Source organism: Epinephelus lanceolatus, chromosome 19 (genome assembly GCF_041903045.1).
Source record: "Epinephelus lanceolatus isolate andai-2023 chromosome 19, ASM4190304v1, whole genome shotgun sequence".
Taxonomy (NCBI): domain Eukaryota; kingdom Metazoa; phylum Chordata; class Actinopteri; order Perciformes; family Serranidae; genus Epinephelus; species Epinephelus lanceolatus.
This window is the reverse complement of record NC_135752.1, coordinates 38,590,105-38,662,193: the sequence shown is the minus strand read 5'-3', so window position 1 is coordinate 38,662,193 and position 72,089 is coordinate 38,590,105. Positions and strand designations below refer to the sequence as shown.

Here is a 72,089-nt window from a genome sequence, read left to right as displayed (position 1 = left end):
ACAGAGTGAAATATCTCAACAGCTTTTTGAATGTATTGCCATAAGATTTTGGTCACACTTTAATGAGCCTCTTGCTTTTAGTGTAAATGTGTCCCATCCTTTAGTATGTGACCAAATTCCTGCAAAACTTATTTCCATTTCTCTCCATCTGATGATGCTAAATGAGATGATGGACGATGTTAACAGCGTCCCTGCTACACATCAACATGTGAGTATCGTCATTGTGAGCCTGCTGACTTTATGTACTGAGCTCAAAGCATGACTGTGCCGTACGGCCTCACAGAGCTGTTAGCGTGGCTCTTTGGATCCATGTGGATTTGAGGCTCCCTGGTGGCCTCTGGCTTAAAGCTGATGAACTGAAATCCAGCCGGGGACCTTTGTAGCATGTAATCCCCCCATCCATCACTCTCCTTCTCATTTCCTGTCATCTCTCTCCCAAAAGACAATTTTGAAGAAATCTGTTAGGATTTCACTGATCGTTTCTTTAAACCCTGAGTATATAATTATAAAAAAGACAAATGAATGTAATGGCGGTTATAATTAGCAGCTTGTGGCCATCTGCATGTGTGTGTGCATGTGTGCGTGCGTGTGTGTGTGTGTGTGTGTGGATGACAGGAGCGCTCTGCACGACAAGTTCAGTACGAGAGCAAACACCCATATGGTGAGTGGAAATCACAAATTCTGTGTGTGTCTTTGCGTGTGTTTATACACCAGAGGCAGCACTAAGCCACTAAACAGAACACAAACCTCGGGCGAATAGTCTGTCTGTCTGTCTGTCTGTCTGTCTACTGTATCTGTCTCTCCCTATGTGTGTGTGTGTGTGTGTGTGTGTGTGTGTGTGAGTGGGTTGGGTGAGTGTGTTCGTCTGAAGACAGAATAATGAGGAGAAACAAGGTCAGAGATGGACCAGCACCATGTCCTGTGAGAGGAGTCATCACGTATGACACGCTCATCTGTCAACATTCAGTGCTGAGTCTAAACAGAGTCTGAACATCATCACGTCCACGTCAGTGACATTCACTGCTCCGAGAAACAATATAAAGTGTGTCACGTCAGGTTCAGACTGCACAATATTTCTGCCTGTTAAAATGGTCGTGGTGTCAGATCAGCAATTGTTCTTGTCGTGACTTGGCCAAGAGACACGACAGACCACATGATGGTAACCAGCGTCAACCTGCGTCATGTTATCAAGGAGGAGTTGCTTACAAACCTGTGCACAAACAGTGGCGCCTGAAGCAAAGTGGTGTGGTTGTCTTTTGTTCGGAAGACGCTAACATGTTCTGATCCCAACTCGCTTTGTCAGTGGACCTAAACATCAAAATATGATGAACTGTGTATCCTCCTGCGTCGGTTTTGGACATTGACGAATGTCTCAGCTGACACTTGTTACATGCATACAGTCTCTTTCAAAATAAACTTACTACGTACATAGGGTTGGGATCCGGATCTGGTTCTTTTTTGGAACCGGGTCCAAAGTTCCGGTTCCGGAACCGGTTCCATCATATTTGGAGTAAGGGTTCCTAGATTGTAAAAAAAAAAAAAACCTGTCACGTGCGTTTCCATTAGAGTGCAGCACGGGCCGCATATTTCTGTCGGAACCCGACCGAGCCCGACATTATTTAATTACCAAAGCACTGAGTTTGTGTCACACAGTTGTCATGGTTACAGGCTATTTAACAGACCAGGCGTGCACTGTGGGTGCTCAGCGGAGAGGGAGACCTCCGTGTTTGAGACGGGAGCGGGCGGCCGGGAGGTCTGACGCTTCCAGCGAGGGGTGAAACAAACAGTCAATGTGTGTGTGTGTGTGTGTTGTGTTCAGGTGTTGTCACGTAAATAACAGTGCCCAAGCATGAATGCATAATAAGTATTTTTTATTACATTGCTGTGGTTAATTTGAGTCAATAGTGTTACTGTAGAAATCAGACAGTCACTTGTTGTTGTTATATATTCTCAGGGAGATGATATAAGCTCTAAATCTGAAATACACACCACACACAAATGTGTATTTTCATCTAATTGTACTGTGCAACAGTTAGAATAAAGTTTTTGTATTTGTATGATTGCATTTGTGTTTATTATATACTTGTTTAAGTAGAGCAAGTATAATGAATATAATGTAGGAATCGGACCGTTAAGAAGGAATCGGTAAGGAATCGGAATCCTTAAAATCCTAACGAGTCCCAACCCTATACATACATAAAACACTTTGTTCTTTTATTTCCTTAAGTTTAGGCAACAAAGGTCGGTGGTTAGGCTGAACAAAAAAACAAACACTGTGGTTAAGCTTAAAGTACGGTTCTTACCAACATAATGTCACATCATGTGCCTTACGTCATGTGATATTTGTTACGACTGTAGCATGCTACACTGGGGGGGGTGTCTGGGGGACTTTCTTCTTCTTATACTCTGATAGTTACTGGCAGTGTCATATATAGCCACTCTTCGGTGGGTATCATACCACAGCAAAGAGTGCCCTGGTGTGTTGGTGTCTGATGCCAAACGCCAGAGCGACACCGCATTCCTGAGCGCCCATTTATCAGGGCTTTTTCCCTGGAGGAAGATCAGCTCTGCACTCAGGGTTTCAGGTAAATAGGCTACGACACAGTATTTTTTAAGGTTGCTTAGCAACCTCAGACACAACCTGCCGCTGTGCTCTTAAAAGCTGGCTCAAAAAAGTCACAAAAGTAGCACCCAGCACTCGACCTAATATTTTCGACGCAGCATGAGTACGGCCCCTAGCTCCACTGCAGCCTGGTCTCTCTTTCAGGGCGTCAAAATATACCGCTTGGGCTAAAGGGTGAAGTGAGTCAACTCACATGACTTGCTGCCAACCCCTTCGGTGTCAAGATAAAAGTAAAAGTCTGCCCAGGTGTCAAAATATGACAAGTAGGGCTGCAGCGATTAGTCGACTACAGTGACGGTGAACTATAACCCTTTGGCGTGAGTACGAAACAAGACATTAGATGACATAATTTTGGGGTTTGGGAGAGACAGACCGACATTTTTCAACATTTTAACACATTTTTCGATGAAATGATTAGTCGACTAATCGAAGAAATAATCAACAGATTAGTTGAGAATGAAAATAATCGTTCGTTGCAGCCCTAATGACAAGTAGGGATAAAATAACTTTGCACCATGAGCCTCCAAAACAGATTCAGTATTCTGCAGATATTCCCTTATTGACATGACAGATTACAAGGTGTGTTTTGTGACTGCGCGGTGATGCGGTTGGCGGGTGTAGTTCGGTAGAAAGAAAATGGTTCCTGCATGAAACTGCTCACAAGAAGGCGAGTAACTGGGTCAGGATTTCTGGGGAAAAAATGTAATTTAATGTATTTTTTTGGCGCTTTGAACACCACAAGCCGAGCGCCATCTTGTTCTGCTATATTGGAGAGAAGCCAGACATCTCTACGGCCGATATCTCCAACACTAGGCAAGAACTGCTCCGATGCTGCCTTCACACTCATTTTAATATTCAATTTCGAAACAGTTTCTGGTATCTGACATCTTTGTATCAAGGCCCTTACAATATTATTTTGTTTTCTTAAATTGGTTCAAACAGTGCGTCTATGGCGGTCACATAAGACAAACGAGAATCACCAGTGGTGTGGTTGTGTGTCGGACATATTTGCCCTGAAGGCTCTGACAGAGTATCGGGGTCACTGAGAGGAGACGTTCACACATAGCAGCATATAAAGAAGCCATAGTGGTTTTCTGTTTACAGCTGTGTTCCTGTGACACGCTTGTGTATAAATACACATCTGCCCCCGCCCATCCTTCCTGGCTGTGAACAGTTCCAAGTGCTCTCGTGATGTACAGCTAATCAAACGCTCGGGCCCACGGTGGGTTTGAGCAGCACATCTGCTGCTCCTGCTGTGCTGCTGAGAGAATTCCTGAGCGCTAACAATAATGCCTCAGCTGCAGATCTGAGGAGGAGGAAAGTCAATTACTGGACATTTCAACCGTCCAAATTGTTAAACGCTCCAGTGAATGAGCTCATGTGGAACATGTCCTCACTGGAAGTAATGGGAAAATGGGAAATTCATGAATTTCAATTGATAGCTGTGATGGATTAGGTCCGAAGGACTTGACCCCGACCCTGACACCGTTTATGATGGAGGAGGCAATTTCACCCACTTAGGCTGGACACGTGCCCATGTGAAACCTATCGATAACATAAACCACTGACTTTTATTACCTTAAACATTAGGTATGTGCATTTTTTGCTTGTTTAGTCGGTGGTGAAGAAGTATTCAGATCCTTCACTTAGGTATTATCAGCAGGATTTATTAAAAGTAGTGATTATGTCAGTGTTTTCCTTTTCTATCTGAATATTCCTGCTGCATTAATGTGTCATTTTACTGCTGTAGATATTTAAGGTTGTTCTCATTTGAACTCCTCTATATACTGTTGGGTAGTTTAATCCACAGCAATGCATCATATTCTGTAAGATCATCATGTTTGTAGCGTGGCTGTCCTGTGAGTACTACGAAAATCAAAAAGTCAAGTTTTCATGATGTCATAAAAACAGCCTGTTTTCAGCTTGGTGACGATGCATTTTCCACCTGATCCAAGAAGGTTTTTAAAGAGTTTATTTAGCTTAAGAAGAAGGAGAATTTTCTCAGCACATAAAGAAACACTTCATCCTTCAGCTTATCACAAACATTCAACATCAGCACATCTGGATATAGGTGTTTTTTACTGGAGAGGAAGGAACTAAAGCTGTCAGACAAATGTAGTGCAGTATAAAGTACAATATTTACCTCTGAGATGTGGTGATGAGTACAACTATAAACCAGCATGAAATGAAAATACTCAAGTAAAGTATAAGTACCTTGAATATGTGCTTAAGTACTGCACTTGAGTAAATCTATTTAGTTACATTCCACCACTGGGGATAATGATGATCAGCCATTCAGCAGCTAACAAGCGGAGCTATCCGCTAACTGCTAACAGCCACCGCTGCATCCATTCAGCAGCTCCACCATCCACAGTCAGACACACACAGCTGATTATTTACTGCTGAATTACAGCTCACAACTCGCACTAATTGAAACATCCTGGTGCAGACCATTTACTGGAGTTACCAGCCTGTTGCTCATGCGGCTTTTGAAGAATATTTCAAGCACAGCCGTTCTCAGCTTTCAGTGTCACGTCTCGTCTCATTTGTCTCGTCAACAAAAATTAAGCATAAATTTTGTCTCAGTTTTTATTATCAAGATCTATTTGTAGCTCGTCATTGTCTCGTTTTTGTCGTGGAAAGAAAGTCGTTGATGAAAAGTTTTCATCATAGCGTTCGTCAACAGAACATTGGTTTGCTTTTGTCAGTCACCGTATATTACTTGGTGTCAGATTTAAACTGAATGAGGTGATGATTCAGGTATGGTTACGGCTGAGTGATTGAAACAATTGGTAAAAGGCAGGAAAAAAACGTAGATATGAGAAAAAAAGTCATCCATTGAGTGCAAATCTTCACAGGACATGAGCATCAGATTTGATCCATTCTCCACCCCACCTCCATACTTTTACTTTCATTGGTGAAACAAAACAACCACTAGGCCCAACACAGAAGGGCTAACTCGACAGGGCAAGACTCAGCTGTCTATCTACACCTCAAGGAGAAAGCACACTCTTTTGAAGACAGCAACGTGCACATTTTGGACAGGGAAGACAGATGGTTTGAAAGAGGTGTAAAAGAAGCCTATATGTGAAATTGGAAAAGCCATCTCTCAACAGAGGAGGAGGTCTGCGACACCACCTATCCCCCACCTATAATGCTGTCCTTTCATCCTTGTGCAGGAGATTTAACAGCTTAACCTCTAAAAACAATGGTCGTTCACAAATGGCCTCATGTGACTCTAACGACTCCAACGACCACCGGTAGAGCAGGAGTTTCAACTACCGTCGTTGACACACCTTTGGAGCACTAACGAACCAATGGCATCATTGGCCTTGTGAAGACCTCCAGAGGTTAAATACCTGGGTTTTTCCAGCCTAGTCAGACAAGCATCAACTGATGAAGCCTCTTGGATAAGAGGTGAAATGTCTTCTAAGACAAAACTAAGTCCAGTTGCGTTCGACTCATTTGCCTTGAGACTTTAACTTTCCATCTTGCTCTCACCAATGATTGTTTTGCACTGAATGTAAATCATCCCTTTAATAATTCCCAGGATGCCGGGGTGTCCTAGGAATAAATATGTTTTTGTATTTTGGGTGAACTGGCCCTCTAACAGACTGATTTACATTAAACTTTCATTATCTTAAACAGACGACGTCTAATTAGCCTCATACTGACAGCACTTATTTTGCCGCTGAGCTGTTTTGCTCCAGAAAGCAGCACTAAAGACAATTAAGTCTTGAATGCCAACATCTCAAAAAGCACAGACACGAGGAAAAAAAAAACCTCAGTAAGAAATATTTCCCCTGAGTTCAGCAGGCAGGGGGTGTTGAGTCGGCGTGAACCGTCTCTGCTCAAGCACATTAGCCACATCAGTCAGCACCTGAGCACTCAGCAGCCTGTATAATCCACCACCACCCACCTCACACACAATACAGTCAATACAGCTGATTGGGGGTCAAAAGGAGCATTCAGCAGGGATTACAGGGAGCATGGGAAAGAAGAGGGGGCTCAATAAAACCGACTGTGGCTGAGGATGATAGACCAAATAAAAAGTGAGTGTTACAGCATTGCAAATCGATTTCACGCACACACACTGAGCTTCATTTGCTTCGTCTTCTCTTTCCCTCTCAGCTTTGACTTCACTGCTGCCACTACATGTTAGCCAGCAGGCTGCACGCTCCTCCACTCCTTTCACTGGCTCCCTGTAAAGTACAGAATAGACTTCAAGATACTGCTTATCTCATGCACAGCTCGACATGGTCTTCTTGCATGCTTACACCACCTCTAGGCCACTCAGATCATCCAACCAAGGTCTTTTATTCATACCCAGCTCCCTCTGCATATCCAAAGGTGATGGTGCTTTAGTTCCTCTGGATGTGTCTCCACCTCCTCTGTGACATCAGCTGAGTCTAAACTGCTTCCAGAACTTCCCAAATCTCGTCCTCTGTATTCGTATGAGTCCTTTCTGTGTAGCTATTTTATTTTTCTGCATCTGTACCCTGTGAAGCACTTTGTAACTTGTTTAAAAGGTGCTGTAGCCTATAAACAAAATCTCACTGTGCTGACAGTGTCTCCGGAGCTGACCAGAGTCTATAACGTAAAGATTTCTCCTCTGTGCCAACACATTCTCACTGCGACCTCATCACGGACTTTCCATGTCCACATATGACGTCCAAGGTACCCTGGGTGTGTTGGTTGTTGATGTTCTGGGACACTGTGTCAACTTCAGCCTGTTACATGCATTGTCTTCTTTCAAAATACACTTCTGTTTCCACAGGAGAATTACCAGTTACATACAATCTCCTTCAAAATAAAAGCCCTACGACAGTCGTTATTTGTTGGACCCATCCACCACCCTTCTACCCACCCTACTCGGACTTTTGTCGCCCTAACTTTCGTCCTTGTCCCATCGCGTTTCCCCCCGACGCCACCGAGCACTGTTAAGTATGACGGCAACCGGCTGCGTATCATGCCGGCGTTAAAGGACGGCTTTTTCGTCAGTACCTGATGCCGGAAGTCACTGCCCAAGTGTCGGATTTTGACAACTTTGGTGTGAGACTCACACTTTTATTTTCCACTATTCAACAGTCATTTTATAAAGAAACAGTTCTTCTCTCCAGGTTGGGAGACAGTTACTACCTCAAGCGAGGGAGTTCAAGTATTTTGGGGTCTTGTTCATGAGTTAGGCTAGAATGAAACGTGAGACGGATCAGTGGTTTGGGGTGGCATCAGCACTGCGACAGACCCTTGTGGTGAAGAGGGAGCTGAGCCAGAAGGTGAAGCTTTTGTTTTAATAGTCCATCTACGTTCTAACCCTCACCTATGGTCATGAGCTCTGGGTAGTGACTGAAAGAATGAGATCACAGATACAAGCGGCCAAAATGTGACGTGTCTGGGCTCAGCCTTAGAGATAGGGGGAGGAGTCAGACATCTGGAGGGAGCTCGGAGTAGAGCCGCTGCTCCTTCATGTTGAAAGGGGTCAGTTGAGGTGGTTCAACATCTGATCAGGATCCTCCTGGGCGCCTCCTGTTAGAGGTGTTCTGGGAAACAACTAGTCTGGCTCTGACCAAAGGTAACAAAATCCGACTACTAGCACCTCTAAAGTTCCCTTATTAACATCTTGGCTTAATTCACACAAAAAACAAAGTGTAAAAATGACAAGTTGTGGTTTTAGAGGGCATTATGTGCAGGACTATATGTTTAATTTGCTGTTTTTGAAGATAAAAAATGACACCACTTGCACGTCTGTACGCTAAATATGTAGCTACATCTTAGCTTAGCATGAATCCGCTTTTACGTCCGGAACCTCCCGACGCGCCCCCGTTGAGGACATGGCTCAGATTAATCTGTTCCCGTTTGATTCAGCAGTGGGAACCTCTTGTGGCTGCATGCCTTTGCTGACGTCGACCCCAGCAGGATCCGAACCCTGGACCTTCTGCATGGAAGCCGAGTGCTCTTAGCTCATAGAGACTGTAAAAAGTGGGAAACAGCCTGGCTCTGTCCAAAGTATCATAATTCGACCACCAAATGTATTACTTCTTTATCAAAATGTTTGCTTACATGATGTGTGTGTGTTAAAAACAGATATTATGCCACTGAAGATAACCAAAAGATTAATTCTCAAACATATACTTAACATACACATAATCTATAACTGTAGTAATGCACATTCAGAATATGACAACTATTTAGATGTGCTTTATGTATTTTGTTGTCGTTGTAAATGTCATTGTTGCTTGATGTCTATGAAAATCAGATAAATATAAATAAAAGAAAACACAAATATGTGCCAGTGTAATATTATCAGACTTTTTAAAATATTACAAATAGCCGACTGATATCTGTATCACCATCAAAAATTCATTATAATCATAAGGTATAAATCTTTCTTAGGTAGGCTACAGGAATTCTGCATCATAGCATGTCACTCACATGACGTCAGCTATCTGTGAATATGGAATTTTGAGAAAATAAAATGCATATATCATAAATATTTAAACATAAAAATATACAAAAAATATCTTTTTGCAGTCAAAATCATGTTAAAATTATTTTTACATTTAAATAATTAAATGGTTTTTATTATATGACGGTATACAGAAGGACTTTGGGGGAAATATCAGAAATTCTCCCTTAAATTAAGCTGATTTTTAATGTTTAATTTATTGACAGTCATTGGAGAAGTATTGCTGATGTAATGACATTTTACTGTGACTGATCCACTGACTAATTCAAATGTGCAGGCTGTTTATGCTGCTGAGAACCAAACAAAATTTTAAAAAGTTCAAACTAAAAGGATATTTTCCATCATAAAAACAGTATCAATGAACCTTTTGAAGAAGATTTAATTATTTAATAACTGTCTGGTCTTACCTGACGCTCTCACACAGATGTGCTGTTGTTTTTTATCTCTCTGTCAGGTCTCAGCTGCTTCAGGTTAGTGTGACTGAAAATCTACCGCCAGCAGCTCCGTCTCAACATCCAGCATCCTCTCCGGTACTCTCCTCCTCACTGGCAGCCTCCTCATCACACACTGGAGCCTGAGCCTCGCTCCGCCTCCCTCCCCCTCTCTGCCTCTCTCCTCCTTTCTCTCTCTCTCTTTTGCTGTTTAACTAAATCTGTCGACTCTCATCTCATCAGCACAAGACAAAATGGTGATGCCACTACTGTCGTTAAAGTGAACTATGAGAGGGGGAAACAGGTTACAGCTTAAATATCACGCACTCCGTCTGCTGCACTCTGCAACTACAATTAGGCTACTACTACAACAAAGTACATTTGTTCAAATGCTGTATTTGCGTATATACTTTTTTATCCTATTTTATTCCACAACTCTGCTAAATTTCATAGCACAATAATTCTGTACTAATTCTGACAGCGGTTATTAGTTAGTTTTTTAAATGAAGATATTACAATAAAAACATCTGATGAGCTTGTGAAGCACAATGAATTAAAAAAGATTAAACTTGTAGTTCCCAAGCATTTTGGCAAGTGACATGCTAGTCTGTGTTTACGTTAGGTTAAGGTAACATTAGTTGAGTCCCTTGTAATGTGTTTCAAATGTCTGTGGACAACATATCCTCATACAACAGTTCGTACAATACCTAACAAATAAGCGCCCCATGAATTAGCACCTTTACTGGTTAGGTTAGGTTTAGGTAAAGAATCATGGTTGGGCTTCACAATGTTATGTACCTAATGTAAAGCTACGTAGGTTGGGTTTGGTAACGTAAAAATAGGTGTGTTGGGTTTGGTAAAGTAAAGTTACATCAGTTAGGTGTAGGAAAGTAAAGTTACGTACGTTAGATTTGGAAAAGTAAAGTTACGTGGGTTAAGTCTCAGAAAGTAAAGTTCGTAGGTTAGGTTTAGGTAAGTAAAGTTATGTACGTTACATTTGGAAAAGTAAAATTACGTTGGTTAAGTCTCAGAAAGTAAAGTTTGAAGGTTAGGTTGAGGAAAGTAAAGTTACATAGATTAGGTTTAGGTAAGTAAAGTTATGTACGTTACATTTGGAAAAGTAAAATTACGTGGGTTAAGTCTCAGAAAGTAAAGTTCGTAGGTTAGGTTTAGGTAAGTAAAGTTATGTACGTTACATTTGGAAAAGTAAAATTACGTTGGTTAAGTCTCAGAAAGTAAAGTTCGAAGGTTAGGTTGAGGAAAGTAAAGTTACATAGATTAGGTTTAGGTAAGTAAAGTTATGTACGTTACATTTGGAAAAGTAAAATTACGTGGGTTAAGTCTCAGAAAGTAAAGTTCGTAGGTTAGGTTTAGGTAAGTAAAGTTATGTACGTTACATTTGGAAAAGTAAAATTACGTGGGTTAAGTCTCAGAAAGTAAAGTTCGTAGGTTAGGTTGAGGAAAGTAAAATTACATAGATTAGGTTTAGGTAAGTAAAGTTATGTACGTTACATTTGGAAAAGTAAAATTACGTGGGTTAAGTCTCAGAAAGTAAAGTTACGTAGGTTAGGTTGAGGAAAGTAAAGATAAGTGGGTTAGGGTTGATGAAGTAAAGATTCGTAAGTTAGGTTCAGGGAAGTTACGTAACTAAGGTAAATTAAGTGTAAGAAAGTAAAGATATGTAGGTTAGGTTCTAGCAAAAGAATTATGGTTGGGCTTCATCACATTACAAACCTAATGTTAATTTACGTAGGTTAGGTTTAGGAACGCAAAAGTAAGTAAGTTAGGTTTGATAAAATACATAGGTTTGGTTTGGGAAAGTAAAGTTATGTAAATTAGGTTTAGGAAAAAAAAATCATGATTGGACCTTGTCACATGATGTACTTAACATTAAGCTATGGACTTAATTTAAGGTGGCAACGTACCTGACAATAATGCAAAGGTCACTTGGTTTCATACAGGACATGAACACTGGTCTCCTGGGGGGAAGTCCTGTGTCTGACTGACACATCCACTTCCCAAACCTTTCACTCTTCAAGGCCAATTCAGTTTCCGCATCCATGTGTCTGCGACTTAAATGTCGTCATCCAACCATGTCTGCGATGGTCTGTAATGGATCCTGCTAATCCAGCCCATATTTTGTGACCGTGCAGACTTTAGGCACACCGACTGCACATCTTCCAGTCTCTTGTTCCACACTCCAGTCCAGTTCAAAACAGTTTTGAAGTGGACTGTGGAGTGGAGTTTTATCCGGTGAAACTCCACCGGATGATGTAATTTAAGTCATCTGGCAGAATTTTGCCAGGGGGAGACGTAGGGTATCTAGGCACTAGTTAAATAGAGGAAAGTTCACCACAGTTCATCTACACAAAAGCTCTGTTTCCACCAAACCCTTTCAGTCCAGTCCCTCTGGAACCAGCAGTAAGCCTTCAGACATGGTACCTAGACCCTCGGTGTGTTCAGACAGTCCTCTTAAATGTGGGCGGGGTTGTTGTCACTCACTGCTCCGTCCAGCACTCGCTGTATTTCCTCATCAGTGGTGACACAGATGGAAGTCTGCACCTGGTTTATCGTCCACAGAACGAGGCTGCACGCCCACATTTTCACAACAAAATAGAACAGGCTGCAGTGAGAGTCTCTCTCCATGGGATATTTAAAAATAGCAGCTTTGTGCATTTAGTCCTTCTCAGGCAAGCTCAGGGGTTTAGTGTTGCTGTAGCCCACAGGAAGTGAATAGCGAAAAAGCGAATATATGACCTTCACATAATCTGCTCCAAATTAATCTATATTTTTAAAGTCATTACTAAAAGTATGTGTCATATAAAAACTAAAGTGACGGTCAAAGTTGTCACAGTGAAACGAAACGGTTCTGTTGGTACCAATAGACTGGAAGGCTAAATGAATATAAAGTAGATCATAATGGCTCCACCTGGAGCAGCTACAACAGCACCATGCTGCTCTTACATTGATGCATCAGTATAAACACTCTGATGAAGTCAGACATCATTAATGGAGGCTGAGTGCTTTAACTTCAGCACTTGAAGTAGCTACAGTTTGCTGATAATGTATTTAAGTAGGACTTGAATGCAGGACTTTTATGAAGCATTTCTACATTCATGTGCTTTTACTTAAGGGTCTGAATTCTTCTACAACACTTTAATCTTCTACAATCACCAATTAAATCATCACATCTCCTCTCCGTGTCTGATGAATCCTCTGCTGCCTCCCTGACTGTACACATGCGCCACAAAAGAGCTTGTATTCATGCACCATATGGGAATACTTTCTAATAGATCTATTTTTGGTCCTTTATTTCCCCTGAAGCTAAACAGCTGCACTTATTATGTACAATACAATACAAATCCAATAGGCCTGCGTGCACCGTGCAATTAGAGCCCATAATGATTATGTAATTCTATTATTCAGAAAACGTAGCCAAGAGTTAACCTTAAGCCATTTACTGGAGCGGTCAGTGGAGCAACAAAGCTGTTACTGTCACTCATGTCACTCATGTTCTGCTCACACGAGACGTCGTCATGTCAGGGTACTAAAATGAGCGTCTGTGGAGACACTTTGATTTATTGATCTGTGGTTGTTGTGTCTCAGAGAATTATTTTCTGTCCTCCAAAGGTTCAGTTAGATTTAAATCACTGTCAGTCACCCTCAGTGTGCAGCAGTGTCCGGCCTGCTGTTGCCCTCTTGTGGCCCCTTCTTTGTAATGTCTAATGATGTGCCAGTGGCCTCTCCGCCACTCTGTGCCTCTCTGTCATCACGCCACATTGAACGCTTAATTGGCCAAACATCTCGCCTGCTAGGAGATCTGCACAAAACTGAATGTTAACTCAACCCTGAAAATGTGCCAAAACAAGCTGTTGTTGAGCAGAGTGTCAGCTCATGAAGCAGAACATGACTTGGAGGGTTGTTAATTAAACAAATGACAAATTAAAAATTACACATCAGGCTTCAGCGTGGCCTTCGCTGTGTCTGAACGTCAGGTTGAGTTGATGACACAGGTGTGACAGCAGGTAGAGTTTCACTGTATCTTCAGGCCCAACAAACAGGAAGTGATGCATGACTGTCTAACAAAATAAAATAACTTAAAATAAAAATTATTACCTCCCTATTGTGTTTGTTTTATATCATTGTTTTTTACTTTTTACTCTAACACATGGACCCTGTGTCCTGCTGCCTAAATGTGTTCTGTCTTTGTCCTAATGTGACGTGTTTTATGAGACAAAATAAATAAAACAGCATATTTTTATTTACAGAGAGTGACTTTTAGCTCTATATTGCAAAAAAATAAAGGCTTACCATATAAAAACCCAAGTTAAAAAGATGCAGGTAATGCACTTGCTGTATGCATATCACACGAGTAAAATGTGCCAATATCTGTATTCACAATGAAGGAAATCCTCATTTTGGTAGCTGTGTTTAATCTGTTACTCTTGTAATAAGAAATAATAATCTGAAGCTCAGTTCTGGGGCTGTTCTATAAATACTTTTCGCTTAGGTAATAAATATTGCAACTTCTGATCAATTCCTATAAAATTCATGCTTAAGCCCTTTTTAAACAGGAATTGTGCAAATTTGCAGGAAAGCCCAATCAGTGTTTTTTCAGCATTGGCAGTATAAAAACAAAATCAGGGAGTGCAGCAAAATGCCGCCTACCTACTTTTGTTTATACAGAATGTGCCTTTTTCGGGGCAATGGGGGGCGTGAGCAAGTAACAAAACGTGTAGCTCAGTGTGTGACGTAAACAGTGACGTGGGAGGGAAGCTGCGGCTGGTCAGTCCTTCGGCGATTCTCTCATAAGTCGGCCCGTCCTTCACCGTCCCCGTCATCTGACGGTTAATGGCCTCTTCGTTTGCGAGGACAAGGAGGGCGCGCAATTCCTTGTCTCCCCAGTTGCTCATCTTTACAGTGTCTGTCAGGTTTGTGTTTCCCTCTTGCTACTAGCTGCTCACTAATTCCTGCCATCAGCTGTTTCCTGTTTATCCACCGCCAGTGGCTCGCACGTGTGGCGTCATCAACAGCCCCTCCTGTTGTGGAAGGGCACCTCGGTTTGTTTAAACTAAAAGGGTTCCACCAATATGTCTACCCTATGAGGCGGAAAATTGGGCACCTCAGATCAACTTGCCAATCCGGCTCTGTGTGTCTAAACGCTCGCAGCTTTCTGGCAAAACGGCCCAACATTCGCCAAAAATCTGGCCGTGTGAAAGGAGCTATAGACTAACAACTTCTGATTAAGTCCCACCCACTTTGGATTTATACCACACCCACTTCTGACATAAACGAGTACAGATACAGATAATTTAGGTCTCAGGTTGAACAGACACAGACACAGATAACGGTGTACTCGCTCATCCCTAATAAAAAAGTATTTCACACAAAATAAAAATACCACAGAGTCAAAATATAGTGTTTCAAGTAAAATATATGTATGTATATCTTAAGTATCTTTGGGTCTGGGGCTGTTAGATTAGGAAATAAAACATTTTTCACCATTGTCTGACTTTTTTTTTGTAAAACAATTTATTTGTTATTTTAATTTATTTTTTTGCTTTTGCTTTCACTTGTTTTTATGATCTTCTTTTTTTTTTGTATTGAAAACATACTTTTAGTATGAGTTTTAAGTTCATTTAGACTGCCTTTTATTTCCTTAGTTTTTATACACTTAAGTGTTTTTATCAGTTCTTTTAAAAGTTGTTTTCATGTCTTGCCCATTTTAATTATTGACATGTAAAGCGATAATAAGTAAAAATAATAATACCACAGTGTAAAACTACTCTGTTCCAAGTTAAAATATATATATATATATATATATACACACACACATATATATATATATATATATATTGAATATCTTTGGGTTTTGAAATGTGGAAGCAGAAAAATAAAACCTTTTCACTGCTTTCTGACAATTTTTTGTCAAAAAATTTATTTTAATTTTATTTTTTTCCTATGGTTTATTTTCTTGCCTGTTTGTTTTCATGATCTTTAAATTGTTTGTATTTTTTTTGTTTTTGTGTGTTTTTTGCATATATTTCACTTTTGCCCTGAAACACTTTAACAATAAGAATAATAATAAAAAGTACATTTAAAAAATCAATCAGTGAAGAAAATAATGAAAAGATTAATCAACAAGCATTTACAAGCAGTATATAAACATTTATTAGTCTGAATGGTTTATAAGACAATAATGTAGCTGTCAGCAGATTTAAGTGCTGATTAATTAAGAGTTGTAACTCATCGTGTGAAACATCTGTAAGTAAAGACTGCTGTAGAAACAGAAAATAAATGATAGGAAACAATTGTTATGGTATAAAACAGGCTGTGTCTTTAAGGGGAAGTTATGAATATTGATAAATACTGTATATTTACACTTAAAATGTACTTATAATTGATTGTGTGCTTGCTCACATAGGCTTCTTATAAATGCTAAATTAAATTGTTATATTTTTATTCATAGAGGCTCTACATAGATCTATATATTTATATATAAACAACCAAATTATGACCCTGAAATAACCACAAAGGGCTCCATGCATGTTTAAAGCTCTCTGAATCAGATGAGAATACACAAACACACACACACACACACACACACACAGCCTGTGTCATGAGATCATGTGTGTGTGTGTTTGTGTTGATGTTTTCACCACCAGTTTGTTAATTAAACTTCAGCTATTAGCTCGAGGTGTTTAATGTCTGATTCTTTCCTCACATATTAACATAATTAAGCGCTGGTTATGCAAACACATTAATTACATAAGAAGAGACCTGCGTATGAGCGGAGCAGTACCTCGGCGCTGCCCGTCAGTATTAACCTGAGCATGATACAGTGCACAGTGAGACGAGGCCGGACTCTGATGTGATGGAGTCACATTTGCAAATGATGCAGAAGAGCTGCAGGGATAAAACTGGAGCTATGTTTGTACAGCGGTCAGAGGAGAGGGTGGCCACAGGGCTGCCCGTGAGAACATAATCCCAAACGCTGCACAGCTGATAAGAGTGTGTAATTATAGAGAGGAACAGAGCCGGCATGAGGGTGAATGAAGTTAGAACAAGCAGGCAGCTTAATCTGAACCAACGTTCAAACAAGAGGAGACGTCAGGACGTCAGGAAGGCTTCAGGCTTCATGAATCATCCTCATCTCACAAGTGACGACTGGAGAAGTCATTTTCTCTGCTTTTAAGGAACAAAGAGGTTTTTCACTGTCCTGGAACAAGACGAAGGCCCAGTCCCAACACACACACACACACACACACACACACACACACACACACACACACCACTTAGACCTCGCTCTGTCTCACAGTTCACGTCTAAGGGGAAAGTTGGAAAAGAGGGGTCGGGCAAAGTTTTACGGCCACATGACCAACACACTCTCGTCACATATAGATGTTTGTTTGGTCATAGACTTTCAGTGTCGAAATATAACGTCCAAGGTACCCTGGGTGTGTTGGTTGTTGACGTTCTGGGACGCTGTGCCAACTTCAGCCTGTTACATGCATTGTCTGTTTTCAAAATACACTTCTGTTTTCACAGGAAATGTACAGTTTGATACAGTCTCTTTCAAAATCAAAGCACTACGTCAGTACAACCAACAACAAACGCATGTGGTTGGGTTTGGAATAAAGAACAGGGTTTGGCTTTACAGTCTTACAGGAAGTTAAAACCGGCCTCTGGGGTGAAAGTTGGTGGACCCACCACCCCTCCTGCACAACTTACTTGGACCTCCGTTGCCTTAACTTTTGTTGTTGTCCCCCCGCATTTTCCCCTGATGCCACCAAGCACCATAAAACTAGAACAGCAACTGGCCGTGTATCATGTTGACGTGACAGGATGGCTTTTGCTGTCAGTGTCTGAAACCTCAAGTCACTGCCCATGTGCTGGATTTCGACAACTTCAGAGTGAGACCGGGCTCAGAAAAGAGGGGTCGGGCAAAGTTTTATGGCTTCACACAGGGGCAATTCTAGGGTCAGAGGATAAATTTCACTGTTTTGTATATTTTAACTCAATTTCATTCCCACATTTGTGAAAGAAAAGCACAACACTTTTTGGGAAAGTCTGTGACTAAACCATCAAATCTGATAAAGGTTATTTAAATGCTGAGCCACAGCAAAAGAGGAATGGATTGGAATCATAAAAGAAACATATTGTAACCCTAATTTCTGATGGAAGACAACTCATTTTGATACAGCAGCTCCTCAACATACACATAAACAGTATGTATGTTTCTGGAGTAAACCAGCCCCCTATAGTGAGCACCTTGGCTTTAATATTAACACATGCACATGACACAACAGCTAGCTTCTCTCATTCCAATTCAAACAGAGGACAGTGGTACTGACCACCTGTAACGTTTCCTAGCTAGAAAAAACGTCAGCTAACTCCTACCTAACAACATAAACAGTGACCTACGATTAAATGCAGCAAAAATGAGGACTGGTAATGATAATAATGTGTTGGTATTGAGTGGTAGAAGTTAAGAAATGTGCCACATATCCTGGTTTAAGCCAGGTACTTTCACCACTACAGCATATCGCCCACTCTCTGGAAGGCAGCGCATTGCTCTGTGCAGATAGAACACTCAGAGCCCGAGTCGGGGGGGGGATTGCTGGGATTCAATTTAGGGGTGCTTCAGCACCCCCAAAAATGGGCTAGAAACGCCTATGGCTTCACGGCAGAGGTGTGGACCAACACATTCTCCCTCCAACCTCATCACATATCGATGTTTGGTCATGGACTTTCAGGGGCTGCCGGTTTGGCCTTTCATCCACACGTAACCGCAGTTTTGGGCCCCTGTAACCGGAGTTATTTGTAACCGGAGTCCAGGGTGAACTTTTTGGAAAAGTCCGGTGTCAGCAGTCATGTGTGGACAGGATAACCGCAGTTATTTTGTCTCGTCTCCATTGTATGACGTCACAGTGTGCGACGTAAACAGAAAACAGCTGTGTTATTACCGATCCAGTGTGTGCGCGAGACGATTTGAGGATGGACCTAAACAAAATACTGCTGCTCTTTAGGCCTTACAGTTAGGAGTTATATCGCCACCTACTGCTTTGGCATGTGTATTACATTGCTTGATAGTGGAAGTTGCGGTGTTGTGTGGACGGAGGTATTTTTATTACACCGCTCGTATGGACGCAGATTTTTTAAAAACTGGAGGCCAAAAAAGTTCGGTTTTAAACATACCTGTGCTCGTGTGGACAAGGCCTCAATGTTGAGATGTGACATGTGTTGGTTGGTGACGTTCTGGGACCTCCAAAATACACTTCAGTTTTCACAGGAAATTTAATGTTTACATACAGTCTCTTTCAAAATAAAAGCACTACTTCAGTACAACATTGTAAATTGACTTTCTCTTCCTCCAACATCAAACGCACATGGTTATGTTTAGCCAACACATGCAAGTGGTTGGGTTTAGAAAAAAAGAACAGGGTTTGGCTTTACAGTCTTACAGGAAGTGAACATCGGCCTCCCGGGTGAAAGTCAGTGGACCCACCACCCCTCCTGCACAATTTACTCAGATTTCAACTCCGTCTCACTCTGAAGTCATCAAAATCTGGCACTTGGGCAGTGACTTGCAGCGTCAGACATTGATGAAAAAAGCAGTCCTTTAGTGTTGGCATGATATGTGGCCAGTCGCCGTTTTAGTTTACCAGGGAAACACGATGGAACAGAATGAAAGTTAAGGCGGTGAAAGTTTGAGTAGGTTGGGAGGGGCGGTGGACGGCTACAACAAACACTTTCATCTGGGAAGCCAGTGTTTGCATCCAGTAAGATTATAAAACCAAACCCTGTTCATTTTTCCTAACCCAAACCATGTGTTAGTTGTTGGACGAAAAGAAAACGTCAATTTGTGGTGTTATACCAACGTAGTGCTTTTATTTTGAAAGAGACTGTATGCAAAGTGTACATTTCCTGTGAAAACAGAAGTGTATTTTGGAAACAGACAATGCATGTAACAGGCTGAAGTTGACACGGCGTCCCAGAACGTCAACGACCAACACACCCAGGATACCTTGGACGTCATATGTGGACGTGGAAAGTGGAAAGTCCATGACCAAACGTGGACATGTGACGAGGTCACAGTGAGGATGAGTTGCAGATTTTTGCTGCCTTAACTTTTGTTGCTGTCTCGCTGCAGTTCCCCCTGACACTGCTGGGTGCCGTTAAACAATAGCAGCAACTGGGTGTGTATCATGCTGACGTAAAAGGAAGGTTTTTTCGTCTGTGTCTGACACCAGAAGTCACTGACCTACCAGCAGTTTTCAACGACTTCGGAGTGAGCCCGAGTTGACATGACTTGAACTCGAGTCAGACTCCAGTCACAGATTTTATGACCTTAGACCTGACAAAATCAAAAAAGGCTTCTGTTACTACCGGTTACTGGTTGCATCAGAGGAAAAGTCTGAGCATCATTAACATGAGCAGAATTCATCCTCTTGGTTACTTTAATATCTGCAGCAGACTTCATGGCAGTCCATCACATAATTATTGAGACATTTCTCTCTGACCCACAAATGCTGTCCTCATGGTGGCGCTAGTTGTCAAGATATTTCAGTGTGGAATAAAGTGGTGGACCGACTGACTGACTGCTGCTAGCAAGGCTGAAAATCATGTAGAAATGCCTGTTTGTAAATGGTTTATTCATTTTAAAAACCTTTTCAGTCACACAGGAACATTTCATGCTTCAGATTAGCAAGGGAAAAAATCAGCAAATAGTTTGGCAGTGATGCTAGAGCTGTTAGACAGAAGACAAATTTTTAGGGATGGATGAGGAGAAACCAGAGGAATGAGAGACCAACGGGAGAGGAAACCACAGAGAGACAGGGAGGCATAGTTAATGACAAATGACGGATAAATGCCAAATTCATGACCACGCATGCTGAGAGTTTAAGGTCAATGACGTGCAGATTGTGTCTGAGTGTGTCTGAGTGTGTGTGCGTGTGCGCGGGCAATGTGACTTCCTGCCTGCTCTGCATGCATACATACACATCTCTCTGTTCAGTAATGTCATTAATAACCCCGGGTATGAAGTCCTTCAGAGAAACTGTCCAGATGCTGCTTGTTCGCTCTATATGCCTGAATGCCTGGAAGTGTGTATGTGTGTGTGTGTGTGTGTGTGTGTGTGCTGCAGGGATGTCATAACCCATCAGCTTGTATCCCTGGTGGCGGCATCATGCATGAAACAACCTAGTGGAGCAGTTTTGGCAAACCGCTGAGTCTCGTGAGTAAGTGGTCGCTGTCTGAAAGAGCGACCTGAAGTGAACCTCAAACTGTCCCCGAGGACTCATTCTGTCTGACTGAGACACACCAAAGAGAAAGAAGAAGAGCGCAGAGATGGGAGGAATAATATGATGGATGGATTCATACAGAAAGACAAAAACACAAGAATTAAAGCTGCAGTGATTGATTTTTTGTTTCGTTTTTGGGAGGTACAAGCTGAAAATAAACACTGCAAAATGTCCTCCACATCTGATGACAAAATACGGAGCTATTTCAGCTATGTCCTCTGGATCTAGATGTAGAAGTCCCATTCATTTTCCCATACACAATGTTAATCTAACCCACTCTGGGGACAGAGGCAGGTGGGAGTTTGACTGGTGCGGTATGCCTGTCTATGGTGAGCTCAGGGAGGACAGAAAATAGGGGCAAAAGCTTGTTTGATCTTGATATCGAGTATGAATACAGACCGTGAAAGCGGGACCTCAAGATCTGACTTTCTTTCTGACTTTTGGGGTTTCAAGCAGGAGGTATCAGAAAAGATACCACAGGGATAACTGCATTCCTAGCGATGTTGCCTTCCGATCCTTCGATATCGGCTCCTCCATTCATTGTGAAGCAGAATTCACCAAGCGATTGGTTTCACCCACGAACAGGGAGCGTGAGCTGGGATTAGACCGCCTTGGGACAGGTTCGTTTTACCCGACTGATGATGTGTTGTTGCAACAGTAATCCTTGGAGCTCTTAAACGAAAAGTTGAAACTCTCCCTGTTTAACCACCAATAAAAAGGATTAGCCCCTTTTCCAACCAACATTTCCAGGAAATTTTATTACCAGGGATTTATTTACCTGGGTAAAAAAAATTCCTGGTAATCTGTGTGTTTTTGTGTTTCCACTGCACTTCAAAGTTCCGGAGAATTTATTCAAATCAGCGTGATGACGTAGATGATTCGGCGTGATAATACATCAGTAGATATAAGCCTAGTGCTGCGTTTACATGGAATCAGGCTGATGGACGGACAACACCTTCAGGACGGCACAATAAAACTGAACATGCATGATATTTTGCAATGAAGAGAACGAAATATATGAAAAACTAGAATTGACCCCCCGCAGTTGTACGCCTCCATGCACCAGAGAAGTTTCTCTTATAGTTTACAACCATGTCTGCGAAAAGCCACAATTAACAGTCAATTTTGGATTATTTGAAAGACTATAGCATCCCCAAATCAAAAATACATATTTTACCCCTTACCTGCAGTGCTATTTATCAGTCTAGATAGTTTTGGTGTGAGTTGCCGAATGGTGGAGACATTGGCCGTAGAGATGTCTACCTTCCTCATTTTGATGTGTAACTTGTGGAGGTTTGAAAGGAATCCAGCTGCCTCACCTGGGGTCTCATTTATAAAACAATTCATAGGATCCAAACTAAAAATCTACCCATGGACAAAAGCCAAAAATGGCAAAAAATATGAGACAATTTCCATAATCAGGCTTCCACCTCCCCGTCTGCGTCACCAATTTACCGTCTCCAAAATGTTCGTAAGCATGGGTCAGAGTTTCTCCCATCAAATCTGTTGTCGGGGCCGAGCGGTGGTGTTGACGCTGTTTATAGAAAGGACATTAAAGTAACCACCATCCCCATTCATTTGTACACATCTCCTTCAAACTCTCTGGCCCCCCAAAGCAAAACCCCTCTTTTCTATCTGACTTTTCTGATCGTCTGACCCAGCTATGGCACATAGCTGGGTCAGACGATCTTTTCTTCTTCTTCTTCTTCGATTTTTTCTTCTTCTTCTACTGTTTAATGGGGACCTGTGGGACCTGGCAGGACCCAATCCCAATGCAGCCCTCTATGTCAGAGTGCAAAAGTCACCCGGGCCATGGCCCCCTAGCCCCCCCGGTTCCGCGGTCTATGATTGGTCCACAGGGGGAGCCACAGCGATCAGTCGCATTTTAGCCATTTTGAAGCATTTTTCTGTTGTTATAGCGCCACCCAGTTGCCAATTAGAGTTAAATTTCTCCAGTCACCTTGAGGCGTCCTGTTCTACATATCTACCAAGTTTAGTAAAAATCCATATGGTGGTTAGGCCTAGATAAGAAATGAGCTCTCTAGCGCCCCCATTTTGTTTGATGGGGTCAATAATGGAGGGGTCCCCTCAGATTATGTGTGGTCATATGCCTACAAAGTTGCGTGGTGATGGGTGAAACCCTTGAGATGTTATACACCTTTATGTGATGAGCCACGCCCTCCGCAATATTCATTGCCTTATAGAAGCTCAGTTTTAGTAAGTTTTCCAACTTTTGCCAAGAGGGAACTTTAGATATTGGTCCCTAGATTATGTTCACCCAGTTTCATGCAGATCGCTCAAACTTCCTAGGAAGAGATCCATTTGAAGTGTTTTTCAAAAAATTCAAAATGGCGGAAAATCTATATAAGCGGAAGTTATGGGTTCTTGAGGCAAATGTGTTCCTCATGAGGAGAGGCATCTCTGTGCAAAGTTTCATGTCTCTACCGCATATGGGGCATGAGATATGCCCATTCAAAGTTTGACATTTCAATGGGTTGCTATAGCGCCCCCCTTTGGCCAATTGATGTAATATTGCTTCATTGGCATCCTCCCATGACCCTCTACCACTGTGCCAAATTTCACATGGATTGACCAAGTCAGTGAGGAGAAAAACGTGGAACAGACACACAGACAGAGTTTTCATCATTATATAGTAAGAGAAGAAGATAGACAGTGAAATTAAAGTCCTGTGTTGTAAACACATAGGGTATTTTTATCTTGTAGCCAGTCACAATGAAATTAATCAGTCTGAAGAAACAAACATGTATTTTTTTCCCGAAATAATAACAACCAACTTCAGATAAAATATGTGTTTCCATTACATTATTTGTGCTTTCCTAAATAATGTCTTAAGACTGGGTTCATCCCAAGGCAAAGATCAAATTTATAAAAAAGCTGTGTATTAGAAGTGGGTGGTGTTTGGGCGTGTGTATAAAATCTACATTGTTCCTCCATGAAAACATGACTTTCTTTAGTGTATGTTTTGTGTATGCAGCGTGCAGCGTGTGTAATTAGGTCATAACCGTTACTGCCACCCTGTAAATGCAGGCTGACTCAATCTGGTTCACCCTGTGCTGCACGCCTGTCTCTATATATGACTCATCTACCAGCCAAGATTAACGGTGACGAGTGCTGCTGAGGTAAAAATCAGCACTGTGTGAAGCCAGGTAGACACACTGTGGAAATACTCCACGAAATGTCCTGCATTCAAAACTTTAAGTAAATGTATGTATCATATGCAAAATGTACTTCATGCATTTTTTTATGCACTACCTGCTCGGCACCGAACAGAATAGTCAGTGACGAGCGGTCGTAGAGAGAGGAATATTTAGCAGCTAGAGAGACAGATATTTTCCTCAGGAGTTGGTAGAGACCAAAAAACACACCTGAAAGTCAATATTGAAATTACACTAACATACGATTTATAATGTTCCACATCTGCTGATGCACAACTGTTAAACAGCTCCCCATTAAAACTTTATAAAGTGAGAATATGTCAATGTTACGTTCAACAAATAAGTACCTTTCAAAATTGCAGCATAAAGATCAATTTAAAAGTTACAAACGCAGAGAAAAACATTTCCACTTATGAGTTATTTTCATCCAATATTGTATTTACTGATTCTGCAGCAGAGGCAGACTCCTCTTGAATCATTTCCATTGTGCATCTTGTCCCAAAATGTTTAGGGTTTTCATCCATCTGTGTCCCCTCCATATTTCACCATAGTTCCCAGTAATCAGCCCTGAGGAACCAACAAAACACAGTCACATTCAAACAACAACTTCAGGCTTTTTGTTCCTCAGCTAACACAACTTTTGATATATAACAGAATGTAAATCCAATCCCCAGAGAAAATGTTGGCAGTGTACATTATGCAGTATTTCTAACAATGTGCTTCACATGGTTATGTTTAGGCGCAAACACCACTTGGTTATGGTTATGAAAAGGTTATGTTTAGGCGTAAAATACCCAGGTTCTGTGGCACAAAAGCTGCTAAAATTGTGGTGACAGGTCGCCAAAACACACCCGTGTTTAGTTGCACAAAAGCCACTGGAAACTGGTATAAATACTGTGAGGGGTAATTGGGAAATGAAGAACAGCTGAGCAGGTGGATGTAGGAGTCAGGTGACAGGTGGGAAAGTCTGAGGACCTCTGGTGGATGGATGGAGAATGGCATGTTAAAATCTTTGCTCTATATGCCCTGTAATGTGGGGTTATGATAACACTACCATAATTATTAATATTTATCGAGGGACATTTTAAGCATATTTCAATATTTATATCATAAATGATAATTGCTGCCTCAGCTGTAGGAGTGTGCAAGAATATTTGATTTCTGATACAACTGTGTGTGATTTTCCCAACCATCATAATTTTGGCAGTTAGACAAGTTTATATATTAAACCCTAAAATATGTATTAAAACTATAGTTGGTAATGTTGGAGAGCTAGCAAGATTTGAAAGCGGCACCTCCTAAGCTCCACACTGCATCACTTTTCAGGCCCTTCAGCTCCCTCAGTTGTCTCCACCGTTCAAAAGCTGGACTGCTGTTGATGTCTGGTTTGTCCTCTCGCTTTATCCAAAGCCTTTTCTGCCTCTGACTTTGTTTTCTCAGCCTGTTTAGTGGGGTGAGCCGTTACAAGTAACACTGGAAGTGGTACTTTTGGCTGCATTTTCTCTGCCATTGTTCAGCAAACTCCTGCTAACTCAGTATTTCTGCTGAGGAGTGTGCTGAGTATTTCAGGCAACGGTGATGTGATGAGTGTGTGCAGGGAGGAGGGAGGGAGGGATGGAGGGGGGCTCAGGCATTAGGTTCGTTCGAGATGAGCCAGTCCTGAGCAGATTCGATCACCGGCGATCGGCGCACAATGCATGCCGGTTAGTTTTTCTGTCCGACTTCATCCCGACTTGCTCTGACATATTATAAAAGTGGACCGCGATAAAGCCACGAGAGTGAGGCGGCCACAGTTTTTAGAGCCAGGCGCTGCAGTCGCTCTCCACCAACTGCACCGCCTGGCTCTCACCTGATCTAACAGCTCATTGGTTCAGATGCCAACTCAACAATATGACGTTTTAGATAAACTACTCATTTTTGTTGAATTTTAGAGATTAAGATTGTATTTGTCTGATCTGAAGGTTTATTCTGTGAACAGAAAGCATGTTGTGTGACTGATGGTGAAAACAAACTAATACATGGGTCTGATCACTTTTTTAATGAACTGACATCATTCCAGACAGGATGTGAGTGTGTCTGTGACTTCCTGTATGGACTGAAGGCTGCTGGAAACTGTCGGGAAACTGTCCGACTTCACTGCAGCTTTTTGTCACCGCCCCCCGCTGCGGCCGCCTGCTCTCGTCTACTTTCCAGGCAAGGCGCAGTTCATCTCGAACGACCCTAACACGAGACATGAAGGCATCTGATTGGTTCTTTCCATTCGCACCGAATGGCAGGGATTGGTCAGAGTTTTTACAGGCCTGCAGCTGCCACAGATGTCTGATTTTTTTCATTCCTTTTTCGGAACACATTATGGATTGACTCCTCTCAGGATGGAAGGACCATTTTACCCAGTATAACAAAAAGTGTTTCTGAGCAGGATTACCAACTATAACTTTAATGAAGGAACATGAACCTTTTTCTCTCCAAGTTAAATCAGCTAAAATACATTTGATTCATCTGACATTAATATGAACAACACTGTGAAGAGTTGTTAATCCTCCACAGGAATACAGCGATACAGAAAGTGAAGTATACTTTAAGTATTTTATTGTTAATTATTATATTAATATATATTAATCCTTAACCCTTCTCTCTCTATGGGGCAGGTCGCTCAGAGCACAAGTTCGGAAAAAAAACACTTAACTGTTGTAATGCACACGTGCAAGTTCTAGTGATGGGATTTCTCGTTCACTTGTGAGAGCCGGTTCAAAGATGCGGTTCGTTCATTGTTTTTTTTTGTGTTTTTGTTTGTTTTTTTTGCTCTGTGTGTGTGTGTGTGTCCAACGACGAATCGCATTGCTGATTTATCGCATCACGTGATCTGGATATTGTAACGTGGACCCAGATATAAAGTTTGGTGTAGCCATAGCAATGCCCTTTATAAACAACAAGTCTGTCAATACAAGCAAGTGCTAGCGGATAGTGGGTTAGCTTCCTACCGTTTGTTTCTAACTAGTGATATGACGTTCGTGAACGAGCAGAGTCTTTGAACCGGATATAATAGATACAGAGTAAATTAAAGCAAAAAACAAAGAAATCAGGAACTGGCTCATTCACTCAAGAGCCGGTTCAAAGACTCTGCTCGTTCACGAACGTTACATCACTAGCAAGTTCACCGCTCCAGCTTGAACTAGTTGAACAGTACAGACGTCCCGCGGCTCACCGGGACCTGCAGACCAAGGGGAAGGAGTTGACTGAAGAAACGCGAGTCGTCACGCTGCCTACAGACTGTGTGAGTACCTGTAGTGCCGTATTTTAACAAAGCAAACCGGAAATTAGCACTATTAGTTTGGTTTGATGCCGCTCGCTCCGCCGTTGTGTCAAGCTAGCTCGGTGATAGCATGCTAGCTCGGTGTTAGCATGCTAGTTTGTAGCACCAATAGTAAACATAAACATACTACCAGACTGTTTACGTTTTGTTGTTGATAAGCGATCTTGCTGTCTTTTATTTTCATTGTTGTGTGATTGCGAAATGGGTTCACATATGTTTATCTATCAAGGCTTGTGTTTTATGTGTTTTATTTGAGCGCCATCTCGTGGCGGTGGTGGTAGCTAACTATAGGGACCGGAAAACGTCAGCTCGTCCCCTTTTGCTGCTGCTGATTTCCACTGTAGTAACAGCTACGTACGTTCAAATATTACCCTGTAAATCTCATTTCACTCAAATCAAAGTGTATATTAAGTGTCATGAGTTATCTTGTTATGTTTTGTGACCGTCATTGTTATGTTTTTGTGTTTTGGTCGAGTGAAAATGAGTTTGCTAGCTTGTGTAACGGTTAGCCGCGGTAACGGTCGGTTGCTTGACCCCGCGCACTGTTGTTTTGTGGAGTACTGCACAGGTAATGTTAAACGGCGGCAGCTTTGTATTTGGTGCGTTTTATTGTTAATGTGTAGGGGCAGGAGCTGTGTCTGGCTCTGTACATCATCACCAACCACATTACTGTGCTTCTTGTCAGCTATGTTTTTACCTTCTGTGAAGAGAAATACTTTGGTTTATTAGTTAACGCCTTGCATAGAAATGATTTTTTTCCCCCAAATAAAACTAAAAAATGGATTCATGACTGTTTATAAGACTAAGTAAGATGCTACATGAAGAAGCAGACTGCATGATTGTATTATGCTTTTATTTGTAGTATACATTTATTTTGTGTTTCCAACAATATTATACGATCACATGTGAAAGAGTTGTAATCCCCTTTTGCTGCTGATGATTTCCACTGTGGGGCAAGAGCTGTGTCTGGCTCTGTACATCATCACCAACCACATTATTGTGCTTCTTGTCAGAATAAACACTGTGAACCTGAAGAAAGTGTGGCGAGTGGCTTCTTCAGCCTGCTGGGTTTGAACCAGTATAAAGTGGTTACATGTGTGTATTAATGGCTCGCTCATGTGGCTGGTTTCATTGTCTGTTGCTGTAGCCTGTAAAATCATTTGTTAGGCAATTTAGCCTCAGAAATAAGCTCAATAAAGGGAGGGGAGGCTACATACAGGGCTTAATAATGTCAAAGCAAAGTGATGTGGAAACAAGACGTTTGACAAACAACAACAAACAATACAGAGAATGGTGCTGTGTCATATATGTTTATCCTTAGTCATGTATTTCATACTGCAATTACAGAAATTACAGTTGTGCTCAAAGATATACACTCACCGGCCACTTTATTAGGTACACCTTACTTACCATTAAGTATTTAAAGCTAAATTAATGATTTGGGTCGTTTTTAAGAGGTTTCTTCCCGCAGCAGGAGAATTAAGCTGTTTTTCCTAACATGATGTCACAGGTAGTCTTTATGCTGCATTTTTGAAAGGTACTTATTTGTTAAACGTAACACTGACATATTCTCACTTTATAAAGTTTTAATGGGGAGCTGTTTAACAGTTGTGCATCAGCAGATGTGGAACATTGTAAATCATATGTTAATATAACTTCAGTATTCACTTTCAGGTGTGTTTTTGGTCTCTACCAACTCCTGAGGAAAATATCTGTCTCTCTAGCTGCTAAACGTTTCACTCTCTACAACCACGAGTCGCACAACCACAAAAAACCACAAACATTTCTAGACATTTTTTATGTGGAGCGTGTTAAACAGTTGTGCATCTAGCAGACGTGGAACAACATTATCATTCAGTTTTAGTCTTGTTTCTGACCATCTGATGAGAGTAACTCAATAATTACTCTGCTTTTATCACCGTTTTTTGTCTCTGTGATAACAATTTCTCCGATTGATCAATCGGTCATTAAGAATTTGATCAAACATGTTAAACTTCTTCACATCCAAGGGCTCAGCTGAGGTGGTAACCATATGTTACGCTTTTAGTGACTGTTTTCTTCTTAATTTTCTTAAACAGGTGCTGGTGGTCGAAGCGAGCAGCAGCCCAAATCCCCTGGTTGTGGTGTCCCTTCACGATTCCTTTGCTGTTGGTGTGCTGTGTCATGGGTGGTGTTTAGTTTTTTTGGATCCCTCCCCCTCTTGATTTTCTGCTGCTGCGGTAAGCCCCACCCCTGTCTCTTGCGTGCCCCTGCCTACCAGCAGTTGTTTTACCGAGCCTTTATAATGATGACTAATCTGTAGCTACGGCAACATATTTGAAATTACGTGTGTACCAGTTACATAGTGTCTGTTTATGCAGCAAGCACTTTAACTTTGTTATTTCATTAACTCTCTGCAGGTCTGGCAGGGCATTCAACACCTCACACACTATCAAGGCAATGCACCTGGGGCAGTCAGTACGGAGGCCTCACTAGCAGAAGAACTCAACCACTAATGTGCCCGCTTTGAGGCATCCAGACCTACCACAGTGGTGCTGTCCCGCTAGACCTCCAGTCCTCCCACGCTCACCATTCAGGACCACCAGATGAGGCGTGTACTAAAGACTGAACCAGAGGAAGGCTGCAGGACCGGATGGTATACTCCGTAAAGTACTATGTGCTTGTGCAGACCAATTGGCTGGAGTGCTGACCAGCATCTTCAATACATCACTGACACAAGCATCAGTACCATCCTGCCTGAAAACAGCCACCATCATCCCAGTGCCAAAACACACAGTCATCAAGAGCCTCAGTAACTACAGACCAGTGGCACTGACATCTGTAGGCATGAAATGCTTTGAGAGACTCATCCTCCAACACATAAAGGCCTGCCTCCCTCAGAACTGCGACCCACACCAGTTTGCCTATAGAGCAAACCGGTCCAGGGAGGACATCATCTCCACTGCCCTCCACACTGCCCTGAGCCACCTGCAGCTGCCGAGGAGTTATGTCAGGATGTTGTTCGTGGATTACAGCTCAGCTTTTAACACAATCATCCCTGACACCCTGATTGAGAAGCTGACTGTCCTGGACATCCCCCCCTTATCTGTTCCTGGATCAAAGACTTCCTGACTAACCGGCCTCACGTTGTGAAAGTGGGCCAGCTCTGCTCCTCCATTCTTAGACTCAGCACCGGCTCTTCACAGGGCTGTGTGCTGAGCCCGCTACAGTACGCCCTCTACATGTACGACTGCACCCCGATCCACCCCTCCAACTCAATCGTTAAATTTGCAGACGACACCACTGTGGTAGGTCTGATTACGGGTGGAGAAGAGGCAGCGTACGGGGGGGGAGTACAGAAGCTAGCAGAGTGGTGCATTGTGAACAACCTGAGGCTCAACACCACCAAGACCAAAGACATGGTCATTGACTTCAGGAGGCAGAGAGAGGACCATGATCCTCTGGACATTAACGGGGCATGTGTGGAGACGGTAGCCTCCTTTAAGTTTCTGGGGACCTGTATCACAGTGAACCTCACCTGGACAGCCAACACATCAGCACTCATCAAGAAGGCCCAGCAGAGACTCGACTTCCTGCGAGTGCTGTGGAGAAACCATCTACAGGAGAAACTGCTGGTGTCCTTCAACCGCACCACCATTGAAAGCATGCTGATGTACTGTGTCACAATGTGGTTTGCTCTGTGGCAAACAGGAAAGCTCTGCAGAGGGTGACCAGAACTGCTGAAAAGATCATTGGTTGCCCTCTGCCTCCTCAGGAAGTCACTGCCAGCTCTCGGTGCCTCAGCAGAGCAAAGAAAATATCAGAGGCAGTTTAGCCTGCTGCCCTCAGGCAGGAGGTACAGGGCCTTAAAATGCAGGACAAACAGACTCAGAGACAGTTTTTACCCATGGGCCATTAGGTTGCTGAATACTGCAGACATGGGTTCACAGGTCAACAACAACACATTGTTTTATACAGTTTACTTGTACTTTTATTCTTCCTTGCACCATCAGAGGCAGCTGTTTTAATTTCATCATACACATGTTGAATGATGACAATAAAGGTCTTTCTGTTCCATTTCTGTTCATGACTACAGTGTACCCATCTTCTGATGGCTACTTCCAGCAGGATAACGCACCATGTCACAAAGCTCACATCATCTCAAACATGACAATGAGTTCACTGTACTCCAATGGCCTCCACAGTCACCAGATCTCAGTCCAATAGAGCACCTTTGGGATGTGCTGGAACGGCAGATTCTCATCATGGATGTGCAGCCGACAAATCTGCAGCAACTGTGTGATATCATCATGTCAATGTGGACCAACATCTCTGAGGAATGTTTCCAGCACCTTGTTGAATCTATAACACTAAGAATACACTGAATACAAACCTACGTGCTGTCCTGCGGCGTGTCGTGGGCCTGAGAACGTGATGTTTCATTCTCTGTTGGCCCTCTCCTTGTACTGGCGGAGGTGTTTCGGTGTCACGAACTTCTTGAACCTCCACCACAGAGAAACTTCCTGCTGTTGTTCAGGCACATCCTGGGGAGCGTTGTCCTCTCTGCTGGCTGGAGAGCGGCTCAGGGGTGATCTGAGACATCATCTCTTGCTGCAGAGCATGGTTTATTCTCTGCTGTGCCCTCATGGCCTCCCTCTGTACGGTCAGTTCACAGGTCAGCTCGAGGTTGGAGCTGATCTGTTTCTGCAGCTGCTCCTTCAGCTCCTCAAGCTGAGCTGCAAACACCTCCTCCTTCTCTCTTTGCAGGCAGGTCACCTCCTTCATCTGCTGTTCTAGGGCTTGCTTATCTTCTCTAAGCCTTTCAACCAGCATCAGGTCTTTGGTGAGGGTGTCCTTCAGCTGACCCCTGACCTCCTGTAGTTTTGTCTGCAAGACGTCAGCCTGCTGCTTTTCTGCCTGAAGCTGGTCCGTCAGCTTGGTTATTTCAGCTGACTGGTCCAGCTCAGAGGGAGGTGCAGTGGAGGGCACACTTTTCAGTCTCTCTATCTCCTCCTCACACTTCAACCTCAAGCTGCGCTCCTCATGCAGCTTCCTCGTTGCCTCCAGCCCCTTCTGCCTCTCGAAGTGTCTCGCTTGCTCAGTCATGAATCTCATGCGTCTCTCCTGGTTGAGCGCGTAGTGTGCATGCTGCAGGCGCTGGTGAAGTGGCACAAACACAGGTGGTCCTCTGAACATCACTGGACCATGAGGTGGAAATGGGGGTCTCCTTCGTGGAGCTCTCCTGACATTGTAAGGGAGCTCCAGATGGTCACCTGCCTCATTATGTTCCTCTGACTCTGGTTTAGTGTTGAGCTCCAAAGGGTCACCTGCTGACTCATGCTGTTCCATCTGCATCTCCACCTGATGGCTTGGTGGTGCCTCAGCCTCTGGCTCAGTGGCGACCTCCTTGCCTACCTCCTGCTGGTTGGTGGTCTCAAGGCAGCCCCCACTGAGCCTGGCCAACAGCTTCTGTCTCTCCATCCTGAGGGCTCTGACCTCTGTGTCAACCCTCAGGGCCCACGCCTCTGGACTTGAGACCTCGTCCGTTGGGATGTGATCTCTGTTTGCGTCCATCTCTGAGCTGAAAGGTAATTTCAGTAGTCTCTCTGAAGATGTCTGCTGTTATCCAACCGTATGGCTCCAAATAATATCCTTGAAGTGTGTGTGTGGATAACAGCTGAATTTACAGTCTCATACATGTTAATACCAATTTTGATGGTCTTTGATGCATTACGTCACACATACGTCACAGTACATTTGTGCCGTGCATCTCTATGCGGCAGGTTGCTCAGGGCACACGTTTAAAAAAACCGTTGTGCAAGTTTATTAGTTGAACAGTACAGACGTCCCGCGGCTCACCGGGACCTGCAGACCAAGGGGAAGGAGTTGACTGACTACAGACTGTGTGAGTACCTGTAGTGCCGTATTTTAACAAAGCAAACCGAAAATTAGCACTATTAGTTTGGTTTGATGCTGCTCGCTACGCTGTTGTGTCAAGCTAGCTTGGTGTTAGCATGCTAGCTTGTAGCACCAACAGTAAACATAAACATGCTGCCAGACTGTTTAACTTACACCACATGTGTGTATTAATGGCTTATAGAAATTACAGTTGTGCTCAAAGATATACACTCACCGGCCACTTTATTAGGTACACCTTGCTAGTACCAGGTGGGACCCCCTTTTTAATTCTTGGTGTCACAGATTCAACAAGGTGCTGGAAACATTCCTCAGAGCTTTGGGTCCATATTGACATGATGACATCACACAGTTGCTGCAGATTTGTCAGCTGCACATCCATGATGAGAATCTGCCGTTCCAGCACATCCCAAAGGTGCTCTGTTGGACTGAGATCTGGTGACTGTGGAGGCCATTGGAGTACAGTGAACTCATTGTCATGTTTGAGATGATGTGAGCTTTGTGACATGGTGCGTTATCCTGCTGGAAGTAGCCATCAGAAGATGGGTACACTGTGGTCATAAAGGGATGGACACGGTCAGCAACAATACTCAGGTAGGCTGTGGTGTTTAAACCATGCTCAGTTGGTACTAAGAAAATCTCCCCCACACCATTACACCACCAGCAGCAGCCTGAAGCGTTGATACAAGGCAGGATGGATCCATGCTTCCATCTGAATGTGGTTTTTCCAATCTTCTATTGTCCAGTTTTGGTGAGAAAACCTGTGGCTGGTGAGTGTCTATCAAAGTCTTGATGGACATTCACCTTCCCTCAGTGAAATCATATTTCCATTACTACCTGTTTTATTTACAGGTTTCCATCACATCAGACTTCTTCCTGCAACCAGAGGGACCCTGCAACACTTATGTATTTTTCTGTTTCATTGTAACTGTGTTTAAAGAGCATTTTTCATGTTTTCTGAAATTGTTGCTTAATAAATACAAATGGACTGTAGCATGTGTCACATGTATGTTTTGTCTTTTTAGTGGAGGCTGTAAATGTGTTAGTATGATGAAGGATGTAACTTGTATGTTGTATGGTCCTCTTGGGGGACTCTGAGGTGTTCCCAGGCCTGGGGCCTCCTACCAGTTGGATGTGCCCAGAACACCTCTAACAGGAGGGACCCAGGAGGATCCTGATCAGATTGAAATTGTTATCATAGAGACCAAAAACGGTGATAAAAGCAGAGTAATTATTGAGTTACTCTCATCAGATGGTCAGAAACAAGACTAAAACTGAATGATAATGTTGTTCCACGGCTGCTGGATGCACAACTGCTTAACACGCTCCACATAAAAATGTCTAGAAATGTTTTTTGTGGTTGTGCAACTCGTGGTTGTAGAAAGTAGAACATTTAGCAGCTAGACACACAGATATTTTCCTTGGGAGTTGATAGAGACCAAAAACACATATTTTAATATTTATTATGTTCCACATCTGCTGATGCACAACTGTTAAACAGCTCCCCATTAAAACTTTAAAAAGTGGGAATATGTCAATGTTACGTTCAACAAATAAGTACCTTTCAAAATTGCAGCATAAAGATCAATTTAAAAGTTACAAACGCAGAGAAAAACATTTCCACTTATGAGTTATTTTCATCCAATATTGTATTTACTGATTCTGCAGCAGAGGCAGACTCCTCTTGAATCATTTCCATTGTGCATCTTGTCCCAAAATGTTTAGGGTTTTCATCCATCTGTGTCCCCTCCATATTTCACCATAGTTCCCAGTAATCAGCCCTGAGGAACCAACAAAACACAGTCACATTCAAACAACAACTTAAGGCTTTTTGTTCCTCAGCTAACACAACTTTTGATATATAACAGAATGTAAATCTAATCACCAGAGAAAATGTTGGCAGTGTACATTCCTGCAAACCCCAGATAAGACACTAAGGTTATGTTTTGCTTTAAAATACCCACATTCTGCTGCACAAAAGCCACTGAAAAAGTGGTGACAGGCCACTAGAAACACCCAAAGTTAGGGAAACACAGCCACTGGTCACTAAAAAACAACAGGTGTTGCTGTTTGTTGGTCTCAAACAATGGTCTGCAGCTTTACAGCTGTGTCACGTTGGTATATGTCACTTTATAAATGTTACCATGACACATAAAACATACAAAGATGACATTTCTGTGGTTTGTAGTGACATACATTTTCCTCTGATGACTGGGTTGAGACTTCACAACTAGGACTGAATGCAGAGGTGACGGCAACTTATTGTAACCCTGCTGCAGGGGTATAAATAACTGTTGTGTGCATGAAATGGAGGAAACAACGGTGCGAGCAGGTCTCGTCTGGTGGTGGTGGCGTGCTCTAAAAGTGCCTCCTTCAGGGCGGTCACATGACTGCACAGCATCTGGGTGAACCAACACACCCCAGAGCAAGGAGAGCAGGAGGCCTTTAAACAGCAACTGAATCAGGTGGTGAAACATTTTGACTGTGTGGTGATGATGATGATGCATTATCTATTTTTGTAAAGTTTTAAACTGCAGGGTCATTATATGAAAACGTGCCATTTCCCATTCTTAATGTTCGATTTTCAAAGTACTGTTTTAAAACTATTTATGACCCTTTTTGGATTAAATAGATCTTTACCTATCAGAAATATGTGCTGTGCCATGTCAGGCTATCTTATTTTTTTTTTTTTTTCCACATTTAATCAAGATGCATATGTGTTTTGTCAACCCTGTTACATTACACCAATTAGTGTTTGAAAACGTTTTAAATGCATATTTACAACAAATCTGATATACTTTGAAGGATAAATCTCCCCTTGTTACACTGAGTGTATTTGTACAGTGAGAATATTGAGGTGTTTATGTTTTATCCATGAATGAATATGCTCATTTGCAATTGACGCTTTCACAGCATCTTTATTTTTAAGAACAGAATATGGAAAAAAAACAATACCCACATTTCATTCTGTAGATTACTGGTTTCTTTTACTTAACATATAAAATGAGTTGAATTGACATTTGTCTTTTCATTTTTTGAATTATACTAGAATATTATACAAGTAACAGGGCTGACACCTCAGTAACAGGGTTGACAACAGTTACCATACTGATAGTTTAAGTTGCAGCTTTGGGTGTAATGGAGATAATGGGACATTCATAATCCTTTAATTCAACATGACTAATCAAAGAATAGTTTGGAGACATATTTATTGAGAGGTTTTAGCATTTTCAAAACATGAAGGATATTGAAAGGACAGTCACAATGAATTTGATCCATTGAACATGTTTGGCCTGCTCCGAAAGTTGCATCATTTCCTGGGAGTGAAATCAGCTTCCTTTTGTGAACATGCTGGTGAAAAGACAAGTAAGTGTCCTCTTTTTTTCATGATTTTTCTTAGAGTTATATAATGTTTGACAGAGGGAGACAAGCTTATTGTGTCAGCCCTGTTTTCACAAAAGGACACGTTAAAAAGATATGTTAAAATTTTTAATGTACATAAATAACATGATATAAGCTTCTAATGAATGCACACCATGTGGTCTCATGACATTCACCACATTGCTAGTAATGGCTGCCAAGAACATTTTTCGTCAACCCTGTTACCATTCTAGTGTAACAGGGTTGACGTAACAGAGTTAACAAAAGTATGGTTTTGCGAGTACATGAATATATACTTTCCTTACCAATAGCATTTACATTATGGTTTTACAAGTTTCATCGCTAGCTGACAGGGAAATTGAAAAAACTGTGCACTAGGTGACAAGTTTTTGAAATTTGGCATAGTGTAAGGTATGGGTATAAGGTTTTCAAAAACCAAGTTCGGATAGCCACAAATTTCAATATGGCCCTCACCAGAGATTTGGATCTGCTCCAAATTGTAATGGGTTCCATGCTGGACCATGTTGTACCAATCCACCAAGTTTAACACTATGCCAAATTTCAAAAACTTGTCACCAAGTGCACAATTTTTTCAATTTCCCTCTCAGCTAGCGATGAAACTTGTAAAACCATGTATATAATGTAATTGCTATTGGTAAGGAAAGTATTTTCATGTACTCGCAAAACCACACTTTTGTCAACCCTGTTACCATCAACCCTTTTATGCTAGAATGGTAACAGGGTTGACGAAAAATGTTCTTGGCAGCCATTACTAGCCATGTGGTGAAGGTCATGAGACCACATGGTGTGCATTCATTACAGGCTTATATCATGTTATTTATGTACGTTAAAAAATTTTAACAAATATCTTTTTTACTTTTGTGGAAACAGGGCTGACACAATAAGCTCGTCCCCCTCTGTCAAACATTGTATAACTCTGAGAAAAATCATGAAAAGAAGAGGACACTTATTTGTCTTGTCACCAGCATGTTCACAAACGGAAGCTGATTTCACTCACTGATGATGCAACTTTCAGAGCAGTCCATTATCTCAGAAGGGGTGTTTTCATTAAAAGTAACAGGGTTGACGACTACCTGGCGTCCTGACTAAACTGATGTTTTTTTGTTTTTTTTTTACAACATTTTACATACATTAAGAATAAAACCCATTCATGAATAACGAAAGGACACTTGAGGCTTTATATATAAGTTTATGTTTTTATGATAGTTTGACTTTTTTGGGCCTTAATAGCTAGTAAAAGTAGAACAATCATGTTGAGCGACAGGCCATTTTTACAGTTTTTGAATGATGCTTCATACAAAAAGGTGTTTAAAACTCTTTGAAAAAAATAAAATTTTACATTGTTTTAATGTTACAAGAGATATCATGGAAAATAAATTCTAAAATGATTATAGTGTATTTATTGTTTATTGACATTTACAGCACAGTTTTGTTTGAGAGACACAAAATGGCACGTTTCCGTATAATGACCCTTCACTTGGCACTTTGTCCTCTGATCCTTGTGCATCACAAGTTTACTCAACTTAAAATATGACAAACACGTTTTAATTTGTAACATAAAGCATACATTTGATGAACAGGGTGAAAGTTTTAACAACGAGATATCTGGAGATTAACTGAGAAAAAGAAGGTGCATAATCTTACTGGCAGCAGATGCAGGTTTCAGGCAACACTGACAATCTTCCAATGAGCATGTGGTGCTGGGCCAGTATGAATACTCTGAGGGATAATTGGGAAATGAAGAACAGCTGAGCAGGTGGATGTGGGAGTCAGGTGACAGGTGGGAAAGTCTGATGACCTCTGGTGGATGGATGGAGAATGGCATGTTAAAATCTTTGTGCTCTCATTCTTTTTGTGGTGTAAAAAGAAACCCAAAATAATCCTAAAGACACGTTCATTGCCAAGACACAAGGGCGCCAGACATTTACCAATGTTATTTGTCTTATAATGCTTGATATCCTACAGCGTGGGGTTATGGTAACACTAACATTACAGGCAGTTGGGAATAGCCAGACTGGTTCAAGATGATAGAAAGGCAACAGGAAGTCAAATAAGCACTGGTTCCAACCAAGGTGTGCAGAAGAGCATCTCTGAAGCAACAACACCTTGTCCAACCTTGAAGCAGATGGGCTACAGCAGCAGAAGACCACTCCAGGTGCCACTCCTGTCAGCTAACAACAGGAAACTGAGGCTACAATTCACACGGGTTTTCTCACCAAAACTGGACAATAGAAGATTGGAAAAACCACATTCAGATGGAAGCATGGATCCATCCTGCCTTGTATCAACGCTTCAGGCTGCTGCTGCTGGTGTAATGGTGTGGGGGAGATTTTCTTAGTACCAACTGAGCATGGTTTAAACACCACAGCCTACCTGAGTATTGTTGCTGAATATATCTATTGAAACTTGCTGAATATTTTAAGAAACTCTGCCAAAAATCGAGTGATAATTGTACACCAGAAGACCAGCAATTTGACCTCAGACAAGTCACCTCTCCTACAAATGAATACATAAATGCTTTGTTTACTTTGGAAGAAATACAGCGAATGGTTAAAAAAATAAAAAAGCAGACGGTATTGATGATGTTATAGATGAATATATAAAGAACTCCCCTTTGGAAGTGTTGAACATTATAGTTAAATTCTTTAATTTGGTACTGTTAACAGGTATAGTCCCCACTGACTGGTGTTGTTTGGTTCAGATAAATTAGAAGTTGATTTTGAGTATGACTATCTTGGAACATTATTTAATTTTAATGGACGATTTGATAAAGCAATAGCTAAGCAAGTTAAACTAGCTGAAAGAGCTTTATTCTCCTTGGAAAACAGAGTTACTAGATTACACTTACCTGTTGATATACAATGTGAGTTATTTGACCAGCTTATAGTGCCTATTCTTTTATATGGAAGCGAAGTCTGGGGATTTCATAAACTTGACCAAAGTGAAATGCTTCACAGATCTTTCTTGAAACGTTTACTTATTGTTAATAAACGCACAGCAAATTGTATTATTTATGGAGAGTTTGGTTGAAACAGTTTAGATTTAAAGGTAAACATGAGAATGATTAACTTTTAGGTACATTTAATTAGCCATAATACAACAAAAATCTCTTTGATTGTGTTTATTGTTTTCAAGATTTTGTATGATGACAATATTTTTCAGTGTAAATGGATTTCCAAAGTTAAAAATATTCTTGATGATTGTGGTTTATCGTACTTATGGCATGACGCTGGACGGATGAACCCTAAGTATTTAAAGTTAATGACTGAACGTAGACTATCTGACATGGAACTACAGAGATGGCATGAGAAAGTACAAAGCAACCCTTTATGTGATAGTTATAAATTGTTTAAAACTGATTTCACTTTTGAACCTTATCTGATTATGTTAAGACCTGCCGAAAGGATTTGTTTGTCTAAGTTTCGGTGTGGAAATCATAAGTTACCTATCTCTGAGCGCAGGTATGATCGTGAAAATGTCCCTCTGCAATGTACTCTTTGTTTGACTGGCAATCGAGGAGACGAATATCATTATGAACTTGTGTGTTCCTTTTTTAACAAAGAGAGAAGAGAGTTGGTCGGACAGTTCTATAGAGTAAATCCAAATATTTACAAGTTTCAAAAGTTAATGTCATCTCGAAAAGTAAAGGTTTTGTCAAATTTGTTGAAACTTTTAAAGAAAATCCTGAATAGTTTCTCGTGATTTGCTTTGACTTGTACGTATGTATTCTGTTCTATTTATTTTGTTGTACATTGGTTGCCGCCTGCTCTGATTTGTTATTGCTATTTTTGTTTGTCCCTTATACCCCGGGAAGGGGTCAAAAGGAAATAAATGAAATCTGGCCTGGGAACACCTCAGAGTCCCCCAAGAGGACCATACAACATACAAGTTACATACTTCATCATACTAACACATTTACAGCCTCCACTAAAAAGACAAAAAAGACATGTGACACATGCTACAGTCCATTTGTTTTATTAAGCAACAATTTAAGAAAACATGAAAAATGCTCTTTAAACACAGTTACAATGAAACAGAAAAATACATAAGTGTTGCAGGGTCCCTCTGGTTGCAGGAAGAAGTCTGATGTGATGGAAACCTGTAAATAAAACAGGTAGTAATGGAAATATGATTTCACTGAGGGAAGGTGAATGTCCATCAAGACTTTGATAGACACTCACCGGCCACGGGCTCACCAAAACTGGACAATAGAAGATTGGAAAAACCACATTCAGATGGAAGCATGGATCCATCCTGCCTTGTATCAACGCTTCAGGATGCTGCTGGTGGTGTAATGGTGTGGGGGAGATTTTCTTAGTACCAACTGAGCATGGTTTAAACACCACAGCCTACCTGAGTATTGTTGCTGAGCGTGTCCATCCCTTTGACCACAGTGTACCCATCTTCTGATGGCTACTTCCAGCAGGATAACGCACCATGTCACAAAGCTCACATCATCTCAAACATGACAATGAGTTCACTGTACTCCAATGGCCTCCACAGTCACCAGATCTCAGTCCAATAGAGCACCTTTGGGGTGTGCTGGAACGGGAGATTCTCATCATGGATGTGCAGCTGACAAATCTGCAGCAACTGTGTGATGTCATCATGTCAATATGGACCCAAAGCTCTGAGGAATGTTTCCAGCACCTTGTTGAATCTGTGACACCAAGAATTAAAAAGGGGGTCCCACCTGGTACTAGCAAGGTGTACCTAATAAAGTGGCCGGTGAGTGTATATCTTTGAGCACAACTGTAATTTCTATAAGCCATTAATACACACATGTGGTGTAAGTTAAACAGTCTGGCAGCATGTTTATGTTTACTGTTGGTGCTACAAGCTAGCATGCTAACACCGTGCTAGCTTGACACAACGGCGGAGCGAGCGGCATCAAACCAAACTAATAGTGCTAATTTCCGGTTTGCTTTGTTAAAATACGGCACTACAGGTACTCACACAGTCTGTAGGCAGCGTGACGACTCGCGTTTCTTCAGTCAACTCCTTCCCCTTGGTCTGCAGGTCCCGGTGAGCCGCGGGACGTCTGTACTGTTCAACTAGTCCAAGCTAGAGCGGTGAACATGCGCATGCGCATTACAACAGTTAAGTGTTTTTTTCGAACTTAGACCTCAATGTGGGCGGAGTCGAACGTTTGACACCGCCCACATTTAGGCCATGCATAGAAATTAATGGCAAAAATGTACTGTGATGTAAGCGTGACATCACGCATCAAAACTCAGAGTTGGTAAATAGACCTGGTCGACTGTAAATTCAGCTGTTATCCACACACACGCTTCAAGGATATTATTTGGAGCCATACGGTTGGATAACAGCAGACATCTTCAGAGAGACTACTGAAATTACCTTTCAGCTCAGAGATGGACGCAAACAGAGATCACATCCCAACGGACGAGGTCTCAAGTCCAGAGGCGTGGGCCCTGAGGGTTGACACAGAGGTCAGAGCCCTCAGGATGGAGAGACAGAAGCTGTTGGCCAAGCTCAGTGGGAGCTGCCTTGAGACCACCAACCAGCAGGAGGTAGGCAAGGAGGTCGCCACTGAGCCAGAGGCTGAGACTGTGAAGGAGCATAATGAGGCAGGTGACTCTCTGGAGCTCAACACTAAGCCAGAGGAACATAATGAGGCAGGTGACCGTCTGGAGCTCCCTTACAATGTCAGGAGAGCTCCACGAAGGAGACCCCCATTTCCACCTCATGGTCCAGTGCCGTTCAGAGGACCACCTGTGTTTGTGCCACTTCACCAGCGCCTGCAGCATGCACACTATGCGCTCAACCAGGAGAGACACATGAGATTCATGGCTGAGCAAGCGAGACACTTCGAGAGGCAGAAGGGGCTGGAGGCAATGAGGAAGCTGCATGAGGAGCGCAGCTTGAGGTTGAAGTGTGAGGAGGAGATAGAGAGACTGAGAAGTGTGCCCTCCACTGCACCTCCCTCTGAGCTGGACCAGTCAGCTGAAATAACCAAGCTGACGGACCAGCTTCAGGCAGAAAAGCAGCAGGCTGACGTCTTGCAGACAAAACTGCAGGAGGTCAGGGGTCAGCTGAAGGACACCCTCACCAAAGACCTGATGCTGGTTGAAAGGCTTAGAGAAGATAAGCAAGCCCTAGAACAGCAGATGAAGGAGGTGACCTGCCTGCAAAGAGAGAAGGAGGAGGTGTTTGCAGCTCAGCTTGAGGAGCTGAAGGAGCAGCTGCAGAAACAGATCAGCTCCAACCTCGAGCTGACCTGTGAACTGACTGCACAGAGGGAGGCCACGAGGGCACAGCAGAGAATAAACCATGCTCTGCAGCAAGAGATGATGTCTCAGATCACCTATGAGCCGCTCTCCAACCACCTCCAGCCAGCAGGAGACAGCAGAGAGGACAACGCTCCCCAGGATGTGCCTGAACAACAGCTGGAAGTTTCTCTGTGGCGGAGGTTCAAGAAGTTCGTGACACCGAAACACCTCCGCCAGTACAAGGAGAGGGCCAACAGAGAATGAAACATCACATTCTCAGGCCACGACACGCCACAGGACAGCACGTAGGTTTGTATTCAGTCCTGACAGACACACGGCTTTTGTTTCTGTCCGTCAGGACAGAAACAAAAGCCGTCAGGACTGAATATGATCTTACGTGTGGCAACGGGTTTTCTCCGGGTGCTCCGGTTTCCCCGCTTTAACTACAAGGATTAATACAATAAAATCCTTAAAGTATACTTCACTTTTTGTATCGCTCTATTCCTGTGGAGGATTAACAACTCTTCACAGTGTTGTTCATATTAATGTCAGATGAATCAAATGTATTTTAGCTGATTTAACTCAGAGAGAAAAAGGTTCATGTTCCTTCATTAACACATATTTCAGGGTTTAATATATAAACTTGTCTAACTGCCAAAATTATGATTGTTGGGAAAAATCACACACAGTTGTATCAGAAATCAAATATTGCACACTCTTGCAGCTGAGGCTGTCATTATCATTTATAATATAAATATTCAAATATGCTCCAACTGGCCTCCGACCTGTTGGACGTGTCATAGAGTCCAAACACAGTGATAAACAGAGAGTAATTATTGGAGTTACTCTCATCAGATGGTCAGAAACAACAAACTGAATGATGATGTTGTTCCACGTCTGCTGGATGCACAACTGTTTAACACGTTCCACATCAACATGTCTGCAAATGTTTTATGTTTACAAGTGAACAAAAATAAGAAAAAAACCTTTTAAAAATCAAACCTGAACTCATTTTTTAAAGATGAAAAAACGGTGAGTGTTTTCGTGGATGATAACAGAATTTTCAGTCTCAGTATTTCTACATGTGACTGTTTATGTCTGGAAATAAAAAGTTATCTGTGTTTCCCCACTTTGATTTTACAATACAAACTTGTTTGAGAAAAAGTTATACCAAGTTAGAAAACAACAGGTTTCCCTTTTCAGCAGTTTTTTAAACCGTCACCACCTCAGACGGACTGTTAAACACATCTATAATTATAATTATGTGCCTCACAGAATAATCTAGATGTGTTTTGATGGTGCGTTCATGTTCACTCTCTTCAGACGTCTTTCTGTGTGTATTTTACATGTCTGATTTGGATTGTTTTCTTAAAAATAATTTAAAAAATCGAGCACAATAACCTCCAGGATCAGACCTCCAACCCAAATACACACTGTAGCCTAACATTTCCTATAAACCACAGTGTGTTATATAATTCATAGACATGATAATGACCACAGTGCACTTAATGATAAGACTAAAGCACTGCACGATCATGCAGACAAGATGTAAATATGATATAAATGAACATAAGAGATTGCTGATTTTGGCTGTCGATATGTTTTGTCTCTGACATTACTCCCCGTGTATCCCTTGTTCCCTCTGCTCTAACTAAATGTCGATATCCTCATTAGGCGCTGAGCTCATGTCAGCTCCACTGTACCTCGTCCCATGAGGCAAACAGGATTAGGATAAACTAATACTGATCCCTGTTCAGTGCTTAAAGGTCTCCAGATGAGGTTTAATGCAATTATGATGGAAAATAAGACAAAAACAACAACAAACATAATCTAATTACTCACCCAAAAAGAAAGTGGGTTTAAGTGTTGATTATAAGTGGGTTTAGGAGCCGGTAAATGTTTTCTTTTACCACATTAAAGGGTCAAATTAACCCAAAATATGATGATTTTTTTACTGTTGTCTTGGTAGTGTCAGTGGACAGTTATTTGTCTGAACTTTGAATTCTTCCTTCTCCCACTGTTACATAATTTATGCATCAAAATGTAAATTTTTTTGCCCTTTATTCCGAAAAAGACAAAATATCTCCTGAGCAGTTTACATGGTTAATGAAAATGAATATTCTACTAGACTTGTTGGACTGAACGAACACAGTCTCCCTCTTTAATCCCTTCAGCCACCATCTTTAAAAGGTCGACGGTGTGATATTTGCGCACCTCCAAAAACCTGTTGATATCCAAATCTTTCATAATGTTTTAAAGCAGAAAATACTACATTCAGAAAAAGGCCCAGTTTGGAAAATCCAAACTGAATACGCTGTTTACTTGACTCGTGGCGAATTTAGAATATTGTCAAATTCAAAATAATAGTGGAATAATAGTGTTCATGTCATCCATGTCAGTGAAAACATGGATGCTTCACACACAGAAGATCTATACAATCAGCACAGTTTCAAGATTAGAGTCACCAATTCAGTATCTTACCAAATGTCTCCCCTTCTGTTCCTGAGATATGACGTTAAAACATGATGATGTCACAGTGAAGCTGACCTTTGACCTTTTGACCTTCATTATTTTATCCTGTTAGACATTTGTGTTAAGTTTGGTCATAAGTGTATAAGTGTATGAATGTTTTGTGAGGTCAGTGACCTTTGACCATTAAATTCTAATCAGTTTATTCTTCAGTCTGAGTGGACGTTTGTGTCAAATTTAAAGAAATTCCCTTAAGGTATTCTTGATATAACATATATAAACATGAGGCAGACAAGGTCACATTGACCTTGACCTTTGACCACTAAAATCCAACCAGTTAATTGTTGAGTACAAGTAAATGTTTGTTTCAAATTTAAAGAAATTCCTTCAAGGTATATGACCTTCGACAACCAAAATTCTAATTACTTTTTCTTCAGTCCACATGGACATTTGTGCCAAATTTTAAGAAATTCCGTTGAGGCGTTCTTGAAATATCGTGTTCACAAGGATGGGATGTACACACCAACAGATGGACGGACGTACAACCCAAAAATATAATACCTCTGACTGCAGCCATCGCCAGTACGGAGGCATAAAGAAAATCTATCAGTTAAATTCATCATTAACTTTGAGATATGACATTAAAACATGATGATGTCACAGTCAAGCTGACCTTTGACCTTTTGGATATAAAATGTCATCACTTCATTATTTTATACTGTTCAAGATTTGTGTCATAATTAGAAAATGCATTCTTAAGTTATGGCCAAAAACATGTTTTTTTTTGTTTGAAGTCACACTGACCTTTGACCACAAAATTCTAATCAGTTTATTCTTCAGTCCAAGTGGACGTTTATGTCAAATTTAAAGAAAAGACAGACAAGGTCACATTGACCTTGACCTTTGACCACTAAAATCCAACCAGTTAATTGTTGAGTACAAGTAAATGTTTCAAATTTAAAGAAATTCCTTCAAGGTATATGAGCTTCGACAACCAAAATTCTAATCACTTTTTCTTCAGTCAGTGTGGGTGTTTGTGCCAAATTTGAGGAAATCCCTTGAGACGTTCTTGAGATATCGTGTTCACAAGAATAATGCAGACGCAAGGTCACAGTGACCTTGACCTTTGACAACCAAAATGTAACCAGTTCATTACTGAGTACAAGTAAATGTTTGGGCCAAATTTAAAGAAATTCCCTCAAGGTATATGACCTTTGACAACCAAAATTCAAATCAGTTTTTCTTCAATGAGGACATTTGTGCCAATTTTGAGGAAATCCCCTTGAGCCGTTCTTGAGATATCGTGTTCACAAGGATGGGTTGTACGTACAAACAGACGGATGGGTGTACAACCCAAAAACATAATACCTCTCGGGGCGTCAGTGGCTTAGTGGTAGAGCAGGCGCCCCATGTACAAGGCTGTTGCCGCAGCGGCCCGGGTTCGAGTCCAGCCTGTGGCCCCTTGCTGCATGTCATTCCCTCTCTCCCTTCACACTTAACTGTCCTGTCCATTAAATGCAAAAAAATGCCCAAAAAAAACATAATACCTTTGACCACAGATATCGCCAGTGCGAGGCAAAAAAGAAGCTATCAGTTAAATTCATCATTAACTTTGATTATCAATCGTTTTGTCTCTTTTTTGGGAAATGATTTACACTCAAAATACAAGTGTTGGAAGGTAGAAATAGAGTCTGTCACCATAACTGCACAAAATTGGACAAAACGATTGAGGAAAGGCAACCAGATGTTGTTGGGGATCATCTGTGTATCATTAATATGATTAGAATACTTTAACTGTCACAGTTATCATCAATACTGACACGCCTACTGGCCATCAATCAAGCAACACTGACCAAACAAACGTGTAAATAGTGCAGTAAAAGAAACATATAGACACGGTCTTAATGAGGCATGAGCCTGCCATTTATTGTTATTGAGGAAGTTAACATGGTTAACTGCATTGAAAGTCATACAATAAAACCTCTGAAGCTTTGTGAGAGGTCCCTCCCTGTGTCACAGAGAGAAAGCTGTAGGAATATACATACAGTATATCTTATTGGCAAGTAGATATGTTTTAGTAAGTACATTCTCCTCTACCAGGTACTCATGTACAATATACATGTTAAAAAATATAGTTTGTTTGCATTGCGATCACCTTTTTTTTTTTCCTTTTTTTGTTCAGGATGAAAGAATTCACATTTAAGTGTTACAGGTTCTTGAATGGCGATGGAACTAAAGAGCACTGTCTTGTTTTTTAATAGCTATCACATACACATAGGCATATGCATAGAAGGCACGTCTATGCATCTAAAATTGCTTACATGATAAATGGAAAAGCAGTTTTATCATCTGGGAAGAAAAACAAAAGAGTATCCAAGAACGTATAAGGCTGATAGGCAGCCGCACTCTCACAACAAACACACACACACACACACACACACACACACACACGCATACGCACATCCTCGCACACACAGGACACAAAACACCACAAAGCACGCACTCCACGAAACATGAGACAAGTACAAACTCATCCCTTTGTGACGATAAAACTGCATACAGTACACCACACTACAGAAGATCTCAGTCAGTGGATGGCGTTCACCCGGGAGGAGAGGAATCATTTCAAAGAACACTTGCTGTGAAGCAGCAGCCGGGCGTTAGCAGACATCCTCCGGTGGGAGGAAGCAGCCCCCGAAAAAACACTGATTTCATGATTTCTTTTTAAATGTTACAGAAAGAAGCTGTTCAATCCTGGATCAATGGTTGTTGAGAACTGTCCCTCAAGGCAAAGAGGAGAGCCGCTTCTTTTCCTTTATCTCAACGGAGAGACTCTGAGTCAGCAGTGAGTTCGATCTCGAGACTGCAGCTTCTCAAGGCGTCGTGATGGGAAGGCTTGATGAAAAGAAAATACTTAGGCCACGCGTTTGAAATGAATGTTGTGGATTATCACTAGAAATAACAATGCAGATCCAAAACATCAGACTTTTCTAAATACTGCTGCTGATTGTGGAAATGAAGCTAAAGGAATAGTTTGACATTTGGGGAAATACACCAATTTGCTTTCTCACCAAGAGCTATTTAAAAAAAGATCGATACTCAAGATACTGCAAAGATTAGACGACTGATAGAAAATTAACTGGCAGAATTATTTAAGTAAATTTTACGCAAAAAAGCCAAACATTAGCTGGTTTAATGCTTCTTAAATGCAGTTTGACACCTTTCTTTGTCATGCCTGATAATGAACTTAATAGCTTTGGATTTTTGGACTGTGGGTTGGATAAAACCAAGATGAAACCAACGCCAATGCAGTTGTGCCAAAAACCGCAGTTCCTCTAATGGCCACTTGAGGCTGCCTCCAAAAGCGAGTCGATACCCAGAGACCCCCATGTTAAAATGTCCAGCTTAACAGCAGAAATAAACATGTTTACAGCCTGTTACAAAAACGGTTTTGGTCTCTATCGCAAAATTTCCAAGTTCATGACAATTGTACAGGAGGTGAATTATTTTATATAACTCACCTCTTTGTATTTCATTAAGGCTTAAAGTTGCGTAATATTAAGGGCATGGCTGCTTTGAGTACAGATGAAGATGATTACATAGGGCGTTTCAGTTTTGTCTGACATTTTACTGACAAAACAATTAATTCAAAAAGTAATGGGCAAAGTAAATGCGTTTTGGAGAAACTAGTTGGTGGATTTTGTTATCTGTGGACAGTCGGGCTATCTGCTTTCACTTGTTTCCTGTCTTTAAGCTAAGCTCAGCTAAGCTAATCAGCAGTAGCTTTACATCTAGCATACAAACATGAAAGCGGTATCAGTCTTCTCATTTAAAATGGCTATTTCTCCCTCTTCAGTCGTGGCGTCACCTTTGCACAGAACCAGGTTAGCTGTTTCCACCAGTTTCCAGTCTTGAAGCTAAGCTAAGCTAATCGGCTATAGCTCTTTATTTAGAACACACACAGTAGTGGTATCCATCTTCTCATTGAAAATGGCTATTTTTCCCCTCTCAGTCAAGGCGTCACCTTTGCACAGAGCCAGGCTAGCTGTTTCCCCGTTTCCAGCCCTCAAGCTAAGCTAATCAGCAGTAGCTTTATATATAGCACACAAACATTAAAGTGATATCAAACTTCTCAGCAAAAATGGCTATTTTTTCCACCCACAGTCATGGCGTTACCTTTGCACAGAGCCAGGCTAGCTGCCTTCCCCTGTTTCCAGTCTTTACGCTCAGCTCAGCTCAGCTCAGCTCAGCTAAGCTAAGCTAAGCTAAGCTAATCCGCTGCTGCCTGTCGCTTCATACTTAGCTTACAGACATGACAGTGGTATCAATCTTCTCATGTAACTCTCGGCAAAAAGGCGAATGGGCAAATTTCCCAAAATGTCAAACTATTCCTTTAAATGTTTAAGTTTGATTAACATGAACAGAAAGACAAAAGAAAAGTGTGTCTGTGAGTGTTAGTGTGTTTAAACTACTGAACCCAGCTGACTATCACAGGCCAACAATCTCTAGCCACAACAATGACTATCTATAGTGCCAAAGCTGAGAGGTGTGTGACTGCTTCCTAAAACAGTGACTCTTAAAAATTAAGTACATGTGGTGCTCAAAATAGGCAATGGTACACAAAAGGCATTTGTCTTAAAAAACAAAAACAAGAAAGAATGGAAAAAAAAGTAATATGCACTTTTAAAAAAAACTTAAAAAACAAAGTTTTTTTGGCAGCCGTGCGTCTGTGGCGATGCCTGCAACTGAGATACACAACAGACTCCCCTGAAATCTTAATATGTCATCACACTGACTCTGACATAGAAGTGCAGGCGTGAAGAAACTTCTGTCTAAACCCCAGGTTACATTATTTATGAATCCACCAGGTGAATCAAGGCTTGACTGTAACTGTTAATGCTGCTAAATAAAAGTGCAGCAGTAAGGGCATTCGGCTTGAGCTCAGGAATGGTTTAACTTACAGACACTGTGTATCCCTCCCCCCCTCAAAAAAAAAAAAAAAGCATATTAAACCCATGTGGACGACAACAAAAAAGTTAATTCACACTCTGAACAGCCTGAATTTAAGTTTCTCTTCGAGGCAGTTCTGGAGCAGAAAAAAAAGGAATTCATGTTCAGAAGTCAGTGGATTACAAATCAACAGTAAATACGGTGTCACACTACAATGCCGATAGTTCTTCATTCAGAAACGTTACTCTATAGAACAGTGACAACTAGACAATAATCACTGGAAATTTCGCCTCACTGTTGTCCACATGTCCTCGTCTCCCACCGTGTAAAAGGCTGAACAGGCCGAATAGAGACTTCTAATTGGCTGAGAGATGTGGATTAAATCATTCGTGGTTTTGGCACAGGCCTTTGTCAGAAAACTCCTCACTTCAGTCTACAAACAATCTACATAACCTTCCTTTGGTTAATTAAAATAAAAAGAGATGAGCAAAGGTTAGCTAGGTTTTCCCTCTGAGGAGAGTGCTCTCTGTTTGCAGCCCTTGTCTGGGGTGAGATTTACAAAGGCTAAACCCAGAAACTGTGGTTTAGTAGGATTTAGCGTGTTAGGCTTCTCAAAAGGCTCTTCTGATGATCATCACAGTGGTTTAGAATTCAACTAGAGGGCAAATGTTCATGTGGGATGAGTGAGAGCAGGAGGACCCTGGTGTCTGGTGTCTCTCACGTTTTTGTGTCTTGTTTTTTTATGTGTGTGTTTTTCCATTGTTCCATGTCATTTACGGTCAAGTCTCAGGCGTCAAGGTGTGGCTGGCGAAAAAACTGTCAGGTATCAAGATCCTGGAGGAGACAGAGAGAAAAAGAAAAATGTTAATGACTGTATATTCTCAACAGGGATGTTGGAGGTGCAGCTGCCTCTCCCCCACAGGGCTGTAGGCTCCATAGGAGTGTTAAAATGTGTTTGTCTTGTTGTGTTATTGGGAGCCAGAATAGAAGGAGTCATGGCTCAAAACCAGCCGCCACTGCCCGTCAACAAAAACAAAGACAACTATGGTTAAATGTGATAAGACCAAAGGACTGGACGGAGGCCATCATCAAAAATGCTCACATGTGCAGCGCACACTTCATATCAGGTTAGGGAAAAAGTATTTCCTGTTGTAGGGATGAATAAGGTTATGTGTATTAAGGGTTATCATGTCCACCTCATCAGAAACTGGGGAGGGATTAAGAGGAATATTGGATTTCTCTGGAACACTAACTTTTTAGCACATTAGCTAACGTTAGCTTCCATAGCAAAACAAACAAGTGTGGTCCTCCTTTGTAAGATTGGCTTCCTGTGACATCATCCATCCACTGAGTGAGAGCATACGGGTCGGCCACTCTGGTCCCGTTGGTCAGTGTTTACTAGGGCTGCAACGACTAGTCGACCAATCGATGACTAATCAACTATTAAAATAATCGGTTACTATTTTAGTAGTCGGCTAATCAGCTTGAGTCATTTTTCATAGAAAAGTACTATAAAAGTGCCCCAAAATACTCTTACTGCAGCTTGTTACACTGAAATATTGGCAGCTTTACACACTCTCCCATGACGGTGAACTAAAACCCTTTGGCGTGAGTACGAAACAAGACATTAGATGACATAATTTTGGGGTTTGGGAGAGACAGACCGACATTTAACAACATTTTAACACATTTTTCGATAACATAATTAGTCGACTAAATTTTTTCATTATGCTTCGTCCGTATTTCTGCATGTTTCCATAAAGCTTATGGATACGGGCCAAACGGAGCAGTACCACCAGAAACCGTGGGGGCAGTGTTGCTGTCACTACCCGATACGTAGCTCTAGTGAGACACGAAGAAGAAATAACAATGGTGGTTATCGAATGCCCCGGCGGACATCCGAAAGTACTGGAAATGATGCTCATCGTCAATTTCTCTCATCGGCAGTACTAGAGACTTTGTCTTTTATGATAGAGGTACATTATCAATATCTCCTCCACAGTCGCCATGTTTGTTTTTGAGTTTGTTCTTGTCATAAACTTTTGACTCTGCGCTGCCCCCTGGTGGATATATTGGTTAACATCCATGCCAATGTAAAGGGCGCATGGAAGAATGTGGGCAGTGACGGTAACATCGTTTGAAACGGACGTATACATTTTCGTACGTAAAGGGAGCATAAATGGGCCTTAACCGGAGAAATAATGGTCAGTGTTTACTTATTCAAGTAACACTGGCGGTCCCGGAGAGTGAGTGACCTGACATGGTGCGTTGGTAAATTCAGTCTGACGCTCTACACTAAAATGAGAGCCCTGTTGGTGGAAGAAACGGAGCGTTATATTTCTACATGAATGAACCAACGGTTAAGTTAATCACACATTCACTCCGCTCAGCGCTCTGCTGTTCCGTCTCCACAGACAGAGTGTCCAGAGTGCGCTCTGCCACTCTGAGAGTGCGCTGCTCTGGATAACCCAACGCTACATTCAGACAGCGCTCCCAATTTATCAACGCTCCAGTTTGTGTCAGAGTGCGCTCCCACACTCACAATGAGTGTTTCTGAACGCACCACTCACATCATCTTCCTCCATCGTCTAAAACAAGACAGGTAAAATAACCCACTCTGCCTTGCCTGCATAATACTTTGCATCTGTCCCCCTTATATAAAGGTTGTTTGTGTAACACCAAACAAAAAAGAATGGTAAAGTAGAAGCAACTGCAATTTGTAAAGGTAAACAGTATTTCTTGGTTGAAAAATCATTTTAAAGCCACATGAGGGCAGCGTAACAAGCTAAAAAAAAAGCTTAAACTTGATCAAACTTGATTAAAATCACATCTGGCGTAAGGGTGAACATGTTAGCAAACAGGAATGAAACTAGTGCTGTGGACATGTACATTATCCTGAACTTACCATGTGAGCTATTATAGTACCCGCCATTCAAACACCCTCACTGCTTTTATCAATATAATTCCTATTTTTACTTGAGATTTTACAGTCTCATATTGTGATTTCTATATGAGCAGCTTGTCATTTCATTTACCTGGAACTGATAGAGCACTGGGGTCAAAGGTGAATCTCATCTGTAGCTCTTCTGCTGCTGCATCAGACCCACGTTCTCATACACTCTGGAGCTGTCGTCCCTCATCCTATAAACACACACATACACTTTAATGACAAGCTACTGACGAGGCTTTCTTTACAAGGATGCAAACAGTTATTTAAGTAAGGAATAATGCCCGACACAATGTCCTTTATCACTTTTTAATGGCTGACATGGAGGCGTGAACCGTCTGACGCACAGCAGAGGCCAATAAAAAGTGATCATGGACTCCTTGAATGACATCATCCCACTTATACCAGTGTAACTTGTGCTTTCTGCAGTCAAAATCTCAGTTTCCATGCTAACACCTGAGGGTCTGTCTAATACCTGGAACAATCATTGCTACCCCGTAAGGTTCTTATACAAAAGAAACTTTATTTAATACTCCAGTAAACAGGACGAACCTCAGATAGACTTGCAACGGGAGATATTCTACTCGCCCATAGCATGGAACCCTTTGGCCCAACTATTAGCCAGAAAGCTAACGTTATGCTAGCAAGATTCAAAGTCAGTAACACTGCATACAGTTGACAAACAGTAAACTTAAGTTGACAGTATGTTAAACAAGAAGACGAGCTCGCTATCAGCCATATCATCGTCCCCAAAATCAGTATCAAGATTTCCACGAACAAACAATACACCATGTGTACTGCAGCCTTAAGTAGTGAATTGAATAGGGGACAGGATGTGAAATGATTGCTTCAGTTCAGAGGGGCGGTGTGGTACCTGCAGGGTGTTACAGTCTCCATCCTGTGGTGTTCAGAGGACGAGGCACTGAAGGACTAACATTACTCTCAGTGTTGTAAATTACTTGTAAACAGAAGACAGATACTGACACTAATATGGAGCCGGTGCATTCATTCAGAACAGTGACGATTATCAGTTTTTAAAAGACCCCTGCAGCCAATCAGAGTAGAGTATCCAACCAGACCATGGTATAAATGCAAGTTAAACAGCTGCTCTTCGCGGACAGCTTTACTCACTCTGTGCAGGTGGGAGTAGGAATAGGAGTGCAAGGAGGCAAAGGGCTCTGCTCTCCTCCAGTCAGGTCAGACAAAGAGTACTTAATGTTGGTGTACTCGCGCCCTTTAATCTTACTTTTCTGCAGAGGAGAACACAGAGGCTGGTTAGGAGACAGGAGCAGGAGAAATAAAGTGAAACAGGAAAGAGTGATGGTGGTGTTATCTGCGTCACACCTGCTCCTCCTCTATGCGTCTCTGCAACGTTTCTATGTAGTGCTGCACAGCCATGTAGATGAATCTGTACTGCGCCTCAGTCTGCACCATCCCAGAGCGCTGAGAACGGACCATCTGGATGGTCTTTGGCACGTCGATGTCGCAGTCCACCCCTGCAGCAGGACAACAGTATCATACACTGATAACAGCCTCAGCACCGGTGACGACACACTGACACTTGTAATGATCAGTGTAAATTTACAGGACTCACCTTTTTCCCTGATCACGTCTATCAGGATGTCGATCACTATAAACGTTCCTGTCCTCCCGATCCCTGCACTGAAGAGCATGAGAGACAGTCTTTGAGTTAGCAGGTTTCCTCTGTGACCGTTTGTGTTGTCTGTTACAGAGGATCTATGTCTAGTTTAATCAGGTGTGTGTACCTGCAGTGTACCGCTATAGGCCCAGCGTCCAGTATGCTCTCCTGCTTCAGGTTGACCTCCTCTAAGAAGTCGAGCACACCGCCGGGGTCAGTGGGGACTCCGTGGTCCGGCCAGGCCCTGAAGTGGTACTGCCAAACTGTGCGTTCTGTGTTCCCCTGAAAAACACGCAAAACAAAAACGACATTCAACACACAGAAAGAGCTTCGTTACAGTTTAATTAATCGTAATCAATACATTAATACTGAGGTTCTTGAAAGGATAAGGCTGGAAATCTATCTATATTGTGTAAAGGTCAACAAATCCAATGAAAATAAATAAAAAACAACAACAACAACAATGTGTCTAGGATTTAATATTTAAAACTTTTTCAACAATGTTTGGAGGCTGGTTGCCCCACGGCAGCTTTTGTGGTAAATATGGCAGCTGAAAAAATGTAATGAAACACGCTATACTACATACTCCTTATGTCACACAAGTCAATTCATTTGTCGTCATTTTTCCATTTATTAAAATTAAATTAATTTTTTTAAGATATTTTTTGGGGAAAGCGAAGTGCGAAGTGGGAGAGAGAGAGAGGGAGCGACACGCAGCAAAGGGCCACAGGCTGGAATCGAACCCGGGCCGCCGCGGCAACAGCCCTGCACACGGGGCGCCCACTCCATCCGCCAAGCCACCGACGCCCCTATTGACCAATTTTTTATTTGTATTTACATATATCTTTTTTTTTTAATTCTTATCAATTTAATTTAATTTATTTTAATTAATTTTTTTTTTTTTTCATTCTTGTCTACTGGATTTCCTTTGGCTGGTCTGGCTCTCTCTGTTTGTTCTCGGGTTGGTGGGTGGGGTTATCTTTTTTGTCTTTGTTCGTTCTATGTTTGCTGATGCTCTGTACATTTTTACTGAATTATCAATAAAAATACCTTGTTTTAAAAAACATGACCATCTCACTGTGTGACTGCTGTTACCACCTCCGTCTACTAACCAACCAATAGAAATGCAGCCTGAAATGATGCACAATGCTAAATGCTAGCAGATGCTAATAAATAGTTATTAAGAGCTGTCGTTGCAAAATTGGCCACAATGGGTTCTTTTCTTCAGCCATGACTGCATCCACATTCTCCTCCTCCTCCTCTTCAGACTTTTTCAACACACATAAATGCTGCTATAGAAGGGCTTGACTCATGTTAGTTGTATGTTGTTCAGAAGGTGCTGTCATCGTACAGTCTGCAGACATCAAACCTGATGGCATACCCACTTTTATCAGATCCATGTTGCACAGTGTAGCTGCACTAAACTTAGAAGACGGCTAAAATCTCACAGCCTGTAGGAGGCTTTAGTCAGCCAATTAACATTTTATCAAACGTGACTCAAGCAGGAGAAAATAGTACATTTGTAGGGGACTATTTTTATCTGCGTATTAATACACATCTGGTGCTCCAGTGAGTATTTCCGACTGCAGGAAGGTGTGTGTGTGGGACTGAGTCAAATTTAACTATAATGCCTATGTTCATCTTTATAAAAGGAACATGTCACCCAGTGCAGCAGTGACTCACTGACGTGCTTTAAATAGTTTTTGGACAACAATGGAGCTCTATGGCACAGAGGAAAAAATATATAAGGCTTTGATGCAAACACAGATACAGTCATTGTTGGTGTTTGGTCTTTTAGTGGAAAGGATTTTGTCTTCTTAATATGTGAAAAGCACTTTTTTTTTCAACTTTACAACTCACATGGAGTCCATTTTAAAGTAGCCCCAATTTATTGAAACACTGAGATTTAAAGTTAATTGAAAATTCAAATTCAAACACCCTTCATTTGATCTGCAACACATTTACTAAACAGATATTTTGAGCACAAGCAGCAGTAATGTCGGAATCTGTTTAGTGCTGCTTGTAAACTGCAGCAACACAATGTTCATTAAATGTTCACTTCAACGCCACTAGTGCCATCTAGTGAAACTGCATCTCCTCACTACAGATTGGATTTAACCATAGGTTAAGAACTAGTAGATATCATTACGACACTCATTTGAAATTATGTTCCCCAAATCTGAAAATATAAATTCCAAAAAAAGGGAGATTTTCTGAGCTTCCACTTCATCTACATGTAAACACACAAACACAACTTACCTGTCCAACTTTAGACAGCTTCAGTTCTCTTAAGATGTAGTCGTGTGCCGCCGTCTCTCTGACGTTGCGAACGCGCATCGCTCCGTACTCCTTCAGAGCCGACATGTCCGGCCAGTACTTCACACATTTACTCTGTTGGGACACAATAACGTTCACTTTGACATGTTTCCTCTGATGCTGCTGGCTAACGAGCAGAGGTGGAAGAAGTACTCTGATCTTTTTAAAAAGTAGAAATATTCTGTTACAAGTTCAAGTCCTGCATTTCGGTAAGTAACTATTACTCAAGTACAAAAGTATCAGCATCAAAAATATACTTAAAGTGCTAAAAGCACTCACTTTGCATAACGACCCATTTCAGAATAATATATTTCATATTCATTGATTATAATTATTGATGATAATGAAACTGTAGCTGATAAATGTGGAGCTCTTTTTCTACTTTACTTGAGTATTTTTATTCTATGCTACTTTATACTTCTACTCTACATTTCAGATAGAAATATTGTAGTTTTTACTCCACTACATTTATTTGTCAGTTACAGTTTACATGAAAACATTTAATACGATGCTGAAGCAACGATCCAGCTTTTTCAGTTTGGATACAGATCCTGATGCCGCGGTTTTGAGTATCAGCCAATACCTGATACCGATCCGATACCATGGTTGACCTAAAAAGCTATACACCTTTACATGTAGAACAGAAAAGACTAGAGGCATCAGGCATTGATGACTACACAGATCTCTCCTAAGATTAAATGAAACTATTTATGTTTAACAAAAATAAACAATTGTGCAGCAGCAGTTGAAATAGTGTGAAATACCTCCACACAGCAGATTCTCTCCTTCGCTCCATGACGTATGACGTAGCTCGCGTCGCAATAGATTTAAAGGGAAAGGATCGCCTCAGGTATAGGTTGCATTTTACAATACCCGATCCATCTATTTGGATGATATCAGTGCCGATATTTGATCCAGATATCAGATCGGTGCATCCCTAAGCACTACACTACTAATCTACCCAGAAGTGCACAAAGTATCTTATGCTGCGTTCCAGGCAAGTTTCTGAGCCCGCAAGTCACCACTTCAAGTCACAACTCACGACTTCATAGCGTTCCAGGCAAGTCACGCCAAACTCTCAAAGCAACATGGCGGACCGTGCAGGGTTTATGTTTGTTTATGATCACTTCTGTCACCAAAGGTGGCGGTTCCTTCCTCATTTGAGTGAAACGGAGGAGGAGAAACGGCGCTTAAGGTCACAATTCAAATAAACAGATGCTATTATACTTTTTATTTTACGTTATCTGTGTGTTGTGAAACGTATTTTGTATTGATTTATTCTTGCACTGGAAACTAGCTGTTAGAGCGGCTGCCAATAATGCGTTAACATTAGGGTTATTTTATCTCTATTTCTCACCGTGTATCACCTGCATCAACACCGCTTCCATAGGGATGCCATTGTTGTTTAGAGGAGTAAGGTCATTGTTACCGAGTTGTTAATTGTTAATCAAGTTACAGGTTGCCTGGAATGCAGCATTAAATTGTCTCCACATTAACGAACTACAACATTAAAATGCTCTCACATGTATTTGTTAGTGATAAAAACACAAGAACATCATATTCTATACAAAGAAACTGAGCCATTCTCCATGTTGAGTACTAGTTACTTTTGGTACACTTCTACTCCCCACGCCCACCGACTTATTTTTGTCTTTTTTTAGGGGGGACAGGGAATCTGAAGGGGGAGACCGCAGGCTGATACTATCTGTTACACAGATTTGGTGCTAAACTGAAGTGTTTCTTACTGCTCAAGAATTTATAAAAATTGCCCCTCCAAAATAATATCACACTAAAACACCACAGCCTTGAGAAACACCACAGAAAAATCCATGCTATTTTTAAATATCCCATGGAGAGAGACTCTCACTGCAGCCTGTTCTATTTTGTTGTGAAAATGTGGGCGTGCAGCCTCGTTCTGTGGACGATAAACCAGGTGCAGACTTCCATCTGTGTCACCGCTGATGAGGAAATACAGCGAGTGCTGGACGGAGCAGTGAGTGACAACAACCCCGCCCACATTTAAGAGGACTGTCTGAACACACCGAGGGTCTAGGTACCATGTCTGAAGGCTTACTGCTGGTTCCAAAGGTGCTGGACTGAAAGGGTTTGGTGGAGACGGGGGTTTGGGTATCCATAGAACCCATCTTCATTCAGATATCTTGAGGTGGAAGTTCAAGGGACTCTGTGAAAATGGCCATGCAAGTGTTTTTCTGCCAAAATTTAGCTCAACTTTGGAGCAGTATTTTGCCTTCGTCCTGACAAGCTACCAGTATCTTCACTCTAGCTTTAACACAGCCCTCCATTCAGCCTCACAGACAGTAATGTAAGCTGAGAACTCCAGTGTCATAGACTGGAAGGGGTTAAGTACATTTTGCTGATAATGCTTGTGCACTTTTATGTCAGTAACATTTTGAATTGAGTATTTTTAGTCTGTGGTGTCTCTTCTTTTATTCAAGTAAAGGATCTGAGTGCTTCTTTCACCACTGGTGACTGACACCAAACCTGATATTAATACACTGTAGCTGCACTGGAAATATGTTGATGTTTCAAAATCAGAGTCAGGTACGTCTGTTGTGCTCACCTTTCCCCTCTCCACCTCTTTGGTGGTCATGACGATGACTCGTGAGTTCTCCTGAAACACCATCCTCCAGAAGTCACTGATGGTGTTCTGCAGACAGCCCTGAGTGGCGATGTAGCTCTTCTTCACCTTTGTACTGTTGCACTTTGGGTCCAGCTCAGGCTGCACACACACAAACACACACACGGTCAGCTGAGAACTGAAAACACACAACACATGGAGTCAAAACAAAAACACTGACCACACATGGAAGAATGACTGATCAACACAATTCAACATTTTCTTTATCAAGTACAGGATAAAAAGTGTGTGTGTATGTGTGTGTGTGTGTGTGTGTGTGTGTGTGTGTGTGTGTGTGTGTTTCCCTGAGGATGAAGTGAGTTTACCATGACAGCAGATACTACCATGATGATATTGGCGTTGATGTAGTCAGAGCCTGGCTCATTTGGGTCCCTGTCATTCAGCACCACACGTGTGTGGTCGACTGGAAACAGAAACAAAAACATTTTTAAAAATCCCCTCAGGTGAAAGTGAAACGTTGTTATAGTGAGAGCCGTCGGGGTTTTTCCTCACAAGGCAGAATGTTCTTGTATCTGTTCTTGTTTTTGTTCTCTGCTCTCTGGCCCTCTTTGCGACTGTAGAGCAGTTTGCACTCTTGTTGCTGCAAGGTCTGGATGGAGAAAAGAGAGGGGAGTCAGATCTCTGCATGACACCTTAGCGTGCAAACAAGGACAGGTGAGCTGCGGCGTGACACAACGACAGAACCACTCACCTCAAATTCTTCCCAGAAACCCTGTTTGACCTTGTCAGTGGCCTCCGCTAGTTTGCTCAGCTCCCGAACTCGACTTTCAATCTCTGCAGCGTTAATACGGGTAGTGTTCAGGGGCTGAGGAGGAGAGCGAGAGTCAGTACCAGAATTTACAACTCAGGAAAATGCTGCCTAGCTAACAGTAAACACGTACCTGTTTGAGCTGAAGGACAGTGCCCAGAGTTTCCACCATGGGGTTCTTTTTGTAGTGCTCTACCAGGTCAGTGAGGGAGTCAAACTTCTCCCCTCCGCCCACATCGTACTTCAGGTCATGCTGAAGAAGAAGCAACAGCCATATGAGCAAACATGTCTCAATTGTTTTTTTAAAAATGTGCGTGAACAAGAAACACAGCGACTCAGAAAAACCAGACGACACGTTTACAGACACTGCAGCATCCTGAGTCAGGGTTCCCACACATTTTTGCCAATAAATTTTCACCCCTTTTCATAATATTTCACCCCATTTCCATCACTTTGTTAAAGTAGTTTGAAATGAGTAGGACTATATAGAGCCATACATTATTAAACATGCACTTCCAAAGCATTTGCAGATGAGACAACTGTGAGCACTTGGAATTTTACTCGCTAGTTAGACATTTACGCCACCATCTAGCTGCATAAGCTAACAGACCAGACTGCCACGCACAGTCATTTGGCAAAACGTCAAGGCCACGTCTCTTTTTGGGGACAGAAACTGAAGATCCTGATGTGTGTTTGGGTTTAAGTTTGACACATCTGTATGCATTTCTTTCTTGTTAAACAAACTGTTAACAAGAACGTTTCCTCGGAGCACAGATGTGTCTGAATCTTCCACTACAGGAACTCAATGACCTGTCACTTCAGGTGTACCCGTCTTCACAGGTTCTGCTTTTGTTTTCACTGTACTCCACTTTCAGGATGAGTTCCTGCACCTAAAGTTAGACGTGTCTCAGAAGGTAATGATACTAAATCTCTCTGAATCAAAATATCAAAATGCATGTTTTGCTGCCTTCTGTTACTTTACATTTGTTGGTTTTAACTGTTGATTTTTTGCACAGTGATAAAGAGTATGCAACTAACTTAATGACATTTCACAGTATGTATTTTCTTTAATCGTGGAAGTAAGCGAGGCAGTGTGACCAAATGCCACTTTGCTATATTTTATTTTCTCCTGAAAAGGCTCAGAAATGACTGCATTCATCACACAGTCTGTTCTGCAGCAGATTTTTCTTCCCCATTGTCTGATTTAGGTCAGAATTCAGCAGACAGTTTGACGGTTCAGAGCAGAGCGAGAGCAGGACAGGCAGCTGTTAATGCGGCCTTTAGGGCAACCACCTGTCCAGAGGGATGCAGCTGGCTCTGGAGAGTTGGTCAGTGGGGTCTGTTGACCTCTTACTGCCAGTGGGGCCCTTACATTATTTAATAATACTGACTTTACATGTCATTATGTGTTAAGATGAAAGAAAATCAACATTAGACACACTTATTCCATCGTAGTCTGTCCCACAACGGTACCTGACTATCAGACGGTGCAAGAAAATGATGACGTTTCTCTCTGGTTGTCAAACTAAGAAGCTAACTAATAAGAAGCTCCAGTTCAGTTTTAGTCAGACTATGGCTGGAATAATATTGAATAAGAGGATGCATCACTGTGTGTAATGATCTCTCCTCTCCTTCACGTGTACTTGAATTCACACACAAACACAACCTCATTACTTGTCCTCCATCTTGTGCAACTCCAAATCCATTTGGAAGTCATGTTCCCATATTTACACCCCCTTTTAACCAACTGGCATGAACACAAACACACCTTCACACACAAACACACTTGACCCACAAGACAAATTTCAGCCTAGGGCGAAAACTGTGGACGGCAAAGGGTGGGGGAACTTTTCTGGACCGACTGACCAACTGACAAAGCAAACTATGGAGCTGCTAGATAAGTCTGAAAAATATTATCAAAATGTCTGGAAAAATGTTAATAAAATGTCAGAAAGAAATTTTGGTAACATGTCAGATACAATTATTAAAATGTCAGAAAAAAATGTGATAAAATGTCTCAAAAATATTCGCAAAATGTCCAAAAAAATGTCAATAAAATGTCGGAAAGAAATGGTAACATGTCAGAAAAAATGATTAAAATGTCAGAAAAAAATTGTCATAAAATGTCTGAAAAAATGTCTGAAAAAATATCCGAAAGAAATGTTGGTAACATGTCAAAAAAAAATATCAAATGTCTGAAAAAATGTTAATAAAAATTCTGAAAGAAGTGTGTCTAACATGTCAGAAAAAAAAATATCAAAATGTCTGAAAAAATCTTGATAAAATGTCTTAAAAGTATTATCAAAATGTCCCAAAAAAATGTCAATAAAATGTCCGAAAGAAATGTTGGTAACATGTCAGAAAACAATATTAAAATGACAGAAAAAATGGTCATAAAATGTCAGAAAAAATCTTGATATAATGTCTGAAAAATATTATCAAAACATCAGAAAAAATGTTAATAAAATGTCCAAAATAAAGGTTGGTAACATGTCAGAAGGGAAATTATTAAAATGTCAGAAAAATCTTGATAAAATGTCTGAAAAATATAGTCAAAATGTCCAGAAAAATGTTAATAAAATGTCCAAAAGAAATGTTGGTAACATCAGAAATTTTTTTTTTTAAATGTCAGAAAATATCTTGATAAAATGTCTGAAAAATATTATCAAAATGTCCCAAAAAAATCTGATAAAATGTTGCAGCTAAAAGTTAAATATATGGAAAACTATAACATCAGAGAGCGTCCAGTAAACTAAATAAACAGCAACAAAAACATCTGGATCCTTGCAGTGACACAGCAGTTCATCTAAACATCTGTATTAGTCAGTATCACAGCATTAAAGAAATTTTAATGTCTCCATTTCTACATATTCTGATGTAACAGAGAGGACGTGCTGTGGAGAGGCAGGGAAACTTGAAGGTGCTGAGAAGTGTGTGTTTACCTGGCAGCGGATCATGACGTGAGTGACTTTGGGTTTGCTGTCACTGCTGTCCGTCTTGTCATCTCCTGTCCGCACTGACAGAACAAAATCCCCAGGGTGGCTCTGGCTCTCTCTCACCAGGAAGCTGCCGTTCTTCCCTTTCTCCGTCAGCAGCTTCTCTGCCTCCCGGCCCGACAAGTGTCCGTGGAACCATCTGCCAAAAACAACCACAACGGCGAAATATGTTTCGACTAGGTTCGACTCATGAAACTCGTTTTGCACTCGTTATTGATGAGACATAAGCAAGGATGTTTATTGTTTACAAGCACAGTTAATCAAGGGCCAAAGACAGTACAACAGCCCTACAATTAATTGTTTTTTTATTATCATTACATGTTACAGCTTTTTTTACGTGGGAGCAAGGAGCCATGTCCAATTTCTTATAAGTTTGGAGAGTGAATATAAAACTTGACTTTAATTCAGCATATCAACACCTCAGAGAAAAACTGAAGGAGCTGGTTTTAATGTCATTATGTAGCAACGAGAATGTTTTTCTGTGAGTTGCATCAGCCTCCTCGCTGCTGCAAGGAGGCAGACTCATATAATAAGTGTGTGTCTGTAAATGAACATAACAAGAAAACTAAAAAAATGTTCTCTTGCTTTCATATTAAATGCCCCAAATACAGCTAAAGCTGAGGAACTAAACTGTAGCAAAAAACTCTCAAATCTGAACATGTATATTTCTGCTCACCTCTCTGACGTTGGGTCCGCACAGTTGAGCGGATACTTGAGCTCAATGACGTCTCCATTTTTCTCTTTCAGCTGGCCGTGATGCTCCATGTAATACTGCACCAGCTCCGCCAGAGTGGCAAACTTCTCCCCGCCATAGAGGTCGTAGTAGTCTCCTGTGTTCTGGATCTTAATGTGGGTGACGGCTCCATTTCGCCTGCAGGGGGAAAAAGTACATTCATTTAGAGAAATGCTGCCATCAGGGGGTAAAAACATCATCAGCAGGGACACATAGAAATCCAACAGGAAGCTCATGTTTCTTCAGAAATTCCAATTAACTTGCAGGGTTTAACGCTGCGGTTTTCTTCGGGGTCAAGTGGGTCAGAAAACTAGTTGCCTGGAGTCAGCTTTTATTTGCTCCTAAACAAACTGTTTTATGTTACAGCTGTTATCAGATAACAACTAAGACTTAAGTTAATTGTCATGTTAATTGCCAGGTTGGCAGAAAGTTGATGTGCCCATGGAAAACCTTTTTGTCCACCTTGCTCTTAAACTTGTGGAAAACTGCGCAGTATATAAGAGTTTTGGCCACATCCTCTACACCACCCAACTAACTACCATTTCCGGGGTAACTGAAATGTTCACTTGCACTGAAAGTCTGGAAAAATATTAATAAATCACTGAAAACATGTTGGCAAAATGTCCAAAAAATATTATTAATATGTCCTAAAAAATGACAATGAAATGTCTGGAAAAAATGTTAATGAAGGGTGTGAAAATTATTAATGCCCGAAAAATGTTGATAAGATGAACGAAAAATATTATTTAAATGTTTATGAAATGTCTAAAAAAAATTAAATGTCAGAAAAAATGCTGATAAAATGTCCAAAAAATATGAATAAAATGTTCGAAAAAATATATTGAAATGTCAAAAAAATGGTCAGAAAATGTCAAAAAAAAGTTGAAAACTTGTCCTGAAAAAATGATCAAATGTCAGAAAAAAAGTTGATAAAATGTCTGAAAATGATTAATAAAGTGTTAGAAAAATTATACTGAAATATCCAAAATAATAATAATAAAATGTCAAAAAAAAAGTTGATAAATTGTCTGAAAAATATTAATAAAATGTTTGAAAAATTAAATTGAAATGTCCAAAAAATGTTATTAAATCATCCTGAAAAAATGTTCAAATGTCAGGAAAAAAATTGATAAAATGTCCGAAAAATATTAATAAAATGTTTGAAAAATTATACTGAAATGTCCAAAAAATGTTTATAAATTGTTCTGAAAAAATGTTCAAACTCAAGCTCGAACTTTTCCTTCACTCATCTCTCTCTGCAACTCTGAACAGAGATGAGAAGGAAGCAAGATTACGTAATCTTTAGCGACCTCCATCATCTGCTCCACAAAAAAACCCAAACGTGTCTTTTATTCTTTTGTACCACCTGCTCAGTCAGGCAAGTGAGTGGCTAGATTTACTAGCCTAATGTCTGCAGGTGAGCTCCCTGCCTTCGATGGCTTTTTTTTCTCCAATTCTTCCTCTAAATGCTGAGTTTCTTTCTTATCTTAAGCATCCACTCCAGTAAGTTTCCTTGGACGCCTTATAGAATGTTCCGCCATAGCTTCCACCATACTCCGAGCTACTGCTCCTTTGCTATGGTCTCTCCCGTCCTCCCGCCCCCTTTAACTCTGGCTGGTTAACGTAAGTGCATCACTTCTGATGTGCAGGAAAGTCGCCACAACTTCAGTATACTGCAAAACTTGGAGAGCTTTCCCTGGCAGCAACAGGCTGAATCAGCATTGTGCCTTGTGTGTCACGAACATGTATTTATATGGATATACTCCAGTTTTAAATGTAGAAGACTCTAAATAAGTCAGCGCTGCAGAGTCACAATGAGCTCATACTTTGACAGAAAATTACAAAAATATCTCAGTGGGCCGAACCAACATGACACTTTATGTCTTCATCTAGAGGGCCGCTTCTCAAATGAGTAGACTTCCTGATTTTATTTGTCTTATGAGACTTTAAACTGAATCTTTGGGTTCTGAACTGTTGGTCGGACAAAACAAGCACAACAAACCCTGACCGCTGCATTTGACTTTATTGTCTCTCTTGTCTCACACACACTTTGGTGAAGCACTGATCTTCGCGCTCTTTAAAAAAATGAAAGATAAGTTGAATTTTAACTTGATTTTGTGAACTGCAAATATTCTGTTTCCTCACATGGAGAAAAGAAGTGCAGAGTGTTGTTGCGATGCATTCCAGCAGCACTACACCATATCATATACCAACGACTGATCGACTAATCAAGACAATAATCCTAATTTGCAGCCCTACTGCATCATTACGACACATTATCTTATGCTCCAGCCCTTCAGATGCAGAGTACATTTATTACGATTAAAAGAAGCTAAGTGATAGTTAAACACAGAGTCACAAGAACACTCACAACATAAGTGCCATCTCTGTTATGTGCATGAGGTGTGAGAGACAAAATGAAAACTAAAAATATTTCAAAGGCAGAGCGATGGCACTGACATTCAGTTTCTAACAGGAAAGCACCACATCTACGTGACACAAACCAGATATAGACAGTATGAGCTGTGTTGAGTCATCGTAGGTGACCACCAGTATCTCGGAAAATACAAAAAAGGAGAAGTTGTGGCAGATCTGAAGCTCAGCAGCATGAAACTCTGAATGACTTCTGGTTAAGTCTGGCAGAATGAGCACAAAAGGAGACAGACGTGTGCTGGTCTGAACCAGTGGGGACGAGTCTCCCTGTGGAAACGTCTCCGTTTCCACCAGAGGAGCATGACTTGTTTTGTTTCCATCTGAAGTAAATATGGTGTGAGATGAGAGACTGTGCAGCTCAAATATGAGACTGGGACAAAAATAGCATCGGCTACATCAGCTAAACTGAGTTAATGATACGTCATCTTAAAAATTTATGACTCGACAGACCCTGAGATAAAAACCACAAACTTTTTTTTATTAGCAAAAGGCTGCTCTTCCTTCTTTGGTTAGTGCTGGTTTGCCACTGTCATTCAACAGACTGCAGGCCTAAGATGGAGCAGAACTCACTGTGGAGACCTTTTTATTAGCATTATGACAGCAACATCTAACAATGTGAATACTACAGCACATTTAAAGAACATATAACATGTCACTTTTCTGCATTAAAATGTCTAAAAACACCCCATTTTAATCAAGGGGAAGGTTTGTGTCATTTGATTGTTATAAATCGACTTTCTATCCAAGTTTAAGGCACATTTTTACAATACACTTTTTAAATCTTGGTCATTTTTAACTATATGTTTTAACCAGATGAAGTATTTTAGATTTTGGAGGTCTGGATATAAAGTTATCAGAGACATTAGCTGAGCAACTGTTAGCAGCAGCTCGGCTTCAGCCCCTGTCGTGCCAAACAGCATCAGAGAAACACCCATTTTTGACGTGAAACTGCTTCAGTCAGTGTTTTTATCAGTTTAAATCACCAGGTCTATTTGTTTTGGAGAGGAAGAGGCCTCTGCAGATAATTTGGCTCTTGATTAAAACTTCCCAAATGTCTGGATCTTAAGTTATTGGAGAAATAAGTTGAGCAACTGTTGGAAGCAGCTCAGCTCCAGCCCCCGTTGTGCCAAACAGCATCGGAAAAACCCCAATTTTTAACTTGAAGCTGCTTTATTCAGTGTTTTTACTGCTTTATATCACCTGGTCTGTTTGTTTTGGAGAGGAAGAGACCTCTACAGATAATTCGGCTCCTGATAAAACTTCCCAAATGTCTGGATCTTAAGTTATCAGAGAAAAACACGAGCACACCTCAGCAGGAGCTAGACCTGCAGCCCCTTCTAAACAAGCCAAACAACATCATAGAAACACTGATTTTTAACATGAAACTGCTTTATTCAGTGTTTTTACTGGTTTTAATCATGAGGACTGTTTGTTTTGGAGAGGAAGAGACCTCTGTGGACGATTCAGCTGAATTCTAACCAGTAGAAACTGACCACAATGACGGCATTGCTCCATCTTGTTTTTTTCCATTTTGATCGAGCAGCAGAATTACATTGTACTTTTACGGCCTCATTAATTGATTTTGTCGGGCCCTGCAAACACAACACATTATACCATCTTGCAGTTACGTCAAATGTGTGAGCAAACATTTTACTTTTTACAGAGCAACGTCATCATTTGTGTGAAGTTTTGTCTGTGTCCACATGATAAATGTAAGTCCAATATTTACTCTCATTTTAGCTCCACCAACTCCTGAGTGAAACATCTGGCTATGAAGCAGCTAGACGTTCACCAGCTAGTCGCTCACTATGTCTGTTTGTGAGGTCGTGTACAGCTGAATTATATAGTGATTTGATCTACTATTTTATAAAACTACTGATTAGTGCAGCAGTACATATGACAGCCAAAAGTAGGTATAATCTAACATTCACTTAAAAGGAAGTCCGACACTTTCCCATCTCACCCAACTGATGCTTTATCTTGTTGCTGGCTGTTAGTGCAAAATCCCTGTTGCTTACAATATGAATAGTAATAACTGAGTTATATGGATGGGACATTCAGTTGGTCATCTGGTCCTTGGCATGTCATAAAAACATAGTGGCCATTTTTACTGCAGTTTGCAAATTGATGTAAACAAAGATAAAACATAATTAGAGAACATTTATGACCTGGATTTACTTTGTGTCCGGGGTTAGTGTCTCTTTTATTACCTTTATGTTTACATTTGGATCACGAATCACATCTTGAGAGCCCTGTACATTTATAACTTGTACTTGTTGGTGGCTATTTTATCGAAATATAAAGCTTAGTTTTGAAAAGACTGTTAAATAAACTCAACACTGATACTGGTAACAACACAAACCATGAAACAGCAGCTTCTATTCAGGCCTTACAGACACACCTGCTGAAACACATGCAGTCAAGACCCATAACCAGGCCCCTACGCCTGCAGAACACTGCAAATTTTAGAAATATAAATGCTGCTTATAAAACTCAGCATGTTGTCTCGGTCTCCTCCACCTTCCTGTGCATGTGTGTGACAATCGTGTGCTGTTTTCAGTGAGCATTAAAATCAAGGTTAGTGGTGTAGTGAGAAGAAATGTCAAAAATAACATTTACTGTTAACAAACTGGCAAATAAATTTTTGTTCTCTCTGCCCCATATTGAACGTTCCATTTTAATGGCAATGTGTCCCACATTTTGTTGACTGACTTTTCAAACAAATGTTTTTTCTTTAAGTATTCATGATTAAATAAAATGTCTGATTCAAAGTTTCTAAAATCTAAGTAGTTCTTTAAGCCTGCTTGAGGTAATTACAGTCTTTAAATTATTGTGTGAGGTTATTTTTGTTCTGGATCATAGCTGAAAACAACTGAAAAATCCATAGATTTCGTCTGGGCCTGTACACAGCATAGAAAAGTGTCCTTTTAACCATCACCTGTCAGGTACAGTCGTAAAGAGCAAGAGAAAGTTAATTCACAACTGCAGACACAGTATCATACATCCCGTACAGTGTACGTTGTACTTACCGTACTGAGAGCGTAAAGTCTCCTGGATTGCTCTTACTAGGCCTGGCTAAAAAGCTCCCATCCACTCCACGTGTCAGCAGGAGGTTTTCAGCCTCCACACCTGTGATGTTGGGGTGAAACCACCTGAAAGGAGGAGGAAACAATCATCAGTGTCAGTGTGGAGTACAGCGCTGTGTGCAAATAAATGTACTGCATTTAATTTCCACCAGATGATCTGAGTGTCTGTTTAGGGTGTGCCTTATTGTTCACGACAATACGGGTTTTATTTTTAATATGATATGAAAAATTAATATCATGTTTCATATCATGACAAGCATGGCTGAAAGTGAAATGATCAGCGACTCCTTGGTGGTTCCAGTAAAAAGAGGAGCAGCTTCAGTAGTGTGGAATAAACTGTGGCGTCCTGAATGTTTTCCTTCTCTTAGCGCTCAGAGGGAACTCAGTCAGCAGCTCCTCTGGCAGCAGCACAGCGTCTCTCCCTCTCCTCTCTGATTCTGTCACAAACCTTTGGTGATGTAAACCTCTGTGAATAAACTCCATATCTGTCACAGGTTACAGCCTGATGATTAGAGGAGAAATCAGCTGTTGATTTATATATATAGATCCCAGGGGACATTTTTTGTATTTGGGAGCTGTTTAAATGTGTAATTTGTGGTAGATTTTATTTAGTTGAACTATTAATATTGTGACAGAATCTGAATCTCACTCTGAGTTACTGTTGAGAAATGAGAGATCAATTTAGTTTTTACTGAAGATTTGAAGCAAACTAAGAAACTCTATCACTTATTTTGACTAATTTGTCATATTGTCAAGAACATTATTATTGCAAAAATACCCTGAAATATTGTGATATTAGTTTTGTACATGCTACGTTTTCTGATGCTGAAATGTGGCACATTTGACAGTTGCAAAAACAGAAGTTTCACCATTACAGCAACTTTCAACTTTATTGTTCCAGAGAGGAAACTAGCCTTGAATATCACGCATAAATAAAACACACAAAATTACTGCAAACATGAAACTCTCTACATTTCTATTTCTCTTTTTTCTGTCCTTTTCATTGAGGCTGCTTTGTGTCAAGCCTTTTGGTTCATTTCTGGGCTTCATTCAAACACAGACTCAATCAGTGTTTGCTCTGTCTTTGTTCATAACTGTCTTTACACTGCTGGCTGCCTCCCTCTGTGAATATAGTACCCCTCAGTGTTGTGTGTTCAAGTAGTCTGTACTCTGTCCACGTCTTCAGTGCTTACTATTTATCTGTATTTCACTTTCTGTGTATCGTGTGCACAAAAACACAAATGCAGATTCCTTCTATGTGGAAACCTAGTTGGCAGTAAACCTGATTCGTGTTGCTGAGGTGGTTCTATAGTCTTTAACTTAGATTTATGGTTAATTTAAATCATGTGTTTGTGCTTTGTTTAGCTGATATTGTCATTGTGTTGCTCCCCAATGTAACTGTACTCCTGTAACTACTTTGTGCTGTGAGTATGTGACAGATAGTAACGGTGTTTACTACCCTACACATCCTCTGATTGGGCTCTAACGTTAACTTGCCGGTGTATGCTAAATGAAGCGCTCTTTAGCTAACTAGCTACTCGGTTTTTTTCCAGAACCGTTGGCACAGTCGGTGCTTGCTCACGGACACGGCAGCATCCACACAGCTGAGTTTAGTTAAAAGTTAGCTAGCTCAGCAGCTAACACAACCAGCAGACATTGTTTTCCTTACCTCCGAGATGTCATTTTTTTCGCTCCTCACTTCCTCGCTGGCAGTTAGCAGTAGCTACAATTAGCTGGCTAACGTTTCCGACCGTTTCCGCTTCAATCACCGAATAAAGTGCTTCATCGGTTCACACCCGGTCAGAACGGGCACCGAAATCCAGGCATCGAAACAAAAAAATTTACGCGTTACAAAAAAAGTCTCTAGGCCTCGGCCCCGGAGACTTCACAGCAAGTCGATTATTGGACGTCACCAAACATGCGACAAAATAGAGGGTGCGCGGATTTTCTCACCCGGAGCGGCCGGTCCTCGCCGCCGCTTTGAGGCTTCTCAGTAAAGCCGCGGAGCTGAGTAGCTCGGCCCGTCCGGCGAACAGCGACACATAAATTAAAGCGTCCCATCCACTTTCTCTTCGCGCATGCGCAGTGGCAGCTTATTTTATGATTACAGCGGCACGAGCGGTGAGCGGCAAGGAGCGCCTCCGCGAGCCGCGCCGCTGTAGCGTCAACACTGAAACATTCCGCAGCCCACCGCACACACCGCACAGATCACGTGACCAGACATTTACATTCAGCCTAAAAATAAAGGAGACAAAATAAAATGTCAAAATA

General features: G+C 41.3%; 2 protein-coding genes and 1 long non-coding RNA gene across 4 annotated transcripts in view; all 3 read right to left on the bottom strand.

The window, feature by feature from the left end:
• The window catches only part of rph3aa (rabphilin 3A homolog (mouse), a), a 53,677-nt gene extending 44,041 nt beyond the window's left edge, over positions 1-9,636 (bottom strand). The window contains exon 1 of the mRNA XM_033647768.2: positions 9,497-9,636. The gene's annotated coding sequence lies outside the window, so the exon portion shown is untranslated. The remainder of the gene's footprint in view (positions 1-9,496) is intronic.
• A 14,790-nt stretch (positions 9,637-24,426) lies between these two features.
• LOC117269178 (uncharacterized) lies at positions 24,427-38,508 on the bottom strand. Its single transcript, XR_004502716.2, has 3 exons — positions 38,254-38,508; positions 34,865-34,988; positions 24,427-24,566 (listed from the first exon to the last, which is right to left on the bottom strand). It is a non-coding gene; the product is annotated as an uncharacterized LOC117269178 (long non-coding RNA).
• Positions 38,509-51,023: 12,515 nt separating this feature from the next.
• Positions 51,024-71,715, bottom strand: ptpn11a (protein tyrosine phosphatase non-receptor type 11a). Of its 2 annotated transcripts, none has more exons than XM_033646833.2 (16): positions 71,488-71,715; positions 69,762-69,884; positions 64,243-64,437; positions 63,513-63,705; positions 60,704-60,823; positions 60,514-60,627; positions 60,315-60,411; positions 60,128-60,225; positions 59,745-59,903; positions 57,107-57,238; positions 54,975-55,129; positions 54,803-54,870; positions 54,553-54,704; positions 54,340-54,458; positions 53,297-53,402; positions 51,024-51,095 (listed from the first exon to the last, which is right to left on the bottom strand). In XM_033646833.2, the coding sequence occupies exons 1-15, from the start codon at positions 71,499-71,501 to the stop codon at positions 53,333-53,335; spliced, it is 1,809 nt and encodes a 602-aa protein (XP_033502724.1). In that variant the 5' UTR covers positions 71,502-71,715; the 3' UTR covers positions 51,024-51,095; positions 53,297-53,332. The 2 variants fall into 2 exon arrangements, with proteins under 2 accessions (XP_033502724.1, XP_033502725.1); XM_033646834.2 differs by having other exon boundaries at positions 60,146-60,225.
• Between the last annotated feature and the right edge of the window lie 374 nt (positions 71,716-72,089).

Coding starts and splice junctions, on each gene's coding strand:
- ptpn11a (XM_033646833.2), bottom strand. Junction 54,705..54,802: donor AGACGTGATCAGGGAAAAAG/GTGAGTCCTGTA, acceptor GTCCTGCTGCAG/GGGTGGACTGCGACATCGAC. Junction 53,403..54,339: donor CCTACTCCCACCTGCACAGA/GTGAGTAAAGCT, acceptor GTGTGTTTATAG/GATGAGGGACGACAGCTCCA.